This window comes from Miscanthus floridulus, chromosome 6 (assembly GCF_019320115.1).
Source record: "Miscanthus floridulus cultivar M001 chromosome 6, ASM1932011v1, whole genome shotgun sequence".
NCBI lineage: Eukaryota > Viridiplantae > Streptophyta > Magnoliopsida > Poales > Poaceae > Miscanthus > Miscanthus floridulus.
Genome location: NC_089585.1, coordinates 37,879,083 through 37,951,171, shown reverse-complemented (window position 1 = coordinate 37,951,171; position 72,089 = coordinate 37,879,083). Strand labels below are relative to the sequence as shown.

General features: G+C 45.5%; 2 protein-coding genes and 1 pseudogene across 2 annotated transcripts; 1 reads left to right on the top strand and 2 right to left on the bottom strand.

Moving 5' to 3' along the window:
- Positions 1 to 23,705: 23,705 nt before the first annotated feature.
- On the bottom strand, positions 23,706 to 27,448 carry LOC136455949 (F-box protein At2g26850-like; annotated as a pseudogene).
- A 9,460-nt stretch (positions 27,449 to 36,908) lies between these two features.
- On the top strand, positions 36,909 to 39,028 carry LOC136458103 (eukaryotic translation initiation factor 6-2-like). The gene is made up of 7 exons (XM_066458099.1): positions 36,909 to 37,140; positions 37,249 to 37,345; positions 37,489 to 37,574; positions 37,670 to 37,714; positions 38,037 to 38,167; positions 38,354 to 38,464; positions 38,572 to 39,028. The coding sequence occupies exons 1-7, from the start codon at positions 37,131 to 37,133 to the stop codon at positions 38,833 to 38,835; spliced, it is 744 nt and encodes a 247-aa protein (XP_066314196.1). The 5' UTR covers positions 36,909 to 37,130; the 3' UTR covers positions 38,836 to 39,028.
- A 427-nt stretch (positions 39,029 to 39,455) lies between these two features.
- Positions 39,456 to 43,551, bottom strand: LOC136458101 (pentatricopeptide repeat-containing protein At1g80270, mitochondrial-like). The gene is made up of 3 exons (XM_066458098.1): positions 43,297 to 43,551; positions 42,089 to 42,644; positions 39,456 to 40,913 (listed from the first exon to the last, which is right to left on the bottom strand). The coding sequence occupies exons 1-3, from the start codon at positions 43,329 to 43,331 to the stop codon at positions 39,666 to 39,668; spliced, it is 1,839 nt and encodes a 612-aa protein (XP_066314195.1). The 5' UTR covers positions 43,332 to 43,551; the 3' UTR covers positions 39,456 to 39,665.
- Positions 43,552 to 72,089: the final 28,538 nt, after the last annotated feature.

Here is a 72,089-nt window from a genome sequence, read left to right as displayed (position 1 = left end):
GGTGGCAGCAACCACTAAGAGTAACAAGCGAAATCCACAGCGAAACACGAACACCAAGTGCCTCTAGATGCAATCACTCAAGCAATGCACTTGGATCACTCCCAATCTCACTATGACGATGAATCAATGATGTAGATGAGTGGGAGGGCTTTGGCTTAGCTCATAAGGTTGCTATGTCAATAAAAATAGCCAAAGATATGAGCCACAGCCGGCCATGGGGCTTAAATAGAAGCCCCCACGAAATAGAGCCGTTGTACCCCTTCACTAGGTACTCTGAGAGGGACCTAAACCCATCTCAACCCTGCACACACCTTGTGCACATGTGTTAGCATATTTTCACAAATATTATCAAGGGTGTTAGCACTCCACTAGATCCTAAATGCATATGCAATGAGTTAGAGCATCAAGTGGCACTTTGATAACCGCATTTCGATATGAGTTTCATCCCTCTTAATAGTACGGCTATCAAACCTAAATGTGATCACACTCTCTAAGTGTCTTGATCACCAAAACAAAATAGCTCATATGGTTTATACCTTTGCCTTGAGCTTTTTGTTTTTCTCTTTCTTTATTTCAAGTTTAAGCCCTTGATCATCGCCATGCCATCACCATTGTCATGCTATGATCTTTATTAGCTTCTTCTACTTGAAGTGTGCTACCTATGTCATGATCACTTGATAAACTAGGTTAGCACTTAGGGTTTCATCAATTCACCAAAACCAAACTAGAGCTTTCAAGCTCTGAGAGCCGATATGGAAGGAGATCGACTAAATAGTCAATTCCAACATATTCATAAGAATAAATCAGTTAAAGCTCATGGGGTTATGGAAGGAAGATCATTATCATTTAGAATGAATCTCGTTATTTAAACAAATGTTAGTCAATGACAGTAAGATATTAACAATAATCAGTTTATGCTAAGCCAATGACTACAAGTAACCAAATCCCTTTTATATAAAGAAGCAACTCATCATCATTTAACCATTTAATAAAGAAAAATCTAATGAACATATTAGATCTCATCTATCACTATGACCAGTGGGGCATGAGGCAAAATCATGCAGGCCGTAGAAACAGCGATAAACTTGACGACCCTAACTTATTACTAATATTAGTGGAGCATGAGGCAGAATCATGCAGGCCATAATACAATAATAAGATCATGGGGCTAACACATCTTTCAACCTATCTTTACTTCAATGGTCTCGTGACGTGAACTGCGTATATGAAAGCGCTCGATATCGGCTAAAACAGTCGATTTAGGCATAGCGCACAGTTAAGGTCATGCCCTATCAGGAACAGATCTACCAAATAATGATCCCCATTCCACGGTGCTAATAGTGGGGTATGAGGTAGAATCACACATGCTGTGATAATGGGCCACGAAACAATTTTCGTTAGCCAATAGATCTATTCAAGATAAAAACATGCCTTAACCGCACACTATGTGTGATCAAGATTGACATAAAACAGCCGATAAAACATAACTCATCGTTTAAGGTGCAGATTAGATCGATTTAGATTAATAAACGATGTGTTAAACAGGATATAAGGTCGATCTAGATCAATCCCAATCGGGAGAAGTGATATTGCTGTAATTAAATAAATAATGGAAGCAATAAGCAATATTGGTAACTTAATAAATCTATTCGAAGGAACGCCACCCTTAGATAGAGCCGATAACTTGACCTTAATCTAGTTCGAGCAGTGGAGGTCGACCGAATCAATGCAGCTGTACTTGAACTAAACAAGAGTCGATAACTAGCTTATACCAGAGTCATAGTGGAGGTCGACCGGATCGATGCAGTCGTACGAATAGAAGTATAAGCCATAACGGTACTTACAGATGAGCCGGAGGTCGACCGGACCGATGCAGCCCTCCTCGCTGAAGAACTCACCGAGATCTATTCTACTCCTACTCCTAAGGGGTGGCCGGAGCTGAAAAAAATAAGGAACTTATATTTAATTGATTGTGTGTCTTTTACAATAGCCAGGGTCTAGTATTTATGCCCTAGAGCCCGAACATAAATCCTACTCGAGCACGACTCATTACAATCTTCGACATAGAAGAAAACATTCCTAATTTAAGATAACTTGGACCCTAATCTTTCCCTTTTTATAGAGTCCGATATGTAGTTTCCTGGCGCCAATCGTAGCTCATCATCGCTATCTGCTGACGTCATCCAAAGAGATCCGATTCTAGAGTCATATCTGAATCAGCTGATATCGATCCTCATGCAATCGATTCCTTGATCGACACAATTTTGAAAGCTTTGAGTTCCCGCGTTTTTCTCTCCAAATTTTGGTGTAAACACATGCCCCCTTAATTTTGGGATAAAAGTGATTTTATTCCAAAATTCCTATTTATTTGTTTACCACGCCGCAACTGTTTTGCTCTGAGATATACGTGTGACTCCTGACTTCCTGGGTCGAGTCTTATATAATGTTCCAATAGTATCTTTTCTGACTCACTCAGCCTATTTGCTTTCCCCTTCTTTCTCGAGCAAATCTCAACAGCCAACGCCGCCATCGCCAAAGCTTCAACCCTAGTAAATCCTCCACCTCGTTAAGCTCTTATTCAAGCGGTCTTCCGCAGATTTATATTTGCCTCGGCGGTAATGGCGACCAGCGACCATGTCCCCGAGGTATGCTTTCAAGCTTCTATTCCCCAAGTACTGGTTGCTACCCTGAATTTCCTTTCCTCTTAAATTTATTTCATCCGATTTCTAGGAAATGAGGAACGAAGTCTTAATTCCACCGGCTGTTGTTTCCAATGCCTATTTTCTTGGGCCTATGGGTGACTCTGACCCATCTGATTTTATCCGCCAAGAGACCAACCAAATCCCCTTCAAACAATCTATGGTAGATTTGTCTTCCTGGACTATCAAAACTCCCTTCAGAAACTGGCCTAAAATGCCTAAGGGGTGGAGAGATTGGTTCCATAGGGTATCCGAGAAAAAGGGTGGAGATTGGGAGGTGTATGATTTGAATCAATGTTTGACACTCTCATTGTCCGGGATGGAGAGAAATGATTCACTCTTGATTTCCGCATCTTATTTCTGGTCCAATGCCCTAAACACTTTCGTTTTTGGTCATGGCTCGATGACCATTACCCTGGCCGATGTTTACATGTTAATCGGCCTTAGAATAACTAGACCAATGCAGCCTTATGAATACTTGAGCGCTGGTTCCAAGAGATTAGCCAAAATATCAGATTGCTCAGGATGGGCACGTTATATTATGAACTATATTGGAGACGAATCAACTATCAGTGAGAGGGAATATGTGGCTTTTTTGAATATGTGGTTGGAGAGATTCATCTTCTGTGGGTCATCTTGTGGTCCGACTTACAACCACAAGCTTATGGCAGAGCATCTAGCAGTAGGCAAAGATGTCCCTCTTGGAAAGTATCTGCTAGGGGCTGCTTATCATCTGATGTATCTAGTAGCTGCCCAATTACTGAAGAACGAACCAGTGCATACTATCAGTGGCCCTTGGTGGTTGATACAGCTATGGCTGAACCTATATATGCATAAGATCATAAGGCCTGATCTCAGAAACCTCAGCTTTTCTTTCACCAGCTTTGATGAGGAATATAAGGGTGAAAAGGAAGAACCCGCCAGTGCGTGAGCTACAGTGAGGCTACATCGGCCATAGTAATTGATGTTGATGTTCGCCATTTCTTCAAAAAATTACAAAGGGTTTGATGCAGGCATCCTGACTTGGCTACCATATAACAAGGATGAGAACGATGAGCTGATCTTCCCATTCAAATTCCAATTTGAATCAGGCTGCTCGGATGAGACGACGGCTGCAATCTTCAATTCATTTATCAAGCCCTATGTCCTTCTAGCCGAATTTCATCATGGTCATGGCAAAATGACCGAAGGTTCCTTCCTCCTAGGCAACCTTCCAACCTATGAATTCTACAATCCCTTTTTTATAGCTCGTCAGTTTGGTTTTGGCCAATTGCCCCCTCAACTTTTCTTCAAGGATATACTAAGGCCAAGAGAGGACATTAGTGAAGTACTAGAAGTCTCCAGAGTTTTTCAGCTAGGGTCAGATCTTCCTTCCATCTGTTTGCATGACTGGGTCAGGGTTAGGTTCTCTTCCACTCTCTTCGACTCCTGGTGGCAAGAATGACATTCTCATCTTTTCTATGGCTTGGTTCACCCTTTCTGTATAGCTCTACATGGGGAATTTGCTTCTGACAGAGAGGTTACTTGTCATTTCTTTTCAAGAAAACTGTTTTGACGAATTCCTCTGTCTACTATTTAATTCGACCTTTTTAGGATGCTGAATTTGATCCTTCGAGCTTAGATAGGAAAGGGCATCCTATAGTTTACCAGCCACCATGCCTAGTTTCAAGAATGAGATCGGTCGCGCCTTTACTAAAGAATTTGATGAAAACTCCTGCTGCCTCCACAGTGTAACATATCATTCTTCAAACACAAGGTAGCTCAAGAAACATCCCTAAAAACCACCACTTAGAAGAGACTCCGTAGAACAAGACCATCAGCTGCTTAGGTAAACAATTTTATCTCCTTCTCAAAAAAGTTATTCAACTGCTGATCCCGTTCCTCCACAGCTATCGAGCATTACGTCCCAACCTACTCTGGGTGTGGGATTGCTATCCCAGGCATTCGACTCAGCACCAACTAAACCCCCATCGGGTGATCCTCAAAAGGAGCCGATTTTGGTTAAAATAACCGATGCTTCCATAACAACAGAGAATGTGAGTTTTATCCTTGATGCTTGTCAGAGTATTTCCTTTGACTTTTTTATTTACTCGGTTTCCATCCTTCACCTGGACTCTTACCATGCTAGATACTTCTTGAGGAAACACCCACGCAAGAGCAGGAGCCTAACAGTCCACTTAATGATCCTGTTGGCGTCGAAGGTGATCTTGTTGATTCCCTAGCTCAGCATGCAACTAATGGTAATGAAGTTAGATGTCCCTTTTAATCTTCTACAATAATTATGAACTAAAATTTGACATTGTAGATACCAATGTTGAAAGCTCAGAGCTGATTCAACCAGATGCTATTGGTGCATCATCAGTTGTTCCTTCTTTTTAGATAGAGGCTACTGCAGAGAAGGTATTGTATCCTCTTTGCCATTCATTTGTTATAAATTGATTCAAACCTCCTAATCAAGATTTCCTTATACACAGGCACTCAATCTTCTAGCCCTAAGTTACTCTTTCAATCTTGAGGAGTATTTTGATGAAGATGAAATCAATTCATTAGCCACTTCCTCTAAGGAAACCTTGCCAGAAGAGACCAAAAATTAGCTAAGAGATGTTCTGCCAATGTTTGAGAAGAATATAGCCAATTTGGTCCAAGACACTGATCCAATGCATAGAGTCTTCTTGGCCATCAAGGGTAATCCATCCCCAGCTCTCTCCAGAGTCTTGTCTCTTTTTTATATCTTTGAAGATCAGGTCCTGAAGGTGAAATAGGCTCAGAGGAATCTATTTGATCATGAAACTTTATTGGCCAAGGGGAACTCTAATAGGCAAGAGGCTAAAGAACTGTCATAGTCGATTGATCACTTGAAGAACTACTCCCTCAGTATTGACCCAGAATTGTCTCAACTAGAAACCAGGCGTGCAGAACTTGAGAGGGAGCTAGAAAACATGAGGGTTGTAATTGATCATCATAAGTCCACCCTGGCTCAAATACCTGATGTCATTCAACAAAAGAAACTAGAACTGCTGGCCAAAGTCAGAGAAGGCAGAGCCATCCAAAGTAGCATTGAGAGCATTCCTGGATCAACCGAAGAAGATAAACAACAGATCACAGAAGCTGATGCTATTTGGATAGAAGTGTTGAAAGCAATCCAGGATGTTCTAGACTTGTAATTCATGTATCAACATATGTCTTGTGTAGAACCAATGACAACCATACTTTCCATTGTCTCACTATGTTTTTCTTTATTTTGGCTAAAGAGCTAATTTTAAAAATAGCTGATTCCAGACTCCCGATCTTAATCCCATTTAGGTCTAAAAACATGGCCTTTATTAAGAGAGCCCTTCGATCTTCTATCCTTAGTCACCCAGCATCATATTCTCTTCGGTATTAGTGAGGTGGCGCTTCACCTTCTATTAATTGCGGTTGCCTTTTGCACGTCTAGAGGCGTCCACCTCTTTGTTCTGTGGCTTCAAATACCAGCTGAGGGCTCCGGCCTCGAACACATCCGCACTCATAATAGCTCCTGTTCCTTTGCTTTTCTCCGCCCTCATAGAACTCTGTAGCGGCCTCCCTCCCTTCCAGTAGATCCAATCAGCTTCATGGCCGATGAGGAGAACCGCGACAAGCATGCGGCGGAGGAGGCTCTAGAGGAGAACATGCCGGTGAATTATGCCTCTGACGCATGAGGTGAGACCGACATCTTCTGCTTGTGACAACAAACTATTCTAATTTGTCTATAGATTTGTTTTGAATGATAGTCTCTGTCCTCTTTCTAGGGCCGATGAACCCTCTAACGCTACATCTTCCACGCCGACCTCATCGTCGGATTCTTCTGACTCGTACAACGGCGATGATGCCCGATGCTTCTTCCGAGAGTGGAGGGTGGCCCATGAATGCTATTCTGAGGTGACTCGGAAAAACAGCTAGCTTGAGATCTGTCTTGGGGTCTTCCAAGCGGCACTTCATGTGGCCAAGAAGGAGGCCAGTGCTGTTTGAGCGTGGCTGGCTGAGTCTGATGCCATGGTGGTGGGTAAGATGAGCTCCATGAACGCTTCTATTCTGATTTCCACTGTCTTTATCTTGATAGTTTTTTTCTGTTTTCTACAATCGTCAGCCCTGACAGTGCAGTTGGAGTCCCTCCAAATGGCGGCGAACATGGTCGCGGATGCCATCAACGCTTGGGGTCCCCTCATCAATGCGCGCCTCCAAGACATCTTGGCCCGCATTTAGGAGACTGCCCTCCACGGTGTTCGTCATGGCGCATTGGTGGCGCTGACCGCGGTGCAAGTCTAGACAGGGTACGAGCACCATGCCATGGAGACTGGCTTCTTGATGGGCGATGGCCCTGAAGAACACAAGGACCTGCTTGAAGAATTCATCGTTGCAACAGAGGCCATTGTGGACATCACATCTGCTCAGGATGTGGTGAACAAGGTCTTTGATTAGTTTGTACTTAGGGCGAATCAATGAACAAAGTCTCTTGCTCTTCCACGAACGTATCCTAGTGCAATGCCCCTATATGTGTCATGAATGTCTTTATTTTTATTTTTGCTCTAGAGGTGATACATATCGTATCGGCTTTTGTCTTTGAAGATTTTCATTTTTTGAACTAGAGGCGATACCTTTCGGTACTGGCTATTAGAGCTGATGACTAAACGAATCGTCTATCAAGTGTTGATCAAATGCCAGGATAACATCCCTTTAAGTATTTTCCATAGATCGCTATTGATAGATTACATACCGAAGGTTAAACGATCGATCAATCCAGGCCAAGCATCTCATTAAGCGAAACTTCCTTTAATAGATCTATCAACTCTGAATTGCACTTATGATTCGACTCAGCATTCACATACGTCAGCCTAAGCCTATTTCCAGGACTAATGCTTGTTCTTCCTTAATCCAATGGCTGACGTGAAGCCATGACTTTCTACTAAAACAAACTCTTAGAGCCGATTGCTTGCATCGGCTATTGGCTTTCATTGCTGATTTTAATGAAGCCTCCTTCTCATAACTTGCCAGAAAAGCATTCGAAGTCTCCTAGTTCCCAAAAGACTGGATCGGCTATTGCGATGCTCACAGACTCATCAGCGTGAACCGGTTCGACATCATCTCCATGCCATTGAATCAAACATTGATGCATCATCGATGGTACACAACAGTTCGCATGAATCCAATCACAACAAAGGAGCAAATTGTACGACCCTTTTCCATCGATGACGAAGAATGTGGTGAGCAGAGTCTTACTCCCGATTGTTAGTTCAACGTTGATTGCCCCCCGGGTCTTGGACTTATTACCCCCAAAGTCTTTAAGCATCATATCAGTCTCAATCAGATCTCCTGGTCCCTTGCCAAGTTTGCAAAAAGTGGTGTAAGCATGAGATTGACAGAAGCACCTCCATCTACCAACATCTTGTTCATCGACTTCCCATCAACAAAACCTTTCACATATAAAGCTTTTAAATGTCGATGCTTGACTGGTTTATCAAATATTGCTTATTGTATAACCGTCAACTTGGCAACTATCTCCTCATACTCCAATTCATTGAAATCCAAATAGACTTCTTGATCTATCGAAGCTCTAAACTCTAATGGCAACAGAAAAGTCATTTAAATATTAGCCGATGGTTGCCTTTTATTGGCAATTTGCTTAGCACGCCATACTTCAGGTTTACCGGATGCCTAAGCCTGTTCCAACTCTCTATTCCTTAAGCGTTGCACCCTTCTCTTCTGGCTTCTTATCAAACCTCCTAGACACCATTGGCCTTCCTGCCAAACATATTTTCTCTCGTTACTTTCTTCTTCATAATCAACCCAGTCTTGATTAACAACTCTTTTTCCAAGCTGATTATGAATGCTTCCATTTCTAAGTGTCGATCCATGTTATCATGATGATATGCATCTTGAGCATGGATAGACCGGTGGTTGGTTTGAGATTGCCTAAACTCCTAATATTAATCACTGCACTCTAGACAGCTATTCCTGGTAGGCAACTTCAAACCTTCGTTCCAGCAATGTTTGAAGAAAGAACAATTTCAATGCAATTCAGCTTGCTTTCTTTCATACCTCTCTCTTTCCTGTTGACGCTGGTATTCTTGCTTTTCTAACCAACGCTGATAATCCTTTTCCTTCTACCGCTACCATTTATTCAAAAGAATTTGAGACGTAACCCACGGCTTTGTCGCCCCTTCTTTTGACATTTCTCCCTGCTCATATCGGCTCTTTTGTTTATCGCGACGTCTCTTAATTTCCCTGTATTCGTCGGTCGATATTTGCCTCTCGGGATCAACTGTTCCAGCTTCTCTTGATTTGATTGACGTTAGGACCTTAGTCTTTCCTCTAGGCAGCTTAGCATCGACCATGTTTTGATCTCCTGGGAAAGAATTACTATCAACTTTCATTTTCCAAGGTGTATCAAATTTGAGTCTTCCTTGCTGAATAGCCCTCTGTATATGCTGCCAGAAAATTCTGCATTCATTAGTGGAATCAGAAGTAGCATTATGGAACTTGCAGAACTTCTTATTCTTCAACTGATCAGGGGGCAACATAACATGATTATCAGGCAGCTTGATCTATCCCTTCTCAAGCAAGAAATCGAAGAGCTTATCTGATTTCGTGACGTCAAAGTCATAGCTCTCCTCGACTCCTCTTCCCTAAGGATTTGGCACTATTACTGTCTTTTTGCCCTAATTCCATTCAGCCGCAGCAACCTCTTCTTCTTCATCTTCATAGCCATCATCGACTGAGTATAGATTATAAGCTTAGACCACTATGGTAGTCTTCTAGAATCATGTATCTCTGCGCATACTCTTGAATTGGCTATTGAGCGCTGCCACTCGTTGAGCCAATTGACCTAGGTTGTCAAATTCTTGTCCCAGTAGCTTTTCTTTCCATGTTGGCAGCATTCTTTGGATGGCCAAAGTAGCTAACTAATCATCAGTCAAGTTCAATGAGAAGCACAAATTCCTAGTTTCCTTGAACCTCTAAAGAAACTCAGTGCCCGATTCGTTAGTTTTCCGTCTTATAGTTGTCAAATCAGTAATCTTCTTTTCCCCAGTCCTAGTATAAAAATATGTATGAAATTTCTTTTCTAGGTTAGCCTAATTAGTAATAGAGTTGATTGGCAGTGATGAAAACCAAGTGAAGGCTCACCCTGACTATGACAGGGAGAAGAAACGAACTCGATGGGCCTCCTCAACTGATGCCTCGCCCAATTGTGTAAGATACCGACTGACATGTTCTATTATGCTTGTGCTATCTTGGCCAGTGAACTTAGCAAACTCTAGAAGCCTGTAATTTATAGGAAGAGCGACCAAATCATACCATTCTAGATATGGGCATTTGTACAAAAAGGTCACCCCTTTTGGCTTTAGACCGAACTGATTCTTCATCATCTCGGGCACCTTTAGCAACAACTCATTAGCATGTGAATTTAGATTTCTCTACACCTGCTGACCCATCTATGGATTGAAATCCCGTGGGCCTTGATACCCTAGATTTGGAATCATGTGAAGGGTGTTATAATCTATGCCATAATGATACCCATGTGGAATCTCTATCTACTGGGTCTTTTGCTAGTTTACTGCTTGAAGTCTCTGGTTATAGACATTAGAATCTATGTCTCTACGGATCCTTTGAATTGATGTGCTATTTTTTAAGCCGATGATGGTATGTGGCCCGATGTGCCAAAATTAATCACCTGGCTCTAACTTTGCCCCACCGGCTGTTGCACATGTTGTACTGATGATCCAGGATTATACTGTATCTGATTCATAGTAGTACCTTGAGCTTGTTCAGATGAACTCTGAACTACCTGGACATTATCATTACCAGCTGGTGCTGCTTCTTGATGGCTGGTATCAACTTGATTAGTCCCTTAGGTCGATAGATGTGGAATATTGTAATAAGCCGGCCCAACCTGACCAACTAGAAACCCATGAAACACCTCTTTCATGGTGTTGTGGAATGTGTCCAAGAAAGCTTCATTATGGCTTGATATGACATCACAAATAGATTTGTTTACAGCTTCCATGAAGAAACGCCTGTCTTCAGCTTCATCTGCATCTGTCTGCCTGTGCAATAGAACTCTTGGCAGTAGATATTTTTGAACAATTGTGTTGTCACGTGTTTTGGTGTAGGACAACAAACACTTGTTCTGAAATTCTTCTATAGCTTTGCTAATGACACATTTATCTCCATCACATAGGTCTTCGTAATGTACCATAAGGATATCGTTGTTGTTGTAAACCGTCATGACAATTGTGGGGTCCCACCGAACATGCCAGAACATGTGTCGGCATGAAATTTTGTCCCGTGCCGAGGGCACATGAGCAAGCCGGAAGGGCCTGCTCGATGGAGCTATAGATCCACCTAGCTTCAATGCAGGGGTGGTCGATCCTGCGTACTCCTCCCGAGACATGCTAGTCAATTTGACCCTGCATTTGATAAGGAGAGAAAGCTAATCAGTAATTTAAGATGGAACATGCTGGTGTTGCCAGACAGTCCCGAATGTGCGGCTCTAAGAGCCTATATGGAAGGAGATTGACTAAATAGCCGATTCCAGCATATTCATAAGAATAAATCAATTAAAGCTCATGGGGTTATGGAAGGAAGATCGGTTATCATTCAGAATGAATCTCGTTGTTTAAACAAATGTTAGTCAATGGCAGTAAGATATCAACAATAATCAGTTTATGCTAAGCCAATGATTGCAAGTAACCGAATCTCTTTTATATAAAGAAGTAGCTCATCATCATTTAACCATTTAATAAAGATAAATCTAATGAACATATTAGATCTCATCTATCGCTATGACTAGTGGGGCATGAGACAAAATCATATAGGCTGTAGAAATAGCGATAAACTCGACAACCCTAACTTATTACTAATATCAGTGGGGCATGAGGCAGAATCATGCATGTTGTAATACAATAATAAGATCATGGGGCTAACACATCTTTTAACCTATCTTTACTTCAATGGTCTTGTGATGTAAACTGCGTATGTGAAAGCGCTCAATATCGGCTAAAATAGTCGATTCAGGCATAGCACATAGTTAAGGTCATGCCCTATCAGAAACAGATCTACTAAATAACGATCCCCACTCCACGATGCTAATAGTGGGGTGTGAGGCAGAATCACACAGGCCATGATAACGGGCCACAGAACCGTTTTCGTTAGCCAATAGATCTATTCAGGACAAAACATGCCTTAACCGCACACTATGCGCGATCAAGATTGATATAAAACAGCCGATAAAACATAACTCATCGTTTAAGGTGCAGATTAGATTGATTTAGATTCACAAACGATGGGTTAAACAGGATATAAGGCTGATCTAGATCAATCGCAATCGAGAGAAATGATATTGCTGTAATTAAATAAATAATGAAAGCAATAAGCAATATCAGTAACTTAATGAATCTATCTGAAGGAACGCCACCCTTAGATAGAGCCGATAACTTAACCTTAATCTAGTTCGAGCAGTGGAGGTCAACCGGATCGATGCAGTCATACTTGAACTAAACAAGAGTCGACTAGCTTATACCAGAGTCACAATGAAGGTCGACCAGATCGATGCAGCCATACGAATAGAAGTATAAGCCATGACGGTACTTATAGACAAGCCAGAGGTCGGCCAAACCGATGCAGCCCTGCTCGCTGAAGAACTCGACAAGATCTACTCTACTCCTACTCCTAAGGGGTGGCCGGAGCTAAAAAAAGTAAGGAACTTGTATTTGATTGATTGTGTGTCTTTTACAATAGCTAGGTCCAGTATTTATGCCCTGGAGCCCAAACATGAATCCTACTCGAGCACGACTCATTATAATCTTCGACAGAAGAAAACATTCCTAATTTAAGATAACTTGGACCCGAATCTTTTCCTTTTTGTAGAGTCCGATATGTAGTTTCTTGGCGCTAATCGTAGCTCATCATTGCTATCTGCTGACGTCATCTAAAGAGATCCAATTCTAGAGTTGTATCTGAATTAGCTAATATCAATCCTCATGCAATTGAGTCCTTGATCGACACAATTTTGGAAGCTTCGTGTTCCCTCATTTTCTCTCCAAATTTTGATGTACAGCTACGAGGAGCTAGAACAAGTCGGTGATGGACCGCATGTCCTAGGCTCAGGGGCTAACTAGCCATCGACTCCATCCGACCTCGAGGTCATGGAGCTTGACGAGGATACAGCGATAGAGCCTGACCCTCTAGCCGACTGGAGGACACCTTACCTCGACTACCTTCTCCACGTGGTGCTACCAACAGACAAGACAGAGGCTCGGTGGCTCATGAGTTGCGCCAAGTCTTTTGTCCTAGTTGAGGGAAAACTCTACAAGCGAAGCCACACCGGGATCCTACAGCGCTGCATCCCCATCGAACAAGGGAAGCGGTTGCTAAGCGATATCGATGATGGGATCTACGGTCACCATGCCACATCCAGAACCCTAGTCAAAAATGCATTCCATCAAGGATTCTACTGGCCAACCATAGTAGCCAATGCCAACAGATTGTGCGCACCTATGAAGGGTGTCAGTACTACGCTCGATACACCCACCTGTCGGCCCAAGCACTCTAGATGATCCCCATCACATGGCCGTTCATGGTCTAGGGGCTCGATCTGGTCGGACCTCTCCAAAGAGCGCCTAGAGGCTATACCCACTTGCTTGTCACCATAAACAAGTTTACAAAGTGGATAGAGGCCCGACCAATCTCCATGATCAAGTCCGAGCAAGTCGTTCTATTCTTCCTTGATATCGTCCATCGCTTTAGAGTATCGAACTCCATTATCACGGACAATGACACACAGTTCACCGGGAAGAAGTTCCTCTAATCTTGTGATGAATATCACATCCACGTCCATTGGGCCACCGTAGCGCACCCCTGCATGAACGGGCAGGTTGAGCACACAAACGGTATGGTCCTATAGGGCCTTAAGCCTAGGATCTTCAACCGGTTGAACAAGTTTGGTAGATGATGGGTCACAGAGCTTCCCATGGTGCTCTAGAGCCTAAGGACAATTCCTAGCTAGGGCACTGGCTACACATCATTCTTTATGGTCTATAGTTCTGAGGCTATCCTCCTGACCGACCTCGACTATGGAGCATCAAGGGTCAGGGTGTACGATGAACAGGGAGCTAAGGCATCCCTCGAGGACGCAATGGACTAGCTAGATGAAACACAGTGATGTTGCCCTCCTCCGCTCGGCCAAGTACTAGCAAGCATTACGCTGGTACCACTAGCCATCGAGTGTGGGGTCGGGCTTTCAACGTCGGAGACCTAGTCCTCCACCTCATCTAGAGAAGCAAGGACCACCACAAAGCTCTCTCCACCATGGGAGGGACAATATGTCATCGTGGAGGTGCTCCGACTGGGCGCCTACATGCTCAAGACCATCGACGATAGAGTCTTCGTCAATGCTTAGAACATTGAGCAACTACATCGCTTTTACCCTTAATAAATGCACACTTTCTCTTATCAGTTTCGCTATCTAACTCCCTGACCTTTAGTAACACCCGACCCTAGCAATGGTAGGGTTTGGGCCTCACTTGGGGCTAATAAGAGTGTACCTATCTAGTAGACATTCTCTATGCTCGACCTTCTCTCATGTTAAGGCCTAGAAGCGAGGTTTGCGGAAACAAATGCTGAGTAAAACTGGTCGAACTACGAGAGACCTATGCCTCAATGGCTACGATGACTTTGCTCACCAGCGTGATCAGAGTTTTTTTGCACACCCTAGGCTTTTTTGGCCTTAGTCACGAGAAGTGTCGGTGTGCATCTAAGAGTTTATCCACCTAGCCTACTTTCTCTATGCCTGACACCCTATGATGTTAAGACCTTGGAGCTAGGGTTGTGGGAACAAGCTCTGAGTATAACTAGTTGGACTATGAGAAACCTTTGCCCTAGTGGCTACAATGCCTTTGCTCACCAGCGTGATCAGAATTTGCTCACCCGCCCCCCGAGCTTTACGACCTTAACGACGAAAAGGGTCAGAATGCACTAACCTTTTTATACAAAAAGGGGAGAAGGACAAAAAAGTTGTTTGGCTATAATGAATTTAAGAGCTTGTCCATTTATTACAAGTTTGCTGCTTGGCTTATCTGCCTAACTAAATTCTTGCACGGGATGTTCTCGTCCTCTATCTCCATAGGTAAGTCCTATCCTAGCAAGACAATACAAGTGACCGGACGGCTTAGCCGCTGCCAAGGGATGGGTAGGGAGTAGTAGGATGCCCTACGTGGGTTATGTCCACCCCGTTACGAATGATGGACCCAGATTCTGCTCGAACATATCCAGTAGGAGCTCCCTGAACTCGTCGCTCATGCCATCGAGGTAAGTCCTATGCCAGCGGGCCACCCAAGTTGATCAAACAATTCAGGCCACTACCGAGAGATGGGTCACCCATACTTTATGTGCATTAATTTTGCTATCGAGCCCCTCGACCCTAGCAAAGGCAAGGGGTCAAGTCTCACTCGGGGGCTGGCAAGAGTGTCTATTCGGTAGACATTCTAAATGCCCGACCCCTTTCTCGCGCTGAAACCTAGAGGCAAGATGTGCTGGAAACAAACTCTAAGAAAAAATGGTTGGAACTGCTAGAAACCTACGCCCCAGCGGCTATGACATTTCTACTCACTAGCGTGATCAGAGTTTTATTCCTCGTACCCTGAGCTTTAGCCTTCGCCTTCCCTAGAAGAATTTGGAGGGACCCACTGGTGGAATCTCCATCGAGGAGAGACTAGGTAGGTCGCCAGGTCAGTCGAACGGCTTGGGCCGCTACCGAGAGACAGGTACGGAGAAGTGGGATGCCCCATGTAGGTTACGCCGGCTCTATCACAAATGTCAGACCTAGACCCCACACGGACATATCCGGTAAGAGCTCCCTGAACCCGTCACTCGAGCTATTGAGGTAACTTTACTGACCCCCACTTTTCTTTTCCATTGCATGATCATTCATTCATCCATTTTCATGCATGCATTCATACATTCATTCATTCATTCATTCATCCATTCATACATACATTTATCCCATACATCCAAGCATTGCATATGCAACTGCTGCATCACAACGCTTCGCATCGCGTCATGAAGCAGTAGTCATCTCATTCGATATGAGCGATGACTAACTAAGGTTCAAAGGCCAGCCCATGAAGGGCTTGAGGCCATCTCATGTCAAATAGAGCTAGGGAAGAAAAACATAGATGAGCCCCTAGTGGCCTTGCCCGACCTCGCTCAAAAGCGGATAGGGACATCTAGACCTTTCTCGTTCAATCCTAACCTCAAGCTAAGCCCACAGAATCTCTATCAAGGAGAGGCCAGTGGGTTACCTGAGTCGCTCTCTAGAGTGACACAGGCATTTGCTAGGAGGCGGGTTAAGGAGCAGTAGAATTCCACATGAGGGCTATGCTGACCCCGTCAGCCAATGACGGACCCGGATTCCACTCGGACATGCCCGTTAGCGAGCTCGCCGAGCGTGACACTCGAGCCATCAAGGCAAGTGTCATTAGCTTAGGCCATCTAGTTGTGAAAACCACAGATGGGGTGACACATGAAACATGGCTGACCCCCACCGAGCCCCATGGGGCTTGAGGGCTCGAACCGCCTAACCCAAACTAGGGAATCCACCTGGCCGAGGTTCAAAGGCTAGGCCCACCAAGGGCTCGAGGCCACCTCATGTCAAACAGAGCCAGGGGAGAAAATGTAGATGAGCCCCAATGGCCTTTGCTTGACCTGCTCAGAAGCAGATAGGGTTATCTAGACCTTCTCATTCGATCCTTACCTCGAGCCGAGCCCGTAGAATCTCCATCGAGGAGAGGTCAGTGGGCCACCTGAGTCGCTCTCCAGAGCAACACAGGCTTCCATCGGGAGGCAAGTTAAGGAGTAGTGGAATGCCACATGAGGGCTATGTTGACCCCGTCATGAACGATGGACCTAGATTCCACTCGAACATGCCCGATAGCGAGTTCACCGAGTGCGTCACTCGAGCCATTGAGGCAAGTGATTGTTAGCTCAACCCCTCCTAGTTATGGAAACCACAGATGGGGCAACGATCACAAAGATGAGCCAACCCTCGACTCGAACCCTTGCTATGCGTGAGGGCTCGAGGAAAGTTAGACTCACAAGAAGACCGAACACGTGGTCGCAAAATGATGGCTTAGATCCTAGGGAGGGGGTATGCATGAAAACAAGATATGCTTTCTCCTCCTAGTTTCGTTATCCTCTCCTCGGTCTTTAGTGACACTCGACCTCAGCAAAGGCAAGGGGTCAGGTCTCACTCGAGGGCTTGATAAGGGTACACATACACAATTTCTGAAATAGTCGCCGTGCCCGACACCCTTCCTCACATTAAACCTAGTAGCAAGGTCTATGGAAACGAACGACTGAGCAAGGCTAGGTTGGACTATGAGAAGCCTACTGCCCCAGTGGCTACGGCACTCTTGCTTACTAGCATGATCAGAGTTTCCCTCCTACACCTTGAGCTCTACTGGTCTTAACAAATGGAAGGGTCGAAACCCATGAACCCCTTTTTCACACATAAAAAGGGAGGAAAAACAAATCCATTCGCACCAAAACAAAAGAATAGAATTGGTCAAACGAAACAAAATAACAAGTTTGTTTAAATGATACACAAGGGTTGGCACTTGTCTATTCATTACAAGAATGATCGACCTGACCTATTGAACTAACTAACCCCTCTGGGGGAGAACTATGCCTTTGATCCTAGTCGGCCAGGTCCTGTGAAAGGGGAGCCACCATCGCTTCCATCTCCTCCAGCTTCGTGGACTTCATAGCTAGGCATGAAGCCGTGGCTCATTATCTCTAGATCGATGCTGTCCCCATAATGAGAATGAAGCAATCATGGAGGATTGATTGACCTAAGCACGAAGGGCATTTCTCTTGAGCTGGCGCACCCGCACCGTGATCTCAATGGCACAGGCCACGAGCGAACTGGTCCCTTCCAACCACACCACCTCAAGGTCATCGCAGACCACTCTGAGGGTGGCGCTCAAGATACGAAGCTCATCGCTCTCAGCCTAAAGATTCCATCTCACCTCAGGTGAGGTCCATGGCCAGCCCAATAGAAACGCTTTTCGGCCTCCAGCTTCTGGGCCATCACATTTCCATGCTAGGCCTAGAGGGAGCTGACCTTCTGCTGTGCATCGTCGCGCTCTAGGTAGGCCTAGTCATGCTCTCGAAAGGCCTAGTTGCGCTCCTTATGAGCCACACTGCATTCCTGAGCAGAGCCTCTCTGTGCTTTGGAGCAACTCATCCCACTCCTCATGCAGCCGAGTGACCGCCACGGCATCTAGGCTCGCCTTCTTCTCAAGGGCCGCGAGCTTCTCTTTAGGCCCTAGCTTCAGCTCCCTTTCCTTCTCAACTTAGCCAGAAGGTCGAGGATCCACTTGTGGGTCCTAGTGTCCTTCTAGAGCAGCTCATCCTGCTCCTTCCTAACCTGGGCGACCTCCTTGTCGTCCCTTCGTGATCTCACCGATAGGGCCTTAAATGCCTTCTTGGCCTCGTTAGCGTCTCGATGGGCCTCGGCCACCTACGACCAAAGATTGTCTGCTTCCTCGGTGAGGGGAGTCAGCTTGATCACCCACTGCAGGGCGGCAACAAGCTGCATGGTCACCTCCCTGCATAGCCGCGCCTCCTCGATGAGGTGGTCCTAGGTCTCCTTCTATTGATGAAGGAACCAAGACTTCCCCCGGCTACGAGCTATGAGGGACTATAGGGAAACGATGGTCAGAATATAAAAAGTATATAGAGAAAGAAAAGGGTGAGAGGTAGGATTAAGCAAATACCCGACCAGAGAGAATGACAATGTCACCAAGGCACCCCTAGCATGGTCCAGGGCTTCCAGCACGAATGTGGTCCCCACGTCGAGGCTCTCCCGCTCCATGCTCTCGATGGCATCATTGAGGGTGAAGAGCATCGACGCGGGATCCTATGGATTCATCCCCCGGAGCATGGGCTCGCCCTGCGAGGGTGAGTCGCTGCCTACCGACGTCAGCACCAGGGATGGCTCCCCACCGGCTCCAAGCGTCGTTGACCCTTCTCACCGTGACATCCCCGCCGGGACACTCCCTCCAGCGATGAAAGGGGTCAACGGTATAGACACCGACCCCTCTTCTAGCACCATGACGTCCGAGGACCCCTTGGCCATGTCCCCTTTCATTAAGCCCACCCCACTTGGGCCACCGATGGTGTGGGCCGTGTCTGTGCCTCAGGCACCTCCACGGTTGGGTCCGGCTGTGGCCCACCAATCACAGCAACCACCACCTCCACCTGCATCAGTGGGGCCTTGACTGTCTATGTCGTGCCTGCCATGGTTGGGGCCACGAGCTCGGTCGGTAGCCCCATCCACCCCATCATCGGCAGCGGTATCGCCGCCATCACTGGCTCCTCTATGACCTTCCAAGGCAGCCCTTGAGCCCCCATGTCTGGCCATCCCACCGAGGGCACAGGTGCCACCGTGGGCAGTGCCTATCTAGACGGAGACACAGTCGCACTGGCACTGCCCCGCTCAAAACGAGCGCGGTGCTAGCCGATGACTAACGCCTCACCTAAAGGGTGATGTTTATCTTTGGTGTCAGCGCCAAAGGATTCTGCTGCCTGCCGACGCTACAAGGGACCAAAAACATAAATCACGATGAAATCCAACCAAAATAGGAAAAAAATAGAGGAGCTGATAACTCACCTCTGCACCGTCAAGCGGTAGATACGTTTGGGGAGCGAAGCCCCCGACCTCTGCTCTGCCTCATCAGGGCGAGGCCATTTCGAGCCCACCCAATGCTCCTAGGCAGAGGGGCTCGCTCCCCTTAACTCTTGGGGCGCAACGGTGGAGCCACCTACCTCCGCTGACATCTCAAGTGCTGCAGCAGAGCCACCTGCCCCCGTTGACTCCTGAGGGAGGCCGACAGTACGTCCCACCTTTGTCGACTCCCTAGATGTACCCTCCCCTTCTATGGAATGGGAAGGGTCCCGACTCCTGCAAGGATGAACCAATACCTATCAGCGCATCCTCGTTCTCTAGGATGTCCCACTCGACATCATCGGCTACCTCATCGTCATCATTGTTGTCGGTGTCCTCCCCTGTTCCCACGTCTGTAGCTTCCACTGCCTCTTCCTCTTCTTGTCCTCCTTCGCCTTCCTCAGCCATTCACCCTCAATGTGATTCGCCGCCCTTATGGATGAATCCCTCGGCAACTGGTGCTAGGTGATCCATGAAGATGAGGTCCCTTGGCTGACTCTGCCCTTCTCAAAGTTAGTGTTAAGCGGTCAGGAAATCTATTGAAGAGAAGGAATGAGAAAGGTAAACTTATGAAGATGACGTGGCCTAGGTTCCAATCGCATCAGAGGATATCCCAACACCAGGTAGACGAAATCTAGGGGGGCACCCACATCATCCCGCGAGAGCTCCATTGCCTCCTTGATGCGTTTCATGATCTTGGAGTTGGGGAGTGCCCCCTCGGCGAGCACCGTACCATCAAACGACACCTTGAGCGCCATCACGTACCGTGAGAGCACTGCATGTCATCAATGGCAGCCACCTCCTTAGTGTGGTAGGCCCCGATGACGCCTAACCCCTTCAAGCCATTCTCCTTGAGGATGTGGATGGCGGTGATGTGGTCCTAGATCTTCTTCTTATCCTTCTCCGGGATGTCCCACTTCCTCCATGACTCTAGGGCCTCTTCGATCAAGCGCTCAGTGAACTCCTAGTAGAGGGGCGATGGTGTCGTTCTTGAGGTAGAACCACTACTAGTGCCACCCCTTGTTGGACATTGATAGCCGCATCGACGGGTACTCACCGACCCGATTGTTCTAGAGCTAGATGCCTAGGGCACTCCATCGGCATGTGTAGCTCTAGCCTGCCGCTCTTCTCCCTCTTCTTCTAGAGGGTGACGGCGAAGAAGTACCTCCACAAATCAAAGTGGGGGCTGATCTCTAGGAACCCCTCGCACAGGGCGATGAACGCCGCCATATGCTAGATCTCGTTGGGATTGAGATGCTACACTTCAATCCTGTAGTAGTGTAGCAGCCCCCTAAGAAATCTATGGGCGGGCGATCGCAAACCCATGCTCGTGGAAGTGGGCGAGCGACACCACGTAGCCATCGGGTGGCAATGACATGTCCTCCTTAGTTGGGTAGCAGCCACTCCTCGGCCATGGTCCACACGCAGAGAAGACCGCAATGGACGAGGCCCTCCATGCGTTGTAAGGTGATGCCAAAGCGGTACCATGGATCCATTGGAGATGGGGGTGGGTGGATGCGAGCTTGACGGCGGCAAGGATACGGAGACAGGAAACCTGAGCGATTGGTAGCAACGGTCGTGGAGGTGGAGGCAAGGATGCAAGGTATGGAATCTGAGGGTGAACCCTTTAGTTTTATAGGAGCGACGGATGCGAGGAAACCAACCGCCCACCTAGATCTCCGCGCCTACCATGATCTACCACAACTGTCTCGCCACAGGAGGTGCGCACGCAATCTCTGTCTGTTCCCTCAAAAAACTCGCCAGACATTTCGCCTCTCCGGACAGGCCACGACTCAACACGAGTAAGAGCAATATGGATCTAAAAGTGCCTCTACAACCTAACTAGGCCTAGGAGTTCGCAGGTTGGCCCATCGACGGGTTTGACAACCGCTCTAGGTGCCTTTAGGGTGAGAGGTGGAAAGGGATAGGCCCGCTAGCAGCAAGTACCTAGGCGCACGAGCGCCATGGGCATCCCAGCCCACGTTTGAGTCTCGGTCGGTTACTATCCATGGTTTTTTCGAAGAAAGGTACTTAGCCCTCAGAACTGGTCGAACGGACCCGAGAACTATATGGATTGACCGTTGAGAATCTAGGGTCAGTCACCAAGCTGACCCAAGCCGGATCCCCATGAACGGGATGCCGGGGCCCCACTTAGACTAGCCCATTAACAGCTCACCGAGTGCCATAATCCGTCCTTAAAGGAAAATCGTGGTATGGCTCGACCCATCCATTTTTATCAGAAAAATGCTTGAGGGAAGATAATCGCAAAGACAAACCGATCCTTGACCGGGCCCCTGCTATGGGAGGGGGATCGAGGAAAGGGAATCACCGCCCCTAGGTCACGCTATGGGCAACAAAAGAAGGCCAAGGCCTTCAGAGTCCTCCCGTTTGAAAAAAGCCTTTGAAGGAGTATACTACTCCTCCGTAGGATAGGGGGCTACTGTCAGGGATTAATACTAGGGTACCCGAAGAGGAGGAGCTAATAACCATCAATGTTGATTCATCTGAGCAGTCAAGAGCGTGACTACAGCTCCAACCGACCCCTAGGTGCTCAAGTTCCTGTCTTGCCTGGCCTCTGAGGGTGGGCTCCGCCTCGCCCAACATCGAGGCCATAGGCTCTGCCTCGTCCGGCCTCTAGGGGGGACTCTACCTCGACCGACCCCGAGGCCAGGGAGATCCGTCTCGCCCGATGAAGACCCATACCGCCGCCAACCAATCTAGGTCCAAGCGAATGGGACTGGGTCAAAGCTCTGACACCATGGAGGTGACCGACACGCCCCGATATAACCCATGGTCGTGACAGGCCATACCTAGGGATTCACACCAGGAACAGCGTCGGGCGTACCGGTGTTGTTCTACCTAACCCTCATATGAGCACTGACAGGCGCTATCAGTTCACCACGACGTCTGCCAGGACGGAGTGGAGCACCACGACCGGGAGACGACGCCTGCGTATGGCGCAAATGACGGACTGGGCCTGCGATGTGGAACTGTCCCTGTTGATGTCTACAGGGTCGACGGGACCCACGTGAAGGAAAAGAAGGACCCAACGATCCTGGAGGACTTTTTCTCCTTCTCATCCTCTTCTTTTTCCTCCACTGTAACCCGTGCTTTCCCTTGGCCTATAAAAGGGAAAGCAGGGCGTCCCATAAAGGGCATTGCAACACATTGCATCAATTGGGAAGCGACCAGAACACACAAGCACATAGCCGGGAAGCGACCGAGCTCTCGGCACATGTTCGCTCCTCTCACCAGAGACTTGGGACATGTCCCTCTCTCGATCGTTTATAACCCCTACTACGAACTTTCAGTGCTAGTAACACGAGCAGCAGCAACGAACTGGACGCAAGGACAATCTACCCGAGCCAGTATAAACCTCGTGTCCTCTTAGCACACCATCCGAGCTAGACGCGCAATATTAGAAATTTACTAGTCGGTGGCAACTCGAAACACCGACACATATGCAATATCCAGATAAAACACTTACAACATTTGCAACATGAAAACACTTATTGCGGCATAAAACTAAATAGCTGAAACATTTTGAACATACTTTTGCAATATATATGTAAAACATATCCAACATTCAAATAAGCACACTTGTAACATACGTCTGAAAAAGCAGACTGAAACATTTGGAACGGACGTTTGCAATATACGTGTACAACCATTACAATATGTGCAACATTACGATCTATTTTTGTAACATACCTCTGAAATAATTAAAACATACTTCTTGCAACATACGCTTTCAACGCGAACATCTTCTTGCTGCTAGACAGAATAGAGGCTCGGTGTGCGGTGCGCCTCATAGGGCTACCGGCCGTGCGCTCGGAAGCGGCAGAACGAACGGACGTCCAATTTAGAGTATTATCGAACTATAAATGGATCTGCACAAAAATTAAACATATCCATTCTTTTATGCGGATTTACGGCCACCTCCCTTCCCTTTCCGAAAACGCATGACAGCTACGCTTCTTTGTACTACCGAGAAAAAAAAAAGATCCCCATACATCACATGCATCTCATATGGGACCAAATAACCGATTTTTGTGAATACCGTTGCCCCTTGCTACTACCCATGCTCAAAACAAAAGCAGAAATTAGAGCGCAAGTCCCCCAAAATTGCTCCCATTCAAACTACCTCCGTAGCACACACGATTGCCGCTGCAAGATAAATAAAATCCTGCTGCTTCAAGATTGAAGAAGAGAGATGGCCCAAGCTGTTCCACGAAATTCAAGCGTCGCCGAAAGGACAGCTGAGAGAGACACCACCAATTTGTCGTGAATTTGAGCTAAAAAAATGTAATTTACATTTGATCTTTCTGCTCTACAGCTACAACAGCAGGCATTAGACGCAGACTGCTTAGGGTTACAGGCTTACAGTTACAGTCCCATGAATGAATAGGAAGCGGTCTGCGCCCAGTATGCCTGACAATAAGTTTACACCCTTGTCCAGCTACAGGATTTGTTGCCACCTTGTTGTGTTCTAATCCGTGTACAACAGGGCGGAAGAGGAATTGGCCGTGGACAGAGCACACAGCAATGGTCAATGGAAGGTATGTCAATTGAGCAATCGATCAATCCCCATGTGAGAAGTAATATGTTCTTGCTACTCCAGGATGTCTGTTGGCCACAGCTGCCTCCACTTGGAGATGTCATCCTTGCTGCGGAGCTTCCTTACACCACCGTAGAACCCGTCGCCCTCATTGCCCTCTTCCCTATGTTCCTTCCGATTCACCAGCGCTTGCCTCCATCTTGAGCCTGGCGTGTACTGATTGAACTCCAGCACGACGGTGTCTGCAGCATAACCAACAGTTGGGGTTCATTTGAGTAGGAGTACATGAAATCACAAAAGGCCTCAGATAAATTTACCAAGGGTCATCTCAAGTGATATTCGATTCATGACAAATTCACTGTAACAGGACATTCGAGTTCAACTGCATTTAAAATGACACAAATATTTTGGATTCATTTAAAAGGGATGGACTGACGAAAGATTTAATATCCCATCAAAGATTGTGATTCTTTACCTAAAATATTCTACATGAGTCTAACACCAGATAATCTTCAGACTTCATAACTAGTGATGCTGACCTCTGAATAGATAAATTATAAATAAATAAATGAAAGTTTAGTGCCTAAATAGATGGTTTCATTACACAATTGAATATGTCCATACATGCTAAGAGCCAGCTGCTTCCATAATCATAGTTAAAAATGGCAGTTTAGTTTATTAATAGGAATACACATTAGTGTGCAACACCCTTATAGCACAATTAAGGTCAAACATATGCTACATATCTTAATTGACCATTTTGGGGGTACTATTTTGCTTTTCTAAAATGCTTGAGAAAAATGAGTCTGAGGCAATGATGTTGCCATATAATAATGTTCTTTAGACTCTGCGGGCATGTTCATGACTATTAAAAGCAGATGTGCATACAACAACTTCTGTGATTATTAGTCAATTCAATAAGTAGCTATTTTGCTTAAAGATATTCTCACCACTAAGATGACACCGACAAAAGTGTTCATTTCCATCACATGGCTCCAAGTGCCCAACAACTCCATACCACCAGCCTGCCAAACATAGAAGTGCATGAATGAACACACTATCCACTGATAAAATACTCCTCGCCACTATCAGATAAGATTAGCATATGCCATACGGCAGTGTTTAATGATTCCACTGGCACAGCCTAAAGCAAGCATTGTTGGGTGCTCGGGAACATACCATATGGGAATTCTTTGTTCCTTCTCCACTGAATCTCAATATGATCACCAGGCCGGAGTTCATGTAGGCAGTCAGAGGTGTGCAGATCATGCGCAAGTGTGTCAACAGGTGGTGCCCTGACCCTGTCCCATTGCACACCATCCTCCAAGACCACAGTTCGTCGACCGTGGGGCAGATACCTGGCACATACACAATTTTAAGAATAAGCAAGGCAATTTGAAGAAACAAGTTTTCAGCTTGTAAAAATCATATTTCTTGTATGTACTGTATCCACCACACAAATCATCAGAACACGTCCACACCTTTTCTTGGCCATCAAAGGAAAAGCCAGAAAAAACTATTCATACCTTGCACGGAATGTGTCAGTATGGAAATCATAACTGAGCTCTGCATCATAGCATGACATCATGAACCCAACATGCCCATGCTGCAAAAGAGATAGGAAACCTCAGGATTGCTTCAATAGACGATTTGAAACTAACAAAGAACAAGAGCCAACAAGAACACAAATGTAAACAAGCTGCAATCCTAGTATTTGACCAAATTAGTGTATTGCAAGCCTGTCCAGGACTGAGCACAGCTGGAGCAGAGAAGCAAATATACTACTAAACCAAATTGGGATGTAAAATATTTCCGGTAATCCAACACTAAAAGTTCAGTAATTAGCACTAGTGAGGACGAACAAAGAGTGCTAATTAGCAAGCTTTGAAATGATGGAACTGCTAGCTAGTAGTAAATGACAAGACATGAGATGGTACCTCGCGGTTGTAGACCTGAGCTGGGAACCAGAACTTGCCACTCTCCATGGACAGATACCACGACATGATGGAATCATCCAGCACGGGGGCGGCCGACTTGCCACCGTCGGCCTTGGGCCGCATCCAGGACACCACCGGGCAAACGCAGGACAGCGCGGCGAGCCACCTCCGGCGCTTGCCGCCGCCGCCGCTCGAGACAGAGCCCGCGGCTCCGGACTCGCTGACGGACGCCAGGTGCGTCCTCCATTCGTCCCTGGCGGCGCGGCCCAGGACACGGCCCCACTTGCTGGTCATGTGGCGCTCCCAGAGGTGGTCGCCGCGGCAGCGCTCGCGCATGGAGCGGCAGACGGCGGCCATGCTCCGCAGCTCCGCCGGCTGCAGCCTCTCGAGAATGCAATCGATGGCCAGCTCCGGCAGGTCGAGCACCGACGGCTCGCCGCCGCCGCCGCCGGCCGCCGGCGGCATCCTCCGCATTCTCCACCGTGGCTGCGGCGCGCTTCCTCTTGAAGGACGGCATGAGCGGCATGGTCTCTGTGGCCGCGGAGGCGGCCGCGACGCCGCCGAGCAGGCGGAGGCCTGCCAGGAACCCGAGCAGGGAGAGCAGGAGCTGCCGGCACAGGGAGGCGAGGAACAGTCTCATGTCACGCGCGCATGGCCTGGACAGGAAGAGCAGGCAGGCGACGGCGAAGGCGGCCAGCAGGGCAAGCATCAGCACGCGCTGCCGCTGCCGGAGCGCCCGCTGCTGCTCCGTCCGTATATGGATAAACAACAGCAAGCGAGGGCAGCAGGAGCAGTGGAGTTGCTGTATGTTGTTGCTACGACCAAGACCGCATCAAGAGCTCGCCTTTTATGCGCTTTCTTTCTCCGGCCAATCGGAGAGGAGCCGTGCGGGTGACGCGATGGAACCCACTTTGCGACAGGGAGGAGAAAGGAAAAGCGCGGCGAGAGAAGGTAAAAAAACACACACACACACACAATAAAATTAGGTCCGATTCGATCGAATCGAAGCCCGGGGATCGGGGGGAATGAAGGACACTTGTTGCCGAGCCGGTTGTTCCCGGATTGATTCGAGCTCCGCGGGCAAATTGAGCTCAAATTTGAGCTGGAATGAATCTGGCCTCTTCTTGGAGCTTGGAAACCGCAGGAGGTGGTGGCCGAGATGGGATCTCCGGAGCTGGAAAAAACGGGCGTACTGGAGCGAGCGAAAGATCAAGGAATGATCCTAGCAAGAATGGTGGGGACAAACCCAAAAAAAAAGGGGTGGGATCCCCGATCTTGGAAGGAGATAAGAGAGAGGGAAAGAGTTGGTGAGAGGAGAGCGTGGCGTGGTGAGTGAGCTGGGGAAGGGTAGGGCCGGCGTGCAAGCCCCACGCAGCCTCCTCCCGAGCTCACCGGTGCCTCGCTCCTCCCTCTCCCTGTCCCTCCCCTCTCCTCTCTCGCTTCCAAGGAGGAGGGGACAGGTGCGAGGACGAAGAAGAAATGGAATATGAAAATTTGCAAGTGGCGGAGAAGGGTATTTATGGGCGCAAATTGAAGCTGGTGTGGAGGTTCTTCGTCTTGCCGCTGTCCTTGTTTGCAGTAGCGATTCCCCTCATATTAAAATCGACTAAAGCTAATTTGGATGCTGATCGAAAAGTAACAGTAGATTTTAGCTGATAAATTAGCACACCATCGCTTTTTTGGCTATTTTTTTAAATTTTGGGGCAGTGGATTTAGGAGCCGTCGAGCGCCAATAATTGGGAGCCATGCGTTCGCTCGCGCGCGTTTAGAACCAATCATGCAAGGTTGGGCTGGGATGGCGTCCAACGGATTCGTGGCCAAATTTAGGGGAGAAATATATATACTCCTATATATATTTGTGTGTGAGAAACAATTTTAGTAACAACAACAATAATAACTCAAAAGCTTGCTCCCATGGAGTAGACCACCGGAAACCAGCACGGAGGAATGTGGCATGATCCGTGACGGATGGTACGGTGTTTTGGATCCTGTTTGGCATGGTTTCAGACGGTCTTCTGTTTCTTGCTACAGTGTGCGGAGGGACTAGAGTCAATTAAAAAAAGATGTCTTTATAGGCTCCTAGTTCATTTTAAAAAGAGAGGGAAAGAAATAGGTCATCGCTGCAGCGCACGAGCTCAGAAGCTCATCAAACGGAGCCTAAATGGCCAGCGGCCTAGAGGAAGAAACCGCCTTGCCCCTATCTCATGTGCCGTTCTAAAACCAGAATCGATAGGAGGAGTATTTACAAAGGAACCAAGAAAAAAAATCAAGAGAAAACAGCATAATGAGTGAAATGAAAGAGCTCTAGGTAGTCAATAATAAGAGAAAAATTGACCATCATCAAAGAACAACTTGCTATTACGTCATGAATGAGTGCCCTAGATGATTGGGGCATGCATCTGGGGTGCTGACCCATGCTCATCAAGACTTGATGCTGACGATGAGAGGCACTCCTCTGGTGGTGGGAGTACAGTATAGAATTGTATAATTGACGTGTCGGCTAAAGGACTACTGTGTTAACGAAAAGTTGAACAGGGTAGTATTAGTTTATTATTCCGTATTCCAACTAAGGAACAACATACAGCATGCTGATGCATGCTCCCGGCTACGACAAAAGGAAACCGATCGATCCAGTGTGCACATACTGCACTGAGAGTGAGTAGTAGCAGTAATTACCAGCACTAAGGCTATCCGTACTCGTCCACCTCTATTTTCATCTTAAAAAAGAATATTTTATCTTAATCATCGAGATTCTCTACTCTATATTTATTTCTTCCGCACCCATGTTATCTCTATCCCATACTCTATACCCACTATTCCATATTTTATTCTCCTCCCTCTCTCTTTCTCTCTCCCACCAACTCTCTCTCTCTCTCAGCTACAGTATTCCTACAGTATTTAGTGTGGCCTCTCGCATGCGCCGAGTTTAGCGGTTTCCTGTGCAGCCAGGTACCGTACCGGGGACTTTGCAGGTGAGCAGTGTGGGAGCGCGGCACGCTACCGCTGGCGTACCGGCCCCTTTGCAGGTCAGCGGTGCGATCAGTCTAAGAGTGAGTAGCTCCAGTAATGTCTTAAAAAATACTATATCATAGATTTTTATTTTTTTAAAAAAAGAGAAAGAATGATAAATTATCTCTTCATAAAAAAAACTAATCTCACGCACTTTCATGCTATTCATGTCTCCATACTCACGCATTTTTCTATATTAACATATTAGGTCTTAGGTTACTCTATTTTTATTTTTTAAACTCAAATGTTAATTGTGCTCACTACGTGAAAAATAGTTTGTAGCAACGGGGCTTTTTTAGGGACGGATGGCATTGAAGCAGCACCTACAGTGGCGTGCTTGGGCTCTAGCTCAGCAGCCGCCCCTATAAATGGCACAGTAAGGGTGGCTGATAATACGAGCCGCCCCTACAAATGCGTCCATTTGTAAGGGCGGCTGGTATGTAGAGGCGGCTATTAACAGCCGCCCCTGTTGTGTCCATTTGTAAGGGTGGCTTCTCCTTCACGAAGCTTCTCTTCCCCTCCTCTCTCTCTCTCTCTCATGTTCGCTCTCTCTCGCTCTCCCCCTCCGACGCAGGCAGGGGGTGATGGCGGGCGCGAGCGTCCGCGGCGGCGGCGCCCACCATCCTCCTCCTCCTCCCCAGCCCTCCCTCGCCTGTCTCTCACCTCCGTCTCTCCCTCCTCTTCCTCTCTCTCTCTCTCCCCTTCCCTCCCGAGTTGGCGGCTGCTGCGAGGCGACGGCGGCCCCCTGCAGCCGGCGCAGTTGGGGCCCACGGCCCCCTCCCTCTCCCACATCTTGCGTGTGAGCTCGTCAACGCCTTGTCCCTCTGCTCCGTCTGCTCGTGTGCTATAGGTGCTACAGGAAACCCTAGCTGCCTATTTTCGAGCAGGTGTGTACTAATGCGTTCATTCTACTGGTTCAATTGTTGATCAATTTCATTAGTTTATTATTTGTTCTATGAGTTTGTATTTTGTTTACCTAGGGGTCAGGCCTTATTTCATACCAATGCAATTGTGCCTAGATGTATTCGATGTGTACTGATCCTACGATACATGTGCGGCGTTGGCGGATGATAACTTTGACCAGGTATGTATTGATGCGCTCATTTAATTGGTTCGTTTAATTGTTGATCAATTCGGTTAGTTCATGGTTTGATCTGTGAGTTCATATTTTATTTTGGTGGATTCAGGTTCGATTTCGAAATGTACTAATCCTGCGAAATTGTCAGTTTATGGTTCGAACTGTGAATTTGTATTTTGTATTAGTGGGTTCAGGTTCAATTTCATACCTATTCAATTTTGACTCGGTATATTAAATATGTGCTTATCCTACGATCCAGTATCCTCAGGCTAACTTCATTTTCCTGCCTCTATCAAATAAATAAGGGCTTCATGGTCTGCCTCTGAATCCTCACAAATTCAAGATTCATAATTTTAGTGTGAAGGTAACAAATATTTTTGTAGGATTGGCACTATGTATCAAAGTCAGGATATTGACGAAGGCACTACCTGTTACCTTGCCCTTGCTACGCATTGGTCCGGTATATTTTCCCTAACTACAAATTCTATTTCAAATCCATATATAATCGTCACGTTTTCTCAGCTAGCAATGCATTGGTTTAGTACCAAATGTTTAAAACTCACAACTACCGATGAATTGTTTTTCTACACTTTCAAGTAATATGAACCAGCCATCCCTTATTATTATACTCTGCAGTGCTTGATTGAGTCCATCAAATGTATGATCCATTTTCCTACTGAAGTCTATAGGTAATTGCTAGCCTTACTTACCAATATATTTTATATATCGGAATGTCATTGTCGAAGACACCAACATTATGTACATGATATACGAGTGCTCAAACTTTTGGGCCCATGTTTTTGCAGGATAGTTAGCTGATGGTAGAACAGATTTGTTGTTGAAGGTTAGTGCTCCACAGGTTTCTTTGTGCCATTCTTTTCTTTTTTAGATCCAACCCATAAATAGGTACTGCTTACTGAAAGTTGCATGTGGGTAATGAAACCTGGTACTATTTTAAATGTTTAGGACCTTTGTTGAATGCCTAGATGGTTTGCCAATTCATTTAGGTGTTTCCTTTTTCGCTGAGGATGTATGAGCCAGTCCATGGTTCTCAATATGTACAAATTCATGTGAATAAAGTGCCCCCCTTGTCTTTGTGTATGTTGCTTTTTTGGGTTCCCGCAAATATTCTTAGTTATTATTCTAAATCATTTTCAGATTGGTAATGAAACTGGTACTAAGCAACCGGTTGGCCTTGCTGGACATCTTCTTCTGTTGGTGAGTATTACTATTTAGGATTCATAGCAAATGTAGGTGCTTCTCAAGGTCCGCTATATGTCAATTCATGAATATATTATCTGGATTCTGTTGTTATCAATGTAAATGTGCTTTGCTAACCTATTCCACATATCTGTGGTGTGACAAAAAAATCAGCCTCTATCTATAAACTGGATATGGTTGCTTCCTAAAACTTTTTCTACCTGCAGTAAATGATAAACTTGGTAGGATCACGTAAAGTTAGTGCTACATTTACATACTCTACTATTTAAAATTGTAGCTGAATCTATTTTATTGGCCTTCAAAATTCCCAATGTAAACAGATTAATGAGTTATATGCTCTACTCTTGCCATTTCAGTAGTTTTGATGCTGTAATTTTTATAACTAATAATAGACATGCATTCCTTACAGACTTATTATAGCATTAGATTGAGTGAAGAACACTATACAATTAACAATTCCTTCTTTATAAATAAAGATAATTTCTTGTTGAAAGGACCTCTGGGATGCCGCCTAGAGGGGCATGAATAGACGTTTCTGAAAATTAACACCTTTAAATGCGGAAATGATCAGTAAAGAGAGTTTCCAAAATGGAAACTCCAAATAAAGAGTAATACCACCCCTCACAAGTTATACACAGAGTATATAAGGTATAAAGAATATATATATAGAAGCTACAACCCTGCAACACAAAGTTAGAACAGAGAACAAATATATTCAGCACAGGCAGAAAATACCGGACGTGTCCGGTATACACGATTTCTGCAGAGCAACCCCAAACTTGCTCCTTTTGATTTCTATCTTTAAATAAACTGCAGGTATCTACTGGAGATGATAATATACACAGAGAACCTGCACAAGAGCTAGAGCAACACAAATATCGAATGAAATATGAATTGAGACACGATATTTGTTTTACCGAAGTTCGAACTCGTTCAAGTCCTACTCTCCGTTGAGGGGGCTGCGGGCGACCCAGCGAAGGTCAGCCCTAGAGGGTACCACGAAGGTCACTCTAGCCGGAGTCTTTTTCAACTCCTTTTCCTCCTTCCACTAGTTGATTCCGAGGCGGCGGAATCGACCATTACAAACTTTTTCGAGGCACACCACAATCTCTTAGGTGCTCTCCGACGACGCCTAACCGTCTAGGACCAAAGAGTCCAAGAGTAACAAATACAAATCATGAAATAGACAATATGCACAAGTGCTCAAGTGGTGGCTTACTCTCTTTTTCAAATTCTCTCTTAACCCACAAATGGATTTTACGATTTGGATCACACACTCACTAAGAGAGGGTTTGGGAGAGTTGGCAAAGCTCAAAAATGTGCTAGAGGATCGGCAGCCTCCAAATGTGGAGGCTTGGGGGTATTTATAGCCCCCTTGAAAAACTAGCCTAGCTGTTGCCATAGATACCGGACACGTCCGGTATGACTTACACTGCGCCAACGGTAACAGAGTTACAGTGATGTTGTGAGGCGTCGAAACTCCTAATGAATGCCGGAACTCCCGACTCATGTCGAAACTCCCGACCCTCAGCTCATTTGAAAACCATGGTAACTGAGTTAAAGTTTGTGAGGTGTCGGAACTCCCGACGCATGCCGAAACTCCCGACCGTCGGAACTCCTGGCTCACGTCAGAACTCCCGACCCTCAAGGCATTTGAAAACTAGCCGTTGGCCTCTGGCCGTCCAAATACCGAACACGTCCTGGTATGACCACCACAATGAACTCTCTAAGTCAGTTAAGCGTGAGACGTCGGAACTCCCGACTATTGCAGGAACTCCGGACCGTCAGGAACTTCCGACGAACCAACCCAGAGATCAACAATATTACCATTGCTTGGCAAATACCGGACACGTCTGGTATTGCTAGACCAGCAAAAACAGATTAGCTCTTTTTGTCTCTCAAACACTCAAAACTTACATGGATTGGCTTGAACACTTATGAAACATTATCTATCAACATGATGCATCCCTCTTAATAGTACGGCATTCCTATTAACTCAAATTTAAAAGTATAATGAATTTAAACCTTTTGAGTTGATCTCTTTCAACCAAAGCCGTGTATTCCAATCTTCATCAAGTGAGGGTGCCAACATGTCAACTTTAATCTTTTTTACTTGAGCATAGCCATCTTAAGTACGTGACTTGATTCCATTCATCAAATATGAATAATTCCAAATGCATCAAGTCACTTCCAACACTTTTTCCAATATAGATTTGATCCTCCACATCAATATGACCATTATGACCATCATAGCTTGATTAGTACCTCAACTAAATGCAAATACTTTCTTCTTCACCCTAGCTAGGTTCTTCGGCCGTCGCTTGCCCTTCACCCTTGCTTAGTACCTCGAAGCCTTTCCTTGCTATCTTCACCATCTCAAGACATCAAATCATATCTTATGTTGAATCATCCATTCATTTGTATTGTTATCTTTTTTATTTCAATTTAGCAAGCTTCAAATATGAGACCATTCCATATGCAATCCCTCATGTCTCATTAATTAATTCTTACGAGCTTGCTTTCACATAGTATATAGAAATCACACAATAAATAAGCCTTTGTATGAATTACATTTGTATTGTTGTCTTGTGCTTAAACTAGATTGTTTATACAACAACACATCATTTTGGCTTTCATTAAGTATCCTATGAGATAACCTATTACATGTCCACACTTAGCAAACGGGTTAGACCTTTAATCACGTTGTCATTGAATCATTCAAAACCTACTAAAGGGCTAGATGCACTTTCACATGTCTTAATAATTGTTGTGCACAAGCATCGTCTTTTTGTTACGTATAGAGCTCTGCGATTAAAAGAACATATTTTGAGGCCTTTTCTAATCGAAATGTGCCCGGGAGTGCAAGCAGCCTCATGAATGTTGATATAATGCATTTTCGAATTGGAATTGGAATGCTCTTGATCAATTTTGCTTTGGCTTTTGCTACACTTCTTGCAACTTGCCCGTCTCTCAGTTTCCATGGTTTTGGCTTCCCGTAGATCTATCTTCTATCTCTGTGCATGTACAGATCAAGGATCCTATAAATATATATTTTGTACATGTTGTGTATACATGCTAAACGATTCAGCTTTCCATGCAAACTTTTAACCTAACACGTATTTCTTTTATGCCCACCAGGTACAGCAATGTGTGTGTGATGCGTGTTCATTTACTTGCATATTTCATTTGGCTGTCTGCTTACCTAATAACAACAATTAAGCAGTTTGAATGACCACTCTTTTTTCATCCATGTTTAAGAATATTATAAGGCTTCCCTATTATACAAAATTTCATCTGTATTCACTTCTCGTCTTGCAACCAGTTAACACTGTATATTGATTCATGTTCTGAATTGTCAGCGTTTATCTCAAAAATATTAATCGCTTGACTGCTTTTTGTAGGCTAATCACACAATCCATCAGCCCAACACATGGGTTCTCTTCATTAGAGGTACGGTGTCATCTAAATAGGCCATCCCTACCCATTTAAGTCGCCAACTACTCTGATCATCTCAGCTCCAACGGATTCTGAATGATCAGGTATACATCCTGCTCTCTCCCATTTAACTCTTGACGAGAAGTAATGCATTAAGGGTTAATTACAAGCTATTAGTTCCGATCGAATTTGAATTGTAAATTTAAATTTTTTTGACAAAAAAATATACTGTAGGGACGGTTCTAGACTGAACCGCCCCTACAAATAGGTATTATAGAGACGGCTGGTACTAAAGCCGTCCCTACAAATCGATTTGTAGGGACGGCTGATAATACCAGCCGCCTCTATAAATCGATTTGTAAGGACAGTCTAGAATCGCTCCTACAAATATATTATTTGTAGAGACGGTACTGATAGAGACGGTTGGCCGAGCCGCCTCTGCAAAGCCTCACCGGCTACTCCTACAAACCATTATAGTAATGGCTCTAGGCATGCACTGCACGGTGTCCGATGTCCAAAACAACGGCGGGCGTGGTGTGGCCGGGAAGGATTCATCAGCTAACAATGCATCAGACAGCAGCAGTAGCTTTAGCGTATCTTCCCTAATCTCATTTTCTGACGTAATTAATAACCTTGTATATAATATAATACTGGGTCGTCTGAAGTCTGAAGAAAAGGGTGCGTGTCCACCTAATAGTTGGCGTTAAATAAGCGATAGCGCTAGATATGGTAGGAGATACGTGACAAATATAGAATCGTCCGCTAGTTATATATAAATTGGCTGATCCATCAAACTTTGTTAATTGCCGCCATACTAGATCGACGGCAGAGCTCATCACCTTGCAATTATATATAAGGTGAACCATAATAAACAAGGGCAACTTGGTGATGTGCCTTTATGCGAGTCCAGATTACACGATCGGGATGACGCAGTGCCCAACAAGATGCTCAGGAAGCCGGCCACCGGCCTACCGTAGGAGAGCACTGAAATGAGAGGGAAGGCCGCATGGCATGTGTTGCTAATCAGCATCGCCGTTACATCTATCACCGTGCCATCCTGCAAGTTCTGCTGCGGCTCTGCAATTTGCGGCCGGCCGGTTTTGGGTCATGAACCTGGACAGGACAGGCTCACTCCGACCGATTCACTTCTTTGCATATCACTGCATAGCTCATAATTGTGTCTGAAAAGGCTTGTTTGGATCATGTGCTGCCTTGCTTGATCATCTGTCACTGGATACCGGGTGTAGTGAACATTTCACTTTCGCCATGTCCGTTCCTGTCCTGGCACGATAAAACAACGGAGCAGATTTTATCTGGTTGTTGAGTAGAGTAGATCCGAGGATTCGTTGCGGCACTGCTACGTCAAAGATCTCATCGATTTAGAAGTGCCCCCCTTGAGAGCAGGGGTGATTCTCAATTTAAACGTCTCTCTTGTAACCATGTCCTTCATGTTACCTATAGATGAGCCAGCCACCTAAGTGCATGACTGGGCAAACCGATCCAGAATTGCGAAAAATCGAGTAATATCTGGGGCACCGTGGTCCACAGTTAACCTTTGAACTGCATACTAAAATATAACATTATTTAGTCGAGTCCATTTTATACCCTGAACATATATCGCTGAATTTGGAAACAACCCCGCACTCTCATGTCAGACAACGTGTAACTCTTAAAACCAGACAAAATACTCCTTTAACCATTTGAAAGTGATTTTTTTGTTAGGTGGTTTTGCTAACATAGCAGTGGACGTAGTCTCTCTTATACAAAGGTATAGCCTTTCCAGACAAAGTTTATATTAAAATTTTCGAGATTGACGCCAAATACAACTTTGCAGGAGCCACCTTGATCCTTTTCACGCTAGTAATAATAGTAAGATGTTTGGTTTGTAACAAATCTACACTATGCTGCAGTTGAAGTGCATATCATGTAACTATACAAGTACAAGATATTTCTGTTCTTATCAAATGATTGCGCCACAAAACAAGCACTTCTTTTGTTCGCCGTGCACCTAATATTAGGCTAATATTCTTTAAATTTTTTTTTTGGCCAATGATAGTAGAGTGCCTGGCAGCCTGAAACAATTTTCAACTACAAAGTCAACTATATTGTCTCCATTTCAATTGCTATTTTGGTCAAACACTGCGGTGCGGCAGCAGGAAACTTGGGTCCAACGGAAGCAGAAGCAGGGTCCACTGCTCGACCGGAAGGAAAGCCCCAGACCAGAACGTGGTGACTTGGGGGCGACGAAACCAACTCCAACTGCCGCAGACAGCAGAGCCTGTCGCTGGGCGCTGGCCCCGTATAAGAATCCGCCTCCGATCGCAGGCAACTCAAGCGCCGCACGAGTTCACCCGAGGAACCCAAGCCCCACCCTTCGCGCGCGCGTCCGTCCGTCTTCGCCGCTAAACCCTACTCGCCGGCGAGAGAAGAGGAAGCCCATCCATCGCCGACAATGGCGTCCCGTAAGAAGGCTCCGCCTCCGCTTAATTTTTCTGACCCCCCTCCCCGCGCGTCCTTGTTGATGTGATGATAAGCAGTAAAGCAATTCTGATCTGCGCGTGCGCGTGCAGGCGTCAAGTTTGAGAACTCGTGCGAGGTGGGCGTCTTCGCGAGGCTCACCAACGCCTACTGCCTCGTCCCCGCCGGCGCCTCCGAGGGCTTCTACAGGTCGGTCTCGGTCTCGGTCTCGGTCTCGGCTTCTTCATTCGCGAACCATAAATAAATCTTAGTATATTCCTGCTGCGAATCTGCGATCGCAATTGATTGCGTCCTGTCGATACTGAACTCTGACGACCGCGGCATGCATGCAGTGTGCTCGAGGGCGAGCTCGCCGGCGCCGTCACCGTGGTCAGGACCTCCGTCGCCGGCACCAGGATCGTCGGGAGGCTCTGCGTCGGTGAGGACTGCGCGTCGCTCTTTCATCCTCGTGAATTTGATTTGCTCTGAAGCTTGCCTAACATGATTGGTGTCCGTGTTACTCTTGTGTGCCAGGTAACAAGAGAGGGCTGCTGCTTCCCCATACCGCCACCGACCAAGGTACTACGATCGCATGTTGCAAATTGCATGGTGTGCCCAAAATAGTTGCTCAATCGCATTGTTGCGAATCGAACATGGGTTGATCGAAGAGCAGTGATGAATTCAGTAGCTGCTGTTTTGGGGCTGATTGTTTTAACATGTGAGTTGAGAAAATAGTGGGAACAGGGGTGAATTGATTGTAAAAAAAATAGTGGGAACAGGGGTGAATTGATTGTAAACACAGAGCAAGCGTCGCATGGCATCATTCGTAGTATAAGGTTCCCCTTTCACCGACAGACCACGGTCTGGTGGTCTGACAGACTGTTGTTTCTCCTGTTCCCAGAGATCCAGCACCTGAGGAACAGCCTGCCCGATGAAGTGGTGGTCAAGTGCGTCGACGAGCGCCTTTCCGCCCTGGGAAACTGCATTGCCTGCAACGACCATGTTGCTCTCACACACCCTGACCTCGACAAGGCAAGCCCCCCTTCCCCCTTGTTATACTCTTGATTCTCAATACAGTTGACATATTATGCATATACAGTACATTCCTGAATCCTGATAAGCAAAGCAGCTGGTCCAATTCAGAATGCCTGCCGTCCTGGTCTCATGTGATGTGTGACCGACAGGCTCTCACCTTACTACTAATTTTCTCTGCAACAGGAAACTGAAGAAGTCATCTCAGATGTTCTCGGTGTGGAGGTGTTCAGGCAAACGATCGCGGGGAACATCCTGGTTGGGAGCTACTGCACCTTCACCAACAAAGGAGGACTCGTAAGCCCATCAATCAACAGAGCCATCTTCTTATCGCCGCGAGCAGAGCTGAATTCGGATACTGAACGTGAACGGTAACCCCTGTGTTTTTCATGTGCTGTGTGCAGGTTCACCCGCAGACGTCGGTAGAGGACCTGGACGAGCTGTCGACGCTGCTGCAGGTGCCCATGGTCGCCGGCACCGTCAACAGGGGCAGCGAGGTCGTCTCCGCCGGCATGGCCGTCAATGACTGGACGGCCTTCTGCGGCTCCGACACCACGGCGACCGAGGTGTCGGTGGTCGAGAGCGTCTTCAGGCTCAGGGACCCCCGCCCAGGGGCGCTGGGCTCGGACGTCAAGAACTCCATGGTTCAGGATTTCTTTACGAGTTGAGTTGAGTTAGGATGGATCTTGGGCTTTTGCCAGAGCCAAGGCAAAAGGCTCTGCTGACTTTTGCTACTGGAGAGTGGAGACCAATCGCATTGGCCGAATTGCCTGCAGCTGCATTGCTGTACCATTGAGTACTAGCATTTGTATCGTGAAAACTGAAAACTTGCTATCAGAAACTCAGAAGTAAAATGTTTTTCTTTCCTACCATTGCCACGCTAGCTGCTAGCATTCCCTTCCGAGGAATAGATCGGTTCGCACGCCACAATTGCGCTACCAAATTTTATCGTTGAGACTTTCAAATGAATTAGTACAAAATCAATCGAACTGACCCTCCATCAAAACAACTGATAATTTAGCACAAAAAAGTTGATAATTTAGCACAAAAAGTACCCCCTATATTGCTATACCAGCACAGTGCGAATGAGCCACGTCAGCCGGCTGTCCATAAGGCCGTTGAGCATGTCAAGAAACCTGCAAACTATTTCATCAGCTGCAGGTTTCAGAAGCCACCGTCAAACTTTTGCTCACAGCTGCCAATTCGGATTTGGAACCGCAAAAGGCCAATGATGTGCGAAAGGCTCATCTTGATTCTACTGGATCAATGAAATGGATAACAAAAAATATGAAGAGATAACACACAGGATTTCTAGGGCACTTCATCAAATTTCTATGACTCAAGAAGTTCAGCAATGAGCATGAGTCCAAATGCAAACAGACAGTAGTAGTTCATTACAAGACTGGACGTTATTATCTCACCATATTTCTTTAGCAGAATGCCAAAAGCAGCACATGCGTTGCATGGCAACATGATGGATCTCACACTACTCCAGAATCTAATCGAGCAAGTCTGATATTGACTTCTTGACAAACGGATCAGTAGCCGCAATCAAAGTTGCCAAGGCACTGTTGGGGAAAATGTTGTCAGCCTTCATCCTCTCTTTGAATCCATAAGCAGGGGCCTTAGCATGTAGATAGGAATGGAGCAGCAACTGGTACATCCTGATCCTCCCAGTGTAGCCGATCTGCCGCAACTTGTTGAACACTTTCTCAGAGTTGTGGATGTCTCCTTTCTTTGAGTAGCTATCAAGCAGCTTCATGTACGAGCTGTAATTAGGCTTGATGTAGTTCTTCAGAGATAGCTTGTGCAACAGGGACTCGGCTTTCTCCACCTCTCCGGCGTCAACATATAGCTTCACAAGTGCATCCAAAGTTGAGGTCCCAAACTTGACATGGTTCTCATCCATCCGCTTTACTAGTTCCTTACCTTTGTCTAAGAGGTTCTGATCAGCATACACCTTTAGCAAACAGTTGTAGAATTTGGAAGAGAGTGTTTTCCATTTCACAAGCATATCCTCGAAAACCTTCTCTGCCTTCTCAACATCACCAAGCTTACCAAAGGCCTCTATAGCAGACAGGCACTCATCTAGGCGAGTATTATCCTCGCACACCTTCCAAATTCTTACCACATCATCACTATTGCCCAGAAAAGCATGTAAAGGTAAAAGAATCTTGCAAGCAGCACGATTTTTCTGGATATCATCACCCTCCATAGACTCCAAAAGTGTCTCTGCTTTCTCACGCTGACCATTAAATATGTAGTGCTTGGCAATTGTAGCATTAAACATGAGATCTGGCTCAATGCCATCTTTCTCCATTGATTCAACCACTTTCTCCATAGCTTCTATATCTCCAACCAATCCCTTGGCATCTACAAGGAGCTTGTAAGTAAACAGAGATGGTTTCACATCCTCCTTTTCCATCATTGTGAGAACATCAGCAATCTTCTTCTTGTCCATCCTTTTGTAGAGTAGCAGAAGCTGATTGAAAGAAAATGTTGTAGGCGGAAATCCAAGATCCTTCATCCTATTAAAAACTTCCTCTGATTTTTTTACATTGGCTGCAGCAACACAATTGGCCAAAAGTGTTCTATACACAACCTCACCCCTATGAGATGCAGGAATTTTCTCAATATACTGTTCTGCTTTATGAAGACCATAGACCTTAGCTGTTAAATCAACGCGTGCAGCGTAATCACGCTCTACAAGTTCGAGCAGCTGTGATTTTTGAACCCATTCAACAAGCTGCAGAGAAATAGTGACAACATTATTTCACAAGACAGAACAGCACACATATGAAGATATGAAGGTACACAATCACCTTGATACAACATCAGTTATCTATTCATAGCATACAGTGCATAATTGAATGTTTAATTGAGCGATTGTTTCTGATTACAGGGGCGTACCCAGTGCAGAGAGCTCCCGCTCTGTGCGGGGTCTGGGGAAGGGTGTTAGTGGCAAGCCTTACCCTCGCCTGTGCAATGCGAGGAGACCGCGACTCGAACCCAGGACCTTCCAGTCACAGGCGGTAAGACTATCCTATCTGGATTTTGGAAAGTGGTAGCATGAAGTTGAACACATGCATTTAGCATGAAGGTTGTTATCATTTTATTCATTATTTTTGAAACCAACTATAAGTGTGCACCTACATCACTAGCTGTGTTGCTTTACTCAGTGGTGTTGTACGACTACTGCTGATGCGTACATAGGATAAATGTACTGGCAGTTGATAAAGGTATAAATTAGAAATGCAAAGAAAGACTCCAGAATTAAGTATCAAGATTTTAGTAAGAAAAATGAGAGAGCAAAGTTATACTGAGCAGAAAGCAACAAATAGCCTTTTGCAATAAACAAAACAAAAGCACCAAGACGTTACTTAGAACTATACAGAATCACAGATACACCAGCAAAGATGCAGTTTGCATCATTCATATGATCTGAAATTATCATGCTATGCTTTCATTAGGCAACATTTTAGCCAACCCCTTCTAAGCTTTACTTAAGGATCTTTGCACTTTTCTTGTCTTTACCCTCTGTAAGATGATTAAAAATAAGTACAGGGAAAAAATCTACATGCTAAGTACCTATTTTCACCTTAAAAAATCTGCATTTCAGCATTAACTGATCAAACAAATCGTGCGCCTGGGAGCACCTGCCTGTGCCAGGCAGGTTTTCCAGGGTCACAAGCAAACATGCTTCTATGTTGCTGGTTAAATACTTATTTTCACATTGAACAAGTTATTGCAAGTTGAGTTAAGCATATCGTTCGTTTCACATATTATCCAGCGTACTAAGTGTTCTTAAAAAAATTTAAATATAGAGCCACCTCCTGGTTAAGTACCTCCAATCCAGCATACTAAATGTTTGCACCCGATTTAAATATAAAACCACCTCTCAGTAGGTTAAATGTTAAATACCTCCAAGGCTTTGGAGTACCACTTCCGCTTTCGAAGATTAAGAAGGACATAATAGAGTTCGCCCCTATCAAATGCATTGCCATCCTTTGCCCATTTCTCAAGCGCTGAAGTGAGTTGACGCCTCGGAGCTTCCAACACAGTCTTGAGGAAGATGGAACCAGAGGTCCTTTTAATGTACTCCTTCTCAGGTTTTGCATCAGCATCCACATCAGGCAAGCCAATTTCATCAGCGGCATCCTCATCTGAACTATCTTCAGATGTCAGCCCAGCATCATTTTTACCAGCTTCTGGTGGAACCTCGAGATCAGAAAATCCGTCCTCCAACTCATCATCCTTGTCACCAGAATTTTCACCTGGCTGAGAGGAGAAACCCCTACTCCAAGCAAACTGGCCAGATGAAAATGACAATTGGAAGGCTGGTGGCTTTGGCTTATGATAGCAGCACGCTTTCTGACAGTCTGCCTCGTGGTGCTCTTCTACATTCTTTGCATCGGCAGTTAGCAGCACCTCAAGACTCGCGCAACCACAGGCACTCACAGCTTTTTGGGTGTGGAACCTGAATCAGAATCAAGCAGTTAGTAAAAGCTGCAAACCAATTATTAGAACAAATTGCATGCACAACATGACATAGAAGAGCGATCTTGAGCATGTTTTCACATGCTGATAAAAAACATGAAAGATAAACAGGCAATTGAATGTGAAGTTGAACAAACAAGTATGAGAAGTTGCTCTTCAATAAAAAAAACATCATAATGCACTCGTAATAGCCAATCTCACAATATATAAACAAACTATAGACAAGGAAATATAAGAAATCATAACAGATGCGGATGATTTACTCTTAACCTTGGCAATTACATAGAAACAGTTATCCTTAAATCGGCACAGAAACACAATACGCCCGACATATTGTTAAATGATACCAACAATCTCAACTTGGCAATGAACAATTCAACAAAGATTTAAACTTTATCCCCTCGTAATGTTATACCCGTGTGTTCCAAGCAATCGCGACCTATTAACAGGGGATCACGCATTTCCGAATTCAGAAGATAAAAATGAACGGATCTACTTGGCGCTGCGACGCAATCACGCAATAAGCATAGCGAATAATACGCGGATCCAACAGGCCGCCGCTAAAACGACGGATACAGGGGGGTGACAACAAGAGACCTAATCGGAGAACCAGCGGCCGGGAGGATCACTACCTGAGGGGGTTGCCAGCTCGGCGGAGAGCCCACATGGCGTCGCTGCGAGAAGGTTCCGGGTGGCAGCGGCTGTCTAGAAGGCGTGGAGGAGGGAAGCTTTGAGGGGAGGGGAGGGAGCCAAGGAGGCGGCGGCTAAAACCCTAGCGGGCGGCTGCCTTTTGGAGGGAGAATGGGGAGGACCGGAGGATGAGTGAGGTCTAAAACCCTAGCGCAATGCGGAGCGGAGGCGCGGCGGAGCGGTTTGGTGACGGCTGCGCCCTGCGGGTGCGATTTTTAGATAGTAGGGAGTGATAATTAAATGTTCTACACTTAAAAACACACGGATAGCAAGATAAGATAATAATACTGTTAAATTAAATATTAACGTCAAAGTAATATTTAATTAAAAAATAAAGTTTGTGAAATTAACACAGTCTCGGAGAGCACGACGTCGTAGGCTCATAAACTCTGCTATATAGACTTTTTCGTGATACGGCTAAGATAATATTTTATATCGGCAGAAAGAATTCTAGGATATCCATTTCTTTCGTACGCCAATAAATTCATGAATAAATTTCACTGTATCTCTATATAATCATGTACACACATGTTCGAGTATATATGTAAATAGATTCGTGCCCGTGCGTTGCCACGGAACAGCTAAACTTTTGTACTAAAAATACACGAATCGCACGATAAGATAACAATACTGTAAAAGCATATGATCGACGTTAAAGTAACATTTAATCCAAAAGGCTAAGTCCATGAAATTTACACTCACAGAGAGCATGGCGTCGCAGGCTCACAAACTCTACTGTGTAGATCTTTCCGTGATGCGGCTAAAATCATTTTTTATACCGGCAGGAAGAGATTTTCGATATCCATTTCTTTCGTGCGTCAACAAATCCATGAATAAGTTCCACCACATCTCTATACCATCACGTACACGGCACTGGCAAGTGAATTAGTCATAACTTATGTAATTAGTTTTTATAATTAGCTCATGTTTAGTCCTCCTAATTAATATATAAAAATTCAACATGATAGGGACTAAAGTTTAGTCCTGGGATTCAAACATCTCCTAACTCTCGACTCCTGCTAGCTGCTCACTTATACCACTATGCCTATGTGTCTATACGTATATACTCTAATGCTAAAACGTCTAAGATGATCTTTAAGGTTACCATTTGTGTATGCTGTAGGATTGGGATGCTTTGCATTGATCCATGAGGGTGTCCATGAGAGTCAAAATTTTTGATGCCATTATGATGTCTAAGCTTACCAATCAGATAGAGACGAGCTTGATTGTTAAAATATTTTCAACACTGCTTTTATATACTCCCTCTGTCCTAAAATAGAATTCATTCTCGTTTTCCGAAAAGTCAACTTTTTTAACTTCGACCAATTATAATACAGGTATTTTTTACATACATGTGGCCTTAGGAGTCGATCAATTGATTGTTAAATGTTGCACGTATTTTTTACAAACCTAGTTAAAGTTGAGAAAGTTTGACCTGCACACATTCCATAACGATTTATATTTTAGGGTAGAGGAAGTATATGCTAATGAGAGTAGTCAACTAGAAGTCGTGATAAACACAACAATACTTTCATATTATATGCTAATTGGAGCACGAAAAAACACAGGGAAATGAACTTATATACGAATGGTGGGAATATTCGTTTAGAAAATTACAGAAGGTTCACCAGTCTCACCATGTATAATCTGTACATCTTTTATTTGGCACCACTAATGTTCTCAAGGAGCAGCCACTTTTTAATTTTAAGTCTGCATGCTAGAAACACTAAAATTAAAGGCCAACCTCATTAAGTCGTCTTGCTTGATCTTTACCAATTGTTTCTTTCCATACATGATTATTGTTTCCTTCTATGCATGTGACCGCAGGTGATCGATTTGTTTCCTTCAAAGCAGACGGGGATCGTAGGGATGACAGTTTCTTTTTCTATCGCGCGGGGTATCGCATGGCCAGAAGGGAGAAGTCTTCTTGATCTTTGTCAATTGTTTTCTTCCATGCATGATTATTGTTTCCTTCCATGCATGTGACCTCAAGTGATCGATTTGTTTCCTTCAAAGCAAGCGGGGATTACAGGGATGGCAGTTTCTTTTTCTATCGCGTGGGGTATCGCATGGCCGAAAGGGAGGAGCGACAAAAAAAAGTCGATCCAAAAAATAGTCTTACTTTTAGTATTTTTAGTTGTAGGATTTCTGCGGTTCGGCCAGAGCCAGCGCTACGGCCACAAGCGAAGTGTACACGGGAATCGGTGTGTTGGTTGGGCCTTGCTCCCACACATGCTCGATGAAGCATTTGTGTCGGATATCTATACCTGGGTATTCGAGCCAAAGAATTAATGAGCGTCACGTCGGCTCATCCGATGGTTAAGGACGAAACTGTGGCCTTGTCCGACCCCTAGGGGCCAGGCCACGCCTCGTCCGACTCCGAGGACAAGGTTTCCGCCTCGTCCGATCCCAAGGCGTGGGCTGCGACTCCTCCGACCCTAGGGCGCAGGCTTCGACTCGCCCATCCCGACAGGGAGGGCTCCGCCTTGTCTGACCCCCAAGAGTCGGATTCTGTCTCGCCCGGCCCCTAGGGCGAGATTTCTGCCTCGCCCGCTCCATAGGGGTCATATTTGCTACCGGACAAAGGCAAGTGGCCCCAGGGTGGGACTCGAACCGCTTCAGCCACTACGACATGGAGGCACATCGGGAGCACGTCTCGGGCGCGTCCTGATGCGACTAGCGGTCACATCAGGCCGTGCTAGGAGACTCACATCGCACACCGCGTCAATAGGCCAGCACTGTACTGCCAACTCCCTACCTAACCACCGTCCAACACTAGTCGACCGACGTCAGTTGACTGGCACTGTACCGCCAGCCCCCCGTATGGCCTCCGTCAGGGGACCCTTTGACCATTCCGTCCATTTGAATGGGATGGAAGACAAGAACAGCGCACGATGCTGAAAGGTCCTAATGGCTAGAGGGAGTGAATAGCCTATAAAAATTTTCTACAACAACACTTAGCAAACCGGTTAGACAAATATAAGGTAAAGCAAGTATTACGCTAGCCCACTAAAAATGCAAGTCACCTACCACAATTCTAGTTTATGTAGTCTCTATCCATACAATGGCTATGTCACTACACTAAGTTAGTGTGCTCTCAAAGGCTAACTAAAGAGTCACACTAACTAAACTAACAAGCTTTTACGACTAGCTACACTAAAGACCTTGACAACTAGTTTACGGTAATATAAAGAGAGGGAGCAAGATGGTTATACCGCCGAATCGAGGAATGAACCAATTAATCATAAGAATAAATACCAATAAAGACCAATTACCTTGAAATAAAATGATGACATAATGATTTTTACCGATGTTCACTTGCTTGCCGGCAAGCTAGTCCTTGTTGTGGCTATTCACTCACTTGGAGGTTCATGCGCTAATTGGCATCACACGCTAAACCCTTAATATGGTGTCGCACAACCAATATAAGATGAGAATCACACAAACCACGAGCACTTTACTAGAGTACCTTTTGGCTATCCACCGGAAAAAGGTTAAGAATCCCTCATAATCACCATGATCGGAGCCGGAGACAATCACCAACCTCCGCTCAACGATCCTCACTGCTTCAAGCCATCTAGGTGGCGGCAACCACCAAGAGTAACACGTGAATCCTGTAGCAAAACACGAACACCAAGTGCCTCTAGATGCAAACACTCAAGCAATGCACTTGGATTCACTCCCAATCTTACAAAGATGATGAATCTATGATGAAGATGAGTGAGAGGGCTTTGGCTAAGGTCACAAGGTTGCTATGTCAATGCAAATGGCCAAGAGGATGAGCTAGAGTCGGTAATGAGGCTTAAATAGAAACCCCCATAAAATAGAACCGTTATACTCCTTCACTGGGCACTGCTTGGGGGCGACCAGACGCTCTAGTCGGATCGACCGGAAGTAGGACCCCAGTGTCCGGTCGCGTGATGCACGCCACGTGGCCTCTACTTTAAATGTTGATCGTTTGATCTCAACGATCATTAGTGCACTTAAGTTGTGACTGGACGTGCTGCTCAAAGTGACTGGACGCACCAACACCAGCGTCCGATCATTTCCAGTAAGGTTCCACTCATGACCGGACGTGTCCAGTTGATCACGACCGAACGTAGGACCCTAGCGTCCGGTCACTTCCAGTAACTTTCAGAGGTGGAAATTCACGATCGAACATGTCCGATCACGCCTGACCAGACTCGCCCAGCGTCTAGTCACTCACCATCTTCTCTGTGCGCTACCACATCAGTGAGACCGGACGCAATCAGCCAGCGTTCGATCAAAGACCAATGCTAGCGTCTTTACTACTTCCACTGACCGGACGCTCTAGTCCAATTGAGACCAGTGTCCGGTGCACTCTGTGAAACCCTATCTTTTCTATACAGGGCGCCGGTGGCACCGTCGGACTATCTGCACTCTACGGGCGGATACTCCACTGGTGAAGTTTTTTACCCATGCTCTTAAGTGCTAAACACAATGTGTATCACCTTTGTTTATTTGTGTTAGCATATTTTCAGAAACATTTCTAAGGGTGTTAGCACTCCACTAGATCCTAAATGCATATGCAATGAGTTAGAGCATCTAGTGGCACTTTAATAACTGCATTTCGATACGAGTTTTACCCATCTCAATAGCACGACTATCGAACCTAAATATGATCACACTCGCTAAGTGTCTTGATCACCGAAACAAAATGGCTCCTACCACTTATGCCTTTGCCTTGAGCCTTTTGTTTTTCTCTTTCTTCTTTTCAAGTCCAAGCACTTGATCATCACCATGGCATCACCATCATCATGTCATGATCTTCATTTGCTACACCACTTCAAATGTGCTACCTATCTCATGATTACTTTGATAAACTAAGTTAACACTTAGGGTTTCATCAATTCACCAAAACCAAACTAGAGCTTTCAGACTCCTACACGTATGCTGCAGTGGCCAATAGGACCCCGGTGTGATGCCGCTACCACCACGATCTACAGGGTTAGCGGGACCCCCATGAAGAGGAGGATGGCACACCCTCAGAAGCCTTATTTATCTTTCTTTTTCCCTCTTCCCTTCTCTCAGTCTTTGGTATCCTATTTTCTCCCCTTGGTCTATAAAAGGGAAGGCATGGCACCGTTTAGGGGAGATTGATCGACCGATAGATCAAGCAGTAGAAGCATCGAGCAATCGAACCACACAGACTTGGGAGCTCCTCCCTCTCTCGCTAGTTTGTAACCCCCTACTACAAACTAAGTGCTAGTAACATGAGTAGCTCAAAACTAGACGTAGGGATATTCAGCCCAAACCAGTATAATCCTTGTGTCCTCTTAGCACACCATCTAGGTCAGACATGCAATATACAAATTTACTCATTGGTGTTTACTCAAAACATCAACAGTTGGCGCGCCAGGTAGGGGCCTCTTGCGCATCTCGACATCAACACCAAGCCTTGGATGGCTAATCGCAACGTTAGCTAGGTCCCGAGTGCGCACGTGTGCTTTAGAGACCTAGACTTCATCGCCACGATGGAAGGAGAGTTGGCGTAGACTCCCGCCGTCGTCCAATCTCTCCACTCCACCGACCTCGATGCAATCGCAGAGGTGTTGGAGGAGCTACAGCTACACGCACCGGAGGCCTGCGCCGTCGGAAGTGACCAGCTCCTAAACTTTGACTACAGGAGGCTAGAGCGCCAGCTCAGCGCCTTCTTGGGACCCCAACCATCCCGGGAGGACCTACGCCACCTCACTTTTTTGTTTGCCAACATCATGATGTGGCTTGCCAGAGGAGAGCCGCTCTCTCTAGAATACCTCGCCCGTAGCGCCCCGACAGCACTCCCAGGCAGGTCACGCACGATGATTTCGGTGCACGAGCATCTCGGCCCCCACCATGACGCACGCGACGCCCTCAACGCTCACAGGCATAACACGCCCATAGAACAACACGACGAGGACATACTAGTCACATCATGAGATCCTAGCGCATCGGCCAATCCCCCAAGAGTCGACTGGCGTGGTGCTGGGGGCGCGCCGTGACGGCACTAAGGTGGACACGGCGCCGCCTGAGGAAGCAAGGGAGGCGGAGGAGCCGATTGTGGTCTAGCAAGGCGGTGGGCCGTGCACCGCGGTTTCGGTGCACAAGCGTCTCGGGCCCCACCGTGACGCCCGTGACACCCTCGATGCCTGCGGGTGTGCCTGTGGTGATGCGAAGGAGGGGGCTAGCCATGGCGGACACTATGACAATGGTGAGGACCGAAGCCCAAGCCCTAACTTGATGGGACCTTAGGCCTTTGGCCAATAGACCCTCAAGGGCAAGGCAAAGCGGGACGAGGATACCGACGAAGACGCCTCCAACTGTCCCAACAAAAGGAAGAACAAGCGGCGGCATAGGAGCTCGCTCGTGGCCAACACCGACCACAAGAGGGGCCACAAGCCCACGGAGGGTACCCTAGACCACTTTGAGAAGTTGATTGAAGGGCCATGCTTGAACCATGCTTTCCTCGTCGGGCACCTATACAAAGACTATGTCCTTTTGAAGTGGTTCTTGTCTAAAAACTCCAACAAGGGGGAGCATAGGATGGAGCCTAGCTAAATGAAGCACGCGACGTCGCCCTCCTTCGCTCGGCCAAGTACCAGCAAGCGTCGCATCGATACCACAGCCGTCGGGTGTAGGGTTAGGCCTTCAACGTCGGGGACCTAGTGCTCCGCCTTGTCTAGAGCAGCAAGGACCGCCATAAGCTCTCCTCGTCGTAGGGGGGACCTACGTCATCACAAAGATGCTCCGGCCAGGCGCCTATAAGATCAAGACCATCAATGGCGAAGTTTTCATCAATGCCTGTTGACACAAAATGTGACACACTATGCCTCACACACAGCAAGCCGGAAAGCGTGGCTTCAATCGGGTCCTCAGGTGCTTCGTGATCCAGAAACATGCCAGTCAGTTTGACCTGAAAAAAACTAACAAGGGATAAAATAGTTAAATGCCAAACCGGAACATGTCGGGTGAGACCAGACAGTTCTATATATACGGCCCTGAAGCCACTTACAATGACATACAGCTATAGGAAGCTGTCTGCCAACAAGTTTATAAACCATTCAGCTAATCGTAAGATGAACACACGTAAAGATCTGATTGCCGAATGCATGTGCATGGGAAGACATGTTTGAACAAGTGAAATTAATTATGAGTTAATGCATAACCAAGCTCAGCAGTCCAGCCGAGTTGGGGTCCATGAAGAAGGAACATGCAAATAAACACGATTAAACTAATCTAAAACCTGCATCTGCCGCATGACACCTAGTTTCATTAAAGCTTAAACGTAATTAACATGCATGAACCCACGACATGTGACAATCTAGATTAAAATAATTTAGCCATTATGAGCATGTTATCTATTTGCAAAGGTAATATGAAAAGCAATGATCATTGAAGCATGAATAAAACCATAAGAGAGGGCCGAACAATATCAATCTAGATTGGGCAGAAGTGTGTTACAAATATATAAAATATTTAAAACATGCAACACAGGATAACTTAATGAATCTATTTAGATTTTGCCGTATCTAATAGAGCCGATAACTGTCTTGCTTTCACTAAGCATATTGAGCAAACGCCTGCCGCATGGTATCTACTCATAAACAAAGCATAAGCAAAGACTTCTTGATTGTCAAGCAAAGATCCGCCACACGATCATTGAAAACAAACAAGACTACTTGCATCACGTCTAAATCCACCGCATGATACTAAACATGATAACAAGGTTGTCGGAACTTACGGAGGTCGACGGATCGATGACTCCTCTCAAAGAACTCGACGACACGACAAAAGGACTCGAAAGTTGGCACGGGGCCGATTGTATTGATTTGGTTGTGAACCCCTATTACAATGGTCGAGGGTCCATATTTATATCCTAGACAAAACACGAGTCCTAAAAGACTACGATTTACAAAGGAACTCTTAAACAAACTTGGAAACTATGATTCCTTGCCCTAAACTCTCAAAGTCCTTTATTATTATAACTTTCATCTTTTTGATTGGCTTTGCCTGCCATCTTCTGCTTTCTCGAATGGAGTCACCACCTTCTAAAGTAACTGACTGCACAAGCATTTAGCCGACCGCTCGTTTTGTTTGCCGAATATCCTTCTTCCCGCATGTGGGTCCACCTGTCATCCTCCAAAGTCGACCAAAATCCAGTGTTAACATATGCCCCCTCAATTTCGGGATAAAAGTTATTTTATTCTGAAATTGACCACAAGCTCCTTCTTCCTCCTAGGTCAGCACCGTTCAACACCGCAGCCGCTGTCCAAAAAAATTCAAGCTTTCAGCGCAACCTCGGACCCACTTCGAATCTTCAATGGCGACCCAGGATGAAATTCCAGAGGTAAACTTCACTTATATTCGGCAATTTCCACTTGATCTTCCCGTTCTTCTTTTGGCTTATTCCTCTTTGATTTCAATCACCCTTTAAAGGAATACAAGAATCAGATTTTGATCCCTTATGCTGCCAACCCCGATTCCTATTTCCTCGGCCCAATGGGAAATCCTGACCCTTTTGAAATTATCGAGAAGGAAACCCAAAGAATCCCTTTCAAATCTAGGATCACCTTGCCAAACCGATGGCCAAACACGTTCAAGAATCGGCCATTTCCCCCAATCGCTGGATGGCGGAATTGGTACAGGAGAATGCTGGAGAAAAGCAGCAGCCACTGGGAAAGTCAAGACATTAGTCATTGTCTGGAATTATCCTTAGCAGAAACACCCAGAAACGATTCCCTTTTGATTGCAGTTTCCCATTTTTGGTCTGACACCATTAATGCCTTCATCTTTGGCCATGGTATGATGACCATCACTTTAGCCGATGTGTTCATGATGACTGGCTTGAACGTGTCACTACCAGTATACCCTCATAAGTACAAGAGCAAAAGTAATTAAAGAGCCATCAGCTCTGGATGTGGATGGGTCAAATACATCTAGAACTACATGAATGCATCTGGCACCATTTCTGATAAAGAGTTGAAAGCCTTCATGAATATGTGGCTATGCAGATTCATCTTCTGTGGAAAATCCAATGAAAATCACATGGTGATAGCCGAAGACTTAGCTGCAGGCACTCAGATCCCACTAGACAAATATCTCTTAGGGTCTGTTTATCATATGATGCATCAGATTACTCTTCAGATGCACCAAGGTGGAGAAATCTCTTGTGTGAATGATCCCTGGTGGCTAATTCAAATGTGGCTCCAGCTATACATGCATCAGATAACCCCTGTGAGCCTCTTCAATCTAAGTTTTCCTTTAGTTAACTATGCTGAAGGCAGTACAGCAAAGGTTAAGGCTTATCAGACTTATGGGGAAGCAACATCATCTATCAGCATTGACATAGACATTGGTCATTTCTTCAAGCTGTTTTTCAAAGGATTCGGCAATGTACTCTGGTTCCCTTACAGAGAAAATAAAAATTTGACTTTGCCCTGCAAGTTTAGCTATAAAATTGGTTGTTCAGGTCAAGAATCCACGAAGATCTTTAACTCTTTTATCAAACCTTGCACTCTGCCAGCCGAATTTCATCATGGGAGGTTAGTGCAGTCCACCTATGAATTCTACTATCCAAATATGGTGGCCAGACAATTAGGATGTGGCTAGCTGCCCCCAAGATTCCTCTTCTCAACAATCATAAAGTCAAGGGAAGTAATAACAGAAAGAATGGAAGCCAAGAAAATCTTTGAATTAGGATGGGAATTGCCAACATACGAACCATCTCCATTTGGGCTAATAGATGTTGCTCATCCCTTCTTTGTCTCTTGGTGGCAAGAATGGCATGCTCATATCTTTAATATATCAGTTCATCCTTTATGCAAAAACTTGTAGCCCGATTTTACTTCTGATAGTGAGGTAATTTCATTATGCTCATCATTTCCTGCTCTTGAATTCACTTCTTATTTTAACATCTAGTTATGCACAGGATCTTGAGTCTACTCCCCCTGCCGAAGTAATCTAGTACTATTTGGCTGGTCCCAAGCCTGCTCTGGGGTTTGATGCTCCAAAATTAAAGGAATTCATGAAAATTCCTATAACTTTGGATTCAGTACCTTTAAAGGCACTCATAAGAACTCCTGCTACTTTAGCTGCTGCATCTTCAAGAGGAAAAAGCAAAAGGAAAACACCTAAAAGTTTTCTCTTACCCAAGAAACCAAGGACCAAGAAAGCCAAATTATCTCTTAAGGTATGAACCTTTTATTCTCTATTAGGTTAACAACCCCACTTAGCAGTAAACCTGACCACCTCTATATTCATTACTTCCATTGCAGCCACAAGTCGAAATTCCCAGACTAGGTAGCACCTCAGCAGCTGTAAAACCAACTTCTGAAGTTTCCACCGAAAATGAAGAAATCCATGACAGTGAAGCTTTAGAGACTCATGAGGTTGAAGGTTCAAAGGCTCATAAATCTGATGAGACTATAGGTAACATCATTCAACCAATTCTCTCTTTTTTTTAAATAACATCTATCCCTTATGCTTATTATCATTTACTTTATTGAGAATAGATGAAATCTTAGATGAACTGGTAAGGGAAACTTCTCCTGATCAAGCTCCAAACCCATCCCTTCTGAACATTCAGCCAAGTCCTCCAGCAAGCCAGGGTATAACCCATCCTGATGATCAATCAGTTCAGCAGGTAATGCCTTGTCTTACACTATATTTTAGCAAATTCACCCAATCGGCTAACACCTCCTTTCTTCTCTTTTCTTTTAGAAGAACATCACTAAACCGACCACCAGCTACTCCTTCTCTATTGAGGACTACATCATTGAAAAAGGTGAAGAGATTACTTCTCAACAAACCTTATTGCTGGAAAATCAGGCTCGGCTAAAAGAGGTAATCATTCTACTGAACAAGGATACCATTAGTCTGGTTTAGGATGCAGATCAGATAAGAGACCTCCTTAAACTCATTGATCAAGATATCCCTTCTGCTCTCAAGGCCCCCCTAGAATCTGTAGCCCATCTCGATGACCACTTTGCCATGGTGAGAAGGGCAACCAAGAACATATCTTCGAGGGCTGCTTTGCAGAAGAATAGATCTTTGAAGAAGCTGGAGATTAAAGATCTTCACTCTCATATCTAGACTACAAGAAATTCCTTGACAACCTTGGAGCCTGAACTGAAAGCCATGGAGGATGAAAAAAGCAGACTAGAAGCTCAACTAGCCGAACTAAATGCCAAAATTCAGTCTCACAGGGCTCATATAGCTAATTTGCCGAAGAACATAAAAGCAACTTCACTAAAGATAACTTCGGCCATCAAAGAATATCAGCAAATTAAAACTAAGTTATCCAGCATCCAGAGTTCTGAAGATGAGGATCAGAAAGTGCTAGATAATGTTAGCCGAATCAGGACTGAAACCATAGAGGCAATCAATCAGCTTCTGAACAAGTAGACATTGGGCTTGTAATAAACTTAAATGTGATATCCTCTGTCCCTTGATCAATCAACTTTATGTTTATATATTTTCATTCATTTGAAAAAGCAATCGGCCATTTTCCCTTAAATTTCTCGATTAGAATGTAGCCGATTGTCTCCATTCTTCCGATAGCCGAACGGATTCTAATTTAAATGTTGTGAGGGTATATCTGAATAATGCTGGCTCCAACAAATCAGGGAGATAGTCGAACGACGCCCGACTTAATCCATGCCTGGCCTAGCCCAGTAGCGGTCCAACTGAAAGGGAAAAACCCTACTCCATCGTTCAACATTCTCGCCCCACGACTCCGTGGAATTCGCCACGATTCTTCGCTTCGGCTTATAAATAGACCCTTCCGTTAGCCTTCATCGCTATCTCCGTTTTAGCGTTCTCATACCTGTCTCCTCCACTTCCTTTGTTTGATTCATTCTAGAAGAAAACCCTAACCTCCACCAAAGCAAATGGCGAACAGTGGCGACCGTGGCAAGCGACCTGCCGACGGAGAGGCGGAAGGAAGCAGAGCATCACGCTGCCGGCGCCGTGGGTACGAATCGGCTTTTTGCCCCCTTGCGATTTTCTCGTTCATCTCTTAGTTTCGATTTTTTCTTCCTCATTCATCAGGATAAGGGTCATCAGCTCCAGCTAATATCATCTCCTTCCTCCGGTGATAGCAGCTCAACCGAGAACTCTATCATCTGGCTCCTCTGGATCCTCTAGCTCTTCAAGCTCCTATCATCCCAATCCTTGGGGCCCGGCGGAACCAGTAGATGCACACCATCCATATTCTCATGAGGAAGCGCTCAAGTTTCGCCAGGAGAGGGACAAGGCCCAGGAGGAGCTAGGCGACGTCTCCAAGAAATTCGGCATCGAGCAACCCGAATGGGAGGACCAGCGGAAGCAACTCTGCGACGCCATCACCGGTTTGATACCTTCATTTGGTTTTATCATTCTAGCTTCCCCTGCTTGCTGACCCATTTTTTTTCTTTTCTGCCCAGCTCTTTCTACGGAGAATGACCGCTTGAAGGCAGCGGCGAACAAGGTTGCCGACAAGGTGAATGCCCAGGGGAAGACATCCGAGGCACGCCTTGATGCTGTGGATGGCCGTGTTGATCAAGCCATCATCCAAGGTGTGCACCTTGGTGTTTCTCTCAGGCTGGCGGCAATGACCTCCCGAACCAACGAAGACTACTCCTTCCAGCCAGTCGGCTTCGCTGGAGGACGCCCGGACGAGATCGACGACATCGATGAGCGTCTGGAGGTCTACGATGATCATGCCATCGCCCTTGCCGAGTCCACAAATCCCCAGTCTGTCCTCAACAAGTTATTTGAGGAGTAGTTTGTATTAGGATGGACTTCTGTAAATAAACTTGTCTTTTGGAAGAATACTTATTTCTTTGATCCTTTTCGGTAAAATTCTGCCTGCGACTGTCAGAAAAATGCTGAAAACACCCTGGTCTTGCATAAACATTCATGTGCTAGAGGCGATGCAAACTGCATCGGCTATCTTGTGCTAAAGGCGATATGAACAATATCGACTATTTTCAGTTTTATTTTTTAGGCTAAAGGCGATTTCCCCTTTATCGGCTTTTCTGATCTACGTTCATGAACCAACCTCAACACTGGGGTAATATTTCTTAAGAAATCTTCCATTGATAGCTCTGGTAAACTCCTCCCCAAATAAAGTCTTCAATATGTATGTATTGCCAGGTACACATTCTACTATTCGGAAAGGACCTTCCTAATTTGGAGACCATTGGCCAAACGCTCTATCCTTTATTCCAACTGGCAATATAGTTTTCCAAACCAAGTCTCCTTCTGCGAATTGCTTCAGCCTAACCCTTTTGTTATAATACTTGGCAACGTGTATTTTATTTTTCTCAATATTTTCCAATGCCTTGAGACGAATCAAATGTAAATCTTCCAATTCATCCATCATTAGATTCTTATAATCTTCTTCTACCAATTCTTTCTGTAACACAACTCGCCTTGAACCTGACCGTAATTCCCATGGTAATACAGCATGATGCCCATACACCAGTTCATAGGGAGACGTTTGAGTGGACCCATGACAAGCCATTCGGTAAGCCCACAATGCTTCATTAAGAACCAAGTGCCATCTCTTTGGTTTTTCATCAATCTTCTTCTGGATGATTTTAATCATAATCTTATTTGATGCTTCTGCCTGACCATTAGCTTGTGCATAATAAGGAGAAGAATTATACAACTTAATCCCCATATCTTTGGCAAAATCATAGAATTCTGAAGAAGTAAACTGAGTTCCTTGATCAGTTGTTATAGTTTGAGAAATCCCGAATCTATGAATTATATGTTCCTTAACAAAACTGATCATATTCTCTGACGTTACCTTCTTCAAAGGGATAGCTTCAACCCACTTGGTGAAATAATCCATGGCCAAGACTACAAATTTGTGTCCCTTACTAGAAGGAGGATTGATCTGACCAATTAAATCTATACCCCATCCTCTGAACGGCCAAGGCTTGATTATGGGATTCATAGCAGACGCTGGAACTTTTTGAATATTGCCGAATTTTTAACAATTGTGACACCCTTTGTAATATTCAAAACAATCCTCCAACATAGTCGGCCAAAAATAACTAGTTCTCCTAATTATCCACTTCATCCGATAAGCTGACTGGTGTGCACCACACAATCCTTCGTGAAGCTCATACATCACTTTTTTGGCCTCTTCTTGACTTAAACATTTGAGCAATACTCCATCGATGGACTTGTAATATAACTGATCATCAAGGAACACAAATTTGAGAGCTTTGTACTTGAGTTTTTGGGAAACTTTTTGAGATGGACCTTTCAGATAATTGGTAATTTCGTATCTCCAATCACCATCTACTTGATCAGTATTTAAAACACCTTCTTCTATAGCAAAAACTTCCTGACTCTCTCGATATCCAGAAGCAGCTTGAGCTAACTTATTTGCTTCTTCATTGTACTCTCTAGGGATATGATGTAAGGTTACTACCAGAAAATTCTTCAAAAGTTCTCTGCACTCCTCATAATATTCTCTTAACACATTGTTCTTGCATTCATACTGACCACTCAGTTGATTAATCACCAACTCAGAATCCCCAAAGATTTCAATAGCAACGGCCTTTACTTCTATAAGAAGCTGAAGCCCTCTAAGCAACGCTTCATACTCTGCTTGATTATTAGTAACATGAAATTCAATAGGAACCGCATACTTAAAAGTTTTTCCTTGTGGGGAAATCAAGAGAATACCAGCACCACCACCTTTGTTACAAGATGATCCATCAAAGAACAAGGCCCAAGGCACAATGCTTATCGCCTCAACAGAAAGATCCCGATGTTGGGTAATAAAATCGGCAATAATTTGACCTTTTACCGCCTTTGCCGATTCGTACCTTAAATTAAATTCTGACAATGCTAAAATCCATTTGCCAATTCTTCCATTCAAAATTGGCATTGATAGCATATGTTTGATTACATCAAAACTAGAAACTACCACGCATTCGGCATTCAATAAATAATGCCGAAATTTGGTACATGAGTAATACACACACAAGCAAAGTTTTTCTATAGCCGAATACCTTGTTTCTGGGTCTAGCAGCTTTTGGCTAAGATAAGCTATGACTCTTTCTTTTCCTTCAAATTCTTGCATAAGGGCTGATCCTATCGTTAGGCTATCGGCCGCCACATACAACTTAAAAGGCTTGTCAAATTGTGGAGGTACCAGCACAGGTGGTGCCTTCATATATTGCTTGATCTCATCAAAAGCCTTTTGTTGTATGTCACCCCATATAAATTTTTGATCCTTCTTGAGCTTTAATAAAGGAGAAAAGGGTAAAACTCTCTCTGATAGATTGGATATGAATCTTCTTACAGAGTTGATTTTGCCTAACAATGATTGTAATTCTGTGAGATTGGTTGGCGGCACAACTTTGTCTATTGCTTCCATGCTCTTTTTCCCAACTTCAATTCCTCCTTTATGAACTAAAAATCCCAAAAACTCACCAGCCGAAACTCCAAAGGCACATTTGTTTGGATTCATCTTCAAGCCATGCTTTCTTGTGCACTCTAGAGTCTTTCTTAAATCGGCTAAATGTCCTTCATGATTTCTAGACTTGACCACTACATCATCGATGTAGATCTCTATAATCTTGCCGATCAGCTCGTGAAAAATATAATTCATAGCTCTTTGATAAGTTGCACCGGCATTCTTTAACCCAAATGTCATGACTATCCATTCAAACAAACCAATATGACCAAGACATCTGAAGGCCGTTTTTGAAATATCTTCCATTGCCATAAAAATTTGATTATAGCCAGCATTACCATCCATAAAACTAATGACTTCATAACCTGCTGCTGCATCTACTAGTAAATCGGCAACTGGCATTGGGTAACCATCCATGGGAGTGGCCTTATTAAGATTTCTAAAATCTATGCAAACCCTCATTTTTCCATTTTTCTTGTATACCGGTACTATATTTGAAATCCACTCTACATACTTGCATGGCCAAATGAAGTTTGCTTCTATTAATCTTTCAACCTCCTTCTTCACATCGGCCAATACCTCCTCTTTGTATATCTTCCATGGAGGTTGTTTGTAAGGACGAAATCCAGGTTTAATGGGTAATCGATGCTCAACAATGGAACGATCCAATCCAGGCATTTCCGTGTAATCCCAAGCAAAACAATCTTTAAACTCTTTCAACAGATATATCAACTTTGATTTATATTCTGGGTCTAACTTTGAACTAATATACATCGGCCTTGGCTTAGAACCATCACCAACATTAATTTCTTCCAACTTATTAGCCGACATAAAACCACGTCCCAACTTTCCTTTGTTGCCATCGACAGGATTTCCCATTAAAAATTACTATGAGAGCCGACTGCTTGGATCGGCTGTTGGCCCTCGCTGAAAACATTTACAGGACCTTCTTTCCACACTTTTCTAGAGAAACAATCGACACCTTCATATTCCTAGTAGGTACATTCTGTGGTAGCAACACTTACCGAATCATCAGCATGTACAACTTCAATATCATCTCCAATCCATTGAATGAGAATTTGATGCATGGTTGAAGGAATGCAGCAATTAGCATGGATCTAATCTCTGCCCAAGAGTAGACTATATGCCCCTTGCCATTAATAACAAAAAAGGTAGTAATAAGAGTTTTCGACCCAATAGTCAGCTCGACATGGATAGCACCTCGGGTATCGGAAGGGTTGCCAGCAAAGTCTCTAAGCACCATGTTAGTTTTCAACAATTCTTCATTAGTCATCCCAAGCTTTCTGAAGGTAGTATAAGGCATGATATTGATAGCAGCCCCTCCATCAACAAACATCTTAGTTAAAGGCTTGCCATTGACATATCCCTTTAAATAGAGTGGTCTCAAGTGACGATTCTTGATTGGTTTGTCAAAAACAGCCTGCTGTGTTAATACAAGCTGAGCCATCAAATCTTAACATTCACTTTCATCAAAATCAGAGTACACCTCTTCTTGGACATCTTGGCTTTCGGGAGCTATAAACTCTGATGGGAGGAAGAAAGCCATGCAAGCATCAGCCGAAGGACCACATCCATCAGGCTTCTTCTTAGGACGCCATATTTGCTTTGTTTCGGTAACTTCCTGTTTCAACTCCCTATTCCTCAACCGTTGAACTCTTCTTTTCTGACTTTTCCTCAGGCCTGGAGGACACCACTGTCCTTTTTGCCATACGTATCTATAGGAATCAGCTTCTTCATCATGCACCCTATCATGAATCCAACCTTGACCTGCAAATCTTTTCCTTTGCTAATTCTCAAAATCATCTATTTTTAAGCGCCGATCATCTTCAGGAACCTTCGTTCCAAGTCTTTCATAGATGGGACGGTGGTTGACTCGAGATTGCCTATACTCGGAGTACTGAGCACTACACTCCGGACAATTATTTCTAGCAGGCAACCTCAAGCCTTCATTCCAACAATGCCTAAAGAATGAACAACCCCAATGAGACTGCTCCTGTTCTGTCATATATTCTTCTTGCTCCCTTCGGTATACCTCTTCCTCATACCTCCGGCATTCTTCCATAAACCATTGCTTCTTATAGTATTCCTTCTCTTGCTCTCTCTGCCACTTGTTTAGCAAAATACGTGATGTAACTCTGGGTTTGGAAGTTTGACCTTTCTCGGTTTGGCTATTCTGAAACTGAACTCGTTGCTGCAGCTCTCTACTGGTGACTTGCCGATCTGGGTCAACAGCACCACTTTTCTTTGCTCTATCAGAAGTCAACACCTTCATCTTGCCTTTACCTTTGAGATCATTGGCAGAGACCATATTCACAGAGAAAGAAATCATATTTTGTGGAAAAGGCTGATCATCAATTCTCATCTTGCCATCAAACTTCAAATGTCCCTCTTGGATAGCTTTCTAGATTCGTATTCTGAACACTCGGCAATCATTGATAGAGTGAGAATTAGTGTTATGGAAGCCACAATACTTTTTGTCTTTCACTCCTTCAGGACGTAGCATGGGATGTCCTTCTGGCAGCTTGATGCGTCCTTCCTTCATCAATAATGCAAAAAGCCTGTCTGCCTTAGTAACATCAAAATCATAGGTTCCCTTTTGTTGTTTCAACCAGTGTTGACTAATTTAAGTAGGCTCCTTTGCCCAATTCAACTCAGCTGCAGCTATCTCATCTTCATCAATATACTCAGTCGCTTCCTCCAGAAAACCTTGATACACCTCATTAGTAGCATTGTTCTTCTGAAAGCGATTATCTCTCCTGAATCCTTGGGCCTGATTACTCATAGCTGCTAAACGCTGTGCAAGTTGGCCAAGATCATCAAACTCCATGCCAAACAACTTCTCCCTGATATTCGGCAACATTCCTGCTATAGCTATTCTAGGTAGTTGATCATCTGGTAAATTCAGAGAATAACACCTATTCTTGGTCTCCCTAAATCTGTGAAGATATTCCAATGGTGTCTCCTTTGTTCTCATCCTCAGACTCATGAGATTGACCAACTTCTTCTCATTAGTACCCGTGTAGAAATATGAATGAAACTTCTGCTCTAGCTCTACCCATGTACCAATGGAATGAGCTGGTAAAGACGTGAACCATGTGAAAGCTGGTCCTATAAGAGACAAAGGAAAATATCGAATCCTCCAAGCTTCATCTGAAGCAGCTTCTCCAAGCTGCATTAAGTACCGACTGACATGCTCTATGGTACTAGTATCATCTTGACTAGAAAACTTGGTCAAATCTATTGGAGGCTTCACCCTTAGAGGTAACGCCACTCTGTTGTACCACTCTGGATAAGGAGACTTGTATGAATAGGATTGATTTTTTGGCTTCAAGCCGAACTGATTCTGCATCATATCAGCCATCCTGTGCATCAAAACATCAATGTCTGAATCCTGATTTCCTTGTACTTGCACTCCAGAAGGCAATCCTGAAACACTCATATACCCTGGATTTGGCACAGCATTGATAGCATTGTAATCAGTAAATTCTTGATACCCATCTCCATACATATTCTTCTACAATCTGTTTGATGCTAGAGAAACTCTATAAGCTGAAGGTGGCACTTCTCCTGTGGTACCAAATGTTACCTGGCCATAGGTGGGATGTGATTGCTTTTTAGTGTGAGTCAATCCACCTATATTTGAAGTCGATGCTCCTTCTTTTCCAACAGGCTTCTCTTGATGCTTTGGAACATTGAAAAGTGTTGGTCCACTGAGTGGGCCAATATTTTCTTCAAAGTATTTATCAACCATTGGACCAAAAGTACTGATCATGATTGCTCGAAAGGTATTCAGAAAAGCTGTGTGATGGTTTGTCAAGGTTTCTCACATAGCTTTATAAACCAGGGCTGCCATCTTCTAAGCATCCTCCTCTTCAGTGTAATCAGTTTGATGTGGAAGAAGAACCCTTAGCATTGACTGCTTTTGAAACACTTTGTTGCTCTTGTTTTTGGAAAAAGACATCAAATACTTCCGTTGGTATTACTCACATGCTTGTAGCACTAAATCCCTGTAATTATCTGGCAATTCTGCCATGCTCACATCCAGAACATGATCATTGTTGATCTTAGACGCCATCTTGAACTAACAGATTGTCCCACCGGGCGTGCCAAAAAGTGTGTTGACACAAAATGTGACACACTGTGCCTCACACACAGCAAGCCGGAAAGCGTGGCTTCAATCGGGTCCCCGGGTGCTTCATGATCCGGAAACGTGCCAGTCAGTTTGACCTGAAAAAAACTAACAAGGGATAAAACAGTTAAATGCTAAACCGGAACATGTCGGGTGAGACCAGACAGTTCTATATATACGGCCCTAAAGCCACTTACAACGACATACAGCTATAGGAAGCTGTCTGCCAACAAGTTTATAAACCATTCAGCTAATCGTAAGATGAACACACGTAAAGATCCGATTGCCGAATGCATGTGCATGGGAAGACATGTTTGAACAAGTGAAATTAATTATGAGTTAATGCATAACCAAGCTCAGCAGTCCAGCCGAGTTGGGGTCCATGAAGAAGGAACATGCAAATAAACACGATTAAACTAATCTAAAACCTGTATCTGCCGCACGACACCTAGTTTCGTTAAAGCTTAAACGTAATTAACATGCATGAACCCACGACATGTGACAATCTAGATTAAAATAATTCAGCCATTATGAGCATGTTATCTATTTGCAAAGGTAATATGAAAAGCAATGATCATTGAAGCACGAATAAAACCATAAGAGAGGGCCGAACAATATCAATCTAGATTGGGCAGAAGTGTGTTACAAATATATAAAATATTTAAAACATGCAACATAGGATAACTTAATGAATCTATTTAGATTTTGCTGTATCTAATAGAGCCGATAACTGTCTTGCTTTCACTAAGCATATTGAGCAAACGCCTGCCGCACGGTATCTACTCATAAACAAAGCATAAGCAAAGACTTCTTGATTGTCAAGCAAAGATCCGCCACACGATCATTGAAAATAAACAAGACTACTTGCATCACGTCTAAATCCACCGCATGATACTAAACATGATAACAAGGTTGTCGGAACTTACGGAGATCGACGGATCGATGACTCCTCTCGAAGAACTCAACGACACGACAAAAGGACTCGAAAGTTGGCACGGGGCCGGTTGTATTGATTTGGTTGTGAACCCCTATTACAATGGTCGAGGGTCCATATTTATACCCTAGACAAAACACGAGTCCTAAAAGACTACGATTTACAAAGGAACTCTTAAACAAACTTGGAAACTATGATTCCTTGCCCTAAACTCTCAGAGTCCTTTATTATTACAACTTTCATCTTTTTGATCGGCTTTGCCTGCCATCTTCTGCTTTCCCGAATGGAGTCACCACCTTCTAAAGTAACCGACTGCACAAGCATTTAGCCGACCGCTCGTTTTGTTTGCCGAATATCCTTCTTCCCGCATGTGGGTCCACCTGTCATCCTCCAAAGTCGACCAAAATCTAGTGTTAGCAATGCCTATAACATTGAGCAGCTACGCCACTTTCTACCCTTAATATACGCATACTTTCTCTTAACAGTTTTGTTATCAACTCCCCGATCTTTAGTGACGCTCGACCCCAGCAATGGTAGGGGGTCGGGCCTCACTCAGGGGCTAATAAGAGCGTACCTATCCGGTAGACATTCTCTATGCTCGGCCCTCTCTCATGTTATGACCCAGAAGTGAGGTTTGTGGAAACAAACCTTGAGTATAACTGGTCGGACTACGAGAAACCTATGCCCCCAACGGCTACAACGCCTTTGCTCACTAGCATGATCAGAGTCTGTTCACCCGCACCCCAAGCTTCACGGCCTCAAGAACGGAAAGGTTCGGAATGCACTAACCTTTTTATACAAAAAAGGGGAGAAAGGGCTAAAAAATTGTTCAAGCTATAATGAAATTTAAAAGCTCATCCATTTATTATGAGTTCATAGCCTGGCCTATCTTCCTAACTGAATTCTTGTGCAAGATGTTCTCATCCTCAGCCTCCGTAAGAAAGTCCCGTCCCATCGGGTCATACAAGCCGACCAGATGGCTTAACCGCTGTCGAGGGAAGGGTAGGGAGCAGCAGGATGCCCCATAGGGTACTCCAACCCGGCACCTACAAGCTCAAGACTGATGATGGCAAAGCCATCACCAACGCCTGAAACATCAAGCAGCTCCGTCGCTTTTACCCTTAGTCTTCCTGTTCCAAAGCTTCTAATATGCTTATCAAACGAAAAATGTTGCCTCCTATCGGATTCGCTTCTGATCTGATCAGTCTTTAGTAACACCCAACCCCGGTAACTACCTGGGGTCGAGTTTTACTCGGGGGCTGATAGGAGTACATATACTCAGAAATATTTTCCCATCCGTCCCTTCTTTTTTATGACAAGACCTAGAAATAAGAGTTGTCGAAAACTAACGATCAGTAAAACTGGTCAGAATGCAGAAAACCTACGCCTCGACGGCTACGACATCGCTTGCGCACCAGTGTGATCATTACTTAGTCGCTCGCAACTTAAGTTTCTAATGCCTTAACATAAAACAAGGGTCAAATCGCAACAAAACTTTATAGAGTACATATACTCAGGAACATTTTCCCATATGACCCTTCCTTTTTATGACAAGACCTAGAAATAAGAGTTGCCGAAAACTAACGATGAGTAAAACTGGTTGGAATGCAAAAAGCCTACGCCTCGATGGCTACGGCATCGCTTGCTCACCAGCGTGATGATTACTTAGTCGCTCACAACTTAAGTTTCTAATGCCTTAACATAAAACAAGGGTCGGATCGCAACAAACTTTATATATATATAGAAAGGCCAAACAACATTTTCAGCCATAATAAGAGTCTTTACAAAAAGACCGACGCTAGACTCAGCTATCTAACTAAACACCCTTGGGCAGGATTTCTTCTTCAACCTTCTCCGCTAGGTCCTACGCTGGGGGAGCTGCTTCCTTCTCAATTTTGTCCAGCTCGGCGTCAGTGTAGCCTGGTGCGAAGCCCTCACTGATCACCGACAGGTCGTTGTTAATGTAGTGGGACTAGGCCATGGCGAACAAATGATGAACACCGGTGTACAGGGCCTCCCTTGCGAGTGCGCACGCCCGATCTAGGATCTAGGTAACCCGGGCTGCGAGCGAGCTCGTCTCCATGGTTGGGACGACCCCGAGGTCCTTGAAGACCAACCCGACAGCAGTGCGCAAGGTGTCGTGGTCATCGCACTCTGACTAGAGTTGACCCCGCACCTTGAAGAGTTGCCTCTATAGGACTGCCCAAGCCAAACATCAAATAGCATCAAAAAACGGACTGCAAATGTCAAGCAAAAGGTAACTAGAGCCTCACCTTTCACTTGCTCCAAGAGGACCATCTTCTCCCTCTATGGCACGCCAACATCCCCGGCCAAGGCGGCGGCCAGGCCCTTGGCTTCTTCCTTCAACTTCTGCTCATTTTTAGCATGCACCGAGCGTCGGCGCTCTCTTGACGAGCAAGGTTGAGGGCTAGACAGAGTCATCCAAGTTCCACAGCATCTTCCCCGGCCTTGGTGACCACAACCTTGAGCTTGTCCTTGGCCTCATTGGCGTGTTGACGGGCTTCCCATTCCTTGGTCTAGAGGCTTGCCACCTCCTCCTATAGCCACGACACTTTGGCAGCTAGCATCGAGACCTCCCTCTCACGATGGAGGAATAGGGACTTCTCCCGGCTATGCATCATAAGGGACTACAGAAAAATCAGGTAAGAATTATATAAGTAGGGCTCAAAAGTAGGAAACATGAAGACACGACAAACCTGGCCGACTGGAGCAACGTCATCCTTCAACACCCCCAACGCATCGGTCAGAGAGCGGGCTATGGACTTAAGTCCTGAGCACACGCTTGTCTAGTCCTTCAGCTCTGCCAGGTCATCAAGGGTGAACACCGAGTCGCTCAGGTCTAGTCGCCTAGCCTAATGGAGCCAGTTACTTCCTCACGCGAGCGAATCGTTGCCCGACCGGACAAGGGACTAGGAGGGCCTAGCCCCATTCAACGGGTCACCCATCGCAACCATCGACATCGGCCCAATGGGAGCCGACATTACCTCCTCTATCACCAGTGCTCCCTCAGGAGCGGACCCTTCGATGGCAGAGGAGACTGGCAGCTCGAGCTTCGAACTTTGAGCCATCACCGCGTCTATAGGGGACGCCTCGGTCGCGCCTCCTCCTGTCTGCCCCACCTCAGGCACATTGACTGACACAAGCGCCGATTTCATGAGCGCCTCCTCTACCACAATCGATGCCTCTGCCTCCCCCACTTCCTCAAGTGGTGCCATGTCTGCCTCGGCACCATCACGGTGCGCTATTGGCACCACGCCAGTTGGCTCCTAGGGGATTGGCCGATGCGCCAGGATCTTCTATGGCGCCAACGCTAGGAATTTGCTAGGGCCGGTCCTACGGAAAGCACCAACATCACACGATGAAATCTAAAGAACACAACGAAAGGGTGAAGAAGTCATTAACTCACCTCAACGCCATTATCTGAGAACGTTTCGGGGGCTGGTCGCTTGACTCCAACTCCGCCACGTCAATAATTGGCCGCTTTGATCCCCCAGTGGGGTCGGTCGGAGCGGGGTGGACTTGCTCCTCTGACCTTAGGGGCATGTCCTTTCCCACCGATCTTGGAGGCACAACCTCTTTGGTTTGTGCCAGGGCATGCCATGGAATTAGGGTCAAGTTGGCCTACCCCACGTTGGCCTGGTCATCCTCATGCACAAGCGCACCCCATTAGATGTTGGGTCAGACTTGTCATCCTCCTCTTCCTCCTCTTCCTCCTCCTCATCGTCGTTGCTCTCCTTCAAGCCTTGCTAGCGCTTTCCATGTTGTAGCCTCGCTCGCTCCTTCTTTGCCTTTTTCTGCTCCTTTGCCTTTTTTTGCTCCTTCTTCGCCTTCGCCGCCTCAGCCACAACGTGATTCGCCACCCTCCTGGATGCGTCCTCTGGCAGTGGTGGGTCGAACTCACGGGCGAAGAGGCCGGGCTACAAATCCCAACGCTTAGAATCTGAGAATAGAGGAGGGTTGGCTAAGGAAAGAAACTCGAAGAAGGCTTACTAGTTCGACAAAACCCGTGTCCAGCCGCATCGCGGGATGCCTCGGCACCGGGTACACCGGGGCGAGATCCACCGATGGATCCGGCGGGCACTCCATTGCCTCCTTGATGTGTTGTGCTATTTCACCGATGCTGAGGGCCTCACCAGCGACCATCACCATCCCTTTGGGGCGTGGAATCTATCATCATCTTGTACATCAGAAGAGCACACGCCATTAGCGACGCCAGCCTCCTGACGTGGTAGGCTCCGATGACGCTAGTCCCACGAAGATCGTGGCCCTTCAGAGTCACGATGGCTTTGAGAAGGTCACCGAGCCTCTTCTGCTCCTTCGCGATGGGCTCATACCTCCACGCGTCCGGTGCCTCCTCAATCAGGCGGCCAGTGAAGATCGGCAGGGGGCGGTGGCATTGTTCCTCAGGTAGAACCAGAGCTTATGCCACCCCTTGTTGGACTTCGACAACGGGATGGACATGTACTCTAACGATTGGTTGCCTCGAAGACAGATGCTCGCACATCCCATCGGCACCGCCAGGTCCGGCTTCTTCCTCTCCTTCTTCTGCAGCTCGACGGTGAAGAAATACTTTCACAGCTCAAAGTGGGGCTTGATCCCCAGATACCCCTTGCATAGCGCAACGAAGGCCGAGATGTGCTGAATCTCATTAGGATTTAGATGCTGTAGCTCAAGCCCATAGTAGTGCAGCAGCTCTCGGAGGAATTGGTGGGGAGGAGTTGTGAGCCCATGCTCATGGAAGGGGACAAAGGAGACAACATAGCCGTCGGGCGGCGACGGCTCATCCTCGCCACCAGGTACGATCCACTCCATCGCCACGGTCCTTGTGCAGAGAAGGCCCTATCGATGTTTTACCACCGATAGCCTGCCATGGGGGTCCCTGGGGCAGTATATTCGGGCTTCAGCGTATATGGAACTAGATGGTTAATGCAAGAGATGGTCGATTTATCCTGGTTCGGACCCTCGATCTTCGATCGAGTAATAGCCCTACGTCCAGTTCGGCGTTAGCCTTTGCGTTGGATTGATCGTAAAGTGTTGTGTTGTACAATTGTTCTCTTAACTCCCTATCTAAGGAGCCCTGCCCTCCTTTGTATAGTCAGGAGGCTAAAGTTCTAGTCAGTTTACAATGTAGAGTCCTAGTAGGATTATAGGGTAGTATTACTACTAGGATTATATGGGAGGAATCCTAATCAAACTAGATCACCTCTCTTTCTTGTGGTGTATCTCGTGGGTCCCGCACCGACAAACCCCCGAGCACTTCATGGTTGAACTCCGAAAGCCTTGTCTTGTTCCTCCAGGTCTTGCCGAGCAGAAACAAGCGTCACCCGAGTGCTTTCTTGAGTGAAACCGTGTAGCGCTTCTTGGGATCTTCGAGTGGTGTGTGCTTTTTTGAGAGTGATGTGTGCTTTTTTGAAGAAAAAGTGCACTCACTGAGTGTAGCCCCCGAGCCTCTTGCTATTTAGAACAAAAAGTTAGAGGGTCTTGAATCTGAGTTGTTCAAAGAACTGAAAACCTCTTCTGAGGATATGTAGGATCTTGCCAAGTAAGGCAGCCAGCGCTGGGCGAGCTCCTTATTTGATGATGTGGTCTAGAAAATGGTTCCCTATAAAGTAATCATATGAAAGTATGTAATAATTGATATACAAGATATCAAGTTGGAAGTATGCCCCCATATTATAAAATGCATATTAAATTTTTTCGCGTCTTGCTCTTATTAGGCTATGTAATTTTCCTATGTAGGTAGCCTGTTACGTTTAAACACCTCTCGCACCTTTCTGGCGAGTAGGCTTCACGGATTAAGGCCTCAGCAACCTGGGTAAATTAACAACCGTTAAGAGAAGACATTATAAAATGCATATTAAATTTTTTTTTCGCGTCTTGCTCTTACTAGGCTATGTAATTTCTCTAGATAGGTAGCCTGTTACGTTTAAACACCTCTCACACCTTTCCGGCGAGTAGGCTTCACAGATTAAGGCCTTAGCAACCTAGGTAAATTAACAACCGTTAAGAGAAGACTTTAGTAGTCGGGGATGCAACTGTAGTAGAGCCATGAAGGCATATGGATAATATCCAGAGATATATGATGATTAAAGAATATTTAAAAAAATATTAAACCATGACTTAGCTTGATTGACGGCCGTGTGGTGTAGTTGGTGTGTCGTGATATCCAAGTAGATGAATGTTGCTTGGATGGCTCGCTTGTATCTCGCTTGCGGCTCCGAAGGCTCGCTTGGTTAGCTCATGGTTCGGTACTATCGATGTTTCGATGCGGCCCGATGTCAATGTAGTCGTGCTTGCGTACATCTCCTATGTATGCTAGGTGAAGATTTCTAAATTTTTCCTGATGCTGATCCGATCTCTAATTTGATGGACCCTAATGAGTAGTGCATTGCAAGTCTTTTTTTCACGCATGCTTGCGGAGTTTCGGTTTGCCTAGTCTTTTATATGAGTCAGACACAACTTTTGCCCAGCGCGCTCTCTAATTCTGTGACCACAAAAAAGTCCAAACGGAAATAGGGCAGGAAGCCAGCGGCACGCGTTTTGCTCTATCTGGACTCAGATTTTGGAGTGGGTGTAACAATCGGAATCAAATACACCTTCAACTCCGTCTCGCCGAATAGGAATCTATTTTGGACTGTCAAGATTCTCCTCGCACCCGTCATGCTGATGTATATGGAGTCTTTGGGTATCGATGTTGCTGATGATTCGAGGAGACGGTTTTGGAGCTTATCATCGTAGCTCGCCTCGTAGATCCACGAACTGAAGATGAAGGTTGATCCCATCGGAAAGATCATGTTGTCGAGGTCCGTCGAGCTCTCGGATGCAAATTCACCGAATGCCCCTACCTAGCGCGCCAGCTGTCGATGTTTCACCACCGATAGCCTGCCACGGGGGTCCTCGAGGTAGTATGTTCAGGCTTCAGCGTATGTGAAACTTGACGGTTAACGCAAGAGATAGTCGATTTATCCTAGTTCAGACCCTCAATCTTCGATCGAGTAATAACCCTGCGTCTAGTTCGGCGTTAGCCTTTGCGTTGGATTGATCATAAAGTGTTGTGTTGTACAATTGTTCTCTTAACTCCCTATCTAAGGAGCCCAGCTGTCCTTTATATAGTCAGGAGGCTAGAGTCCTAGTCGGTTTATAATGTAGAGTCCTAGTAGGATTACAGGGTAGTATTACTACTAGGATTACATGAGAGGAATTCTAATCAAACTAGATCTCCTCTCTTCCTTGCGGTGTATCCCATGGGTCCCGCACCGACAGGCCTTTCTTAACTAGACCCTCCATGCGCGCATGGAGAACGTCAGAGTGAGGCCATGGCTCCATCGAGGAATAGGGATGGTGATGTAGAAGATCCAGCGATGGTGTAGGGTTGGAGAGCGAGAACTTCACCGATGGCGGAGCAGAAATAGGGGAATGAAGGCCGGAACTCGAGAGCGAAAGGCAAAAAGATAAGAGGGGCAAGGATGCGGCTGTGCGTACAGAGGCTAGGGAGAAATAGCTCCATTTATAAGGTAAGGGCAGAACGGGCGAGGGTGAACCATTCACCTAAATTAATGCACCCCACGCCTCGCAGATCCATTTCCTTCGGGGGTCATGCCCTCATTATTCCATGTTGCATCAGTTGCATTGCCACCTCAAGAGATCAACACATGCCTATCCAAATCTTCCCCGTGAGGGATCCATCCGGCAACAGTTCGCCTTCAAAGGCTACGGGCTGTCATAGGTAAGTGGGATACAGAGCTAAAAACACTCCCACAGCCCATTAATGCCCAGGAGTTCAAAGGCTAGCCCATCAGTGGGTTCACGGCTACTCTAGGGCACCCTAGAGTGAGGGGAGGTTAAGGACGGACCCGCTAGTGACCAATACCCGAAGCGCATGAAGCGCCATGAGCGTCCCGACCCTCGTTTTGAGTCTTGGATGATGCAACATCCATTGATTTTCCCCGAAGACAGGCATCGAGCCCTCGGACCGGTCGAACGGATCCGAGAACTATATGGACCGACCATTAAGAATCTAGAGTCAGTCACCAGCTGATCTCAAACCGGGCCCTACGAAGGGGATGCTGGGGCTCCACTCGAACAAGCTCATTAACAACTCACCGAGCACCATGCTCTGTCCAGCGAGGAAAGCACGACATGGCTCAGCGCCTCCGTTCTAGCGAATGGACGTGTGAGGGACGACGATCACAAGATGAATCAATCCCCTGAC

What these genes read in the sequence shown, in the direction of transcription:
- LOC136458103 (XM_066458099.1), top strand. An exon ending in CCATACCGCCACCGACCAAG is followed by an intron (nt 37,715 to 38,036) that starts GTACTACGATCG and finishes TCCTGTTCCCAG; the next exon opens with AGATCCAGCACCTGAGGAAC. An exon ending in CACACCCTGACCTCGACAAG is followed by an intron (nt 38,168 to 38,353) that starts GCAAGCCCCCCT and finishes TCTCTGCAACAG; the next exon opens with GAAACTGAAGAAGTCATCTC.
- LOC136458101 (XM_066458098.1), bottom strand. Translation starts at nt 43,331, where the DNA reads ATGTGGGCTCTCCGCCGAGCTGGCAACCCCCTCAG. An exon ending in CGAGCTGGCAACCCCCTCAG is followed by an intron (nt 42,645 to 43,296) that starts GTAGTGATCCTC and finishes ATTCTGATTCAG; the next exon opens with GTTCCACACCCAAAAAGCTG. An exon ending in GGTACTCCAAAGCCTTGGAG is followed by an intron (nt 40,914 to 42,088) that starts GTATTTAACATT and finishes ATTTCTCTGCAG; the next exon opens with CTTGTTGAATGGGTTCAAAA.